The 60,543-nt window shown below is 34.8% G+C and overlaps 3 protein-coding genes across 3 annotated transcripts; 1 reads left to right on the forward strand and 2 right to left on the reverse strand.

Moving 5' to 3' along the window:
* The first annotated feature begins 23,230 nt into the window (after positions 1 to 23,230).
* Positions 23,231 to 24,805, forward strand: LOC136032637 (serine/threonine-protein phosphatase 6 regulatory ankyrin repeat subunit A-like). The gene has a single exon (XM_065712911.1). It carries the CDS (start codon positions 23,231 to 23,233, stop codon positions 24,803 to 24,805), a length of 1,575 nt encoding a protein of 524 aa, XP_065568983.1.
* A 9,515-nt stretch (positions 24,806 to 34,320) lies between these two features.
* Positions 34,321 to 52,560, reverse strand: LOC136033279 (ankyrin repeat, PH and SEC7 domain containing protein secG-like). The gene is made up of 3 exons (XM_065714037.1): positions 48,589 to 52,560; positions 39,881 to 39,980; positions 34,321 to 37,830 (listed from the first exon to the last, which is right to left on the reverse strand). The coding sequence occupies exon 3, from the start codon at positions 36,442 to 36,444 to the stop codon at positions 35,071 to 35,073; it is 1,374 nt and encodes a 457-aa protein (XP_065570109.1). The 5' UTR covers positions 36,445 to 37,830; positions 39,881 to 39,980; positions 48,589 to 52,560; the 3' UTR covers positions 34,321 to 35,070.
* LOC136032638 (uncharacterized) lies at positions 37,745 to 48,721 on the reverse strand. The gene is made up of 3 exons (XM_065712912.1): positions 48,589 to 48,721; positions 46,932 to 47,768; positions 37,745 to 37,830 (listed from the first exon to the last, which is right to left on the reverse strand). Exons 1-3 carry the CDS (start codon positions 48,719 to 48,721, stop codon positions 37,745 to 37,747), a joined length of 1,056 nt encoding a protein of 351 aa, XP_065568984.1.
* Positions 52,561 to 60,543: the final 7,983 nt, after the last annotated feature.

Consider the following 60,543-nt stretch of genomic DNA (forward strand, 5'->3'; position numbering starts at 1 on the left):
TTAATTCACACTTGTTTTGCTTATATATTATCTTTTATCAGCTTTTTCCTTGTGTTGAGTTTTAACTGTGTTTTTTGAGATATTATTATCTTATAATGTTTGTGATGCTTGGCAATCAGAAAATGCGTAGTCTTGGCTCTAAGAAACAAGGCATTTTCATAAAACCTCTCGGAAATATCTGTTATTAGGGCTGAAATTTACCTTTAACAAGGTTGTACCAAATTTTGTGAAAAATATTGTTTAATTGTGTGCTTGCCACTCAGGAAGGACCAGTCTTGGCTCTAAGAAACGAGACATTTTCATTAAAACCCCTATGAAATATACCTTAATATTTCTTAAATTTGCTTCTGATTACAAACCTCTACCTATATTTGGTTGCTAGGGCTCTAACCGTCAATAATTCACGATTTTTTGCTTATATTTTATCCTTTATAAGCTTTTCACGTTTTCCGTTTGTTGAATTTTAACTACTTCTTTCTGTAATTTCATGATTTTATAATGTTTGCGATGCTTGGAAATCAGGAATGCACAATTCAGGCTCAAAAAAGGCTTTTTTAATAAAATATCTTATAAATATCTCCTAATGTGGCTTAAGTTTACTACTAACTCGATTATACCAAATAAGAAGAAAATCATTATTGAAATATAAGCTCGTGAATAAGAAAGGCCTAGTTTTTGCTCAAAGAAACGAGGTATTTCGTTAAAACCCTTCAGAAATATCTCTTATTATGGGTTAAATGTACCTCTAGTAACAACCCTCTCCCTTGAAATTTGTGGCTAGGGCTCCTGTCTTTCTTTAATTTACTTTTTTTGGCTTATATTTTATCCTTATCAGCTTTTTCACACTTTGTTTTTCCGTTTGCTGAATTTTAACCACTATATTCTTTCATTTTATGAATTTATGATATTTGTGATGCTTGACAGCAAAGAATGCATAGTATTGGTAAAAAACGAGGTATTTTCATTAAAAACTCTCTGAGAAAAGTCTTAATATAGCTTAAATTTACCTTTAATAACAGCTCTGTTTCTAATGTAAGCTTCTAAGGATCCTGCCTTTCTTTAATTCACACTTATTTTGCTTATATTTTATCCTTTATCAGAATTTTTACGTCGTTTGAGTTTTAACTGCGTTTTTCTATGATTTCATGATTTTACAATGTTTTTGATGCTTGGAAATTCAGAGTGCGTAGTCTTGGCTCTAAGAAACGAGCCATTTTTACTAAAACATTTCAAAAATATCTCTTACTTTGGCTGAAATTTACCTTTAATGAGATTATGCCAAATATTATGAAAAATATTGTTCATTTTTGTGCTTACCACTCAAGAAGGCCTAGTCTTGGCTCTAAGAAACGAGATATTGTCATTAATACCTCTATGAAATATATCTTACTATCGCTTAAATTGATTTCTAATAGTAACCCGCCACCTGTTGTTGGTTTCTAGGGCTCTCACCTTCTTTAATTCATACCTTTTTGCTTATATTTTATCCTTTATCAGCTTTTCACGTTTTCTGTTTGTTGAGTTTTAACTACATATTTCTGCAATTTCATGATCTTATAACGTCTATGAAACTTGGCACTCAGGAATACCTAGCTTAGGCGTAAAGAAGGGATTTTCTTTAAAATATCTCAGAAATACATCTTAATGTGGCTTAGCTTTACTTCTAATGTGATCATGTCAATTACGAAGAAAATTATTATTCAAATTTGTGCTTGTCAATCACCAAGGCCTAGTCTTTGCTCAAAGAAATGAGGCATTTTGTTAAAGCCCTCCAGAATCATCTATATATATGGCTTAAATTTACCTCTAATAATATTCCTTCCCCCTCCCCCTGGAATTAGTTGCTAAGGATGTCGCCTTATTTAATTAATACTTTTTTCTTATATAATATCTTTTGTCAGCTTTTTTTAGTTTTCCGTTTGTTGAGTTTTAACTGATTTTTCTCTGATTTCAGGACTTTATAATGTTTGTGGTTTTTGGCAATCAGGAATACACAGTCTTGGCTCAAACAAAAAAGGCATTTTCATTAAAACATCTCTGAAATATTTTTTAATATGGCTTGAACTTACTTGTAATAACGTCCATCCTCCCTTGAACTGGCTTCTAGGGCTTCCACCTTTCTCAAATTCATGCTTTTTGCTTATATTTTATAATTTATAAGCTTTTTCACGTTTTATTTTTCCGTTTGTTGAGTTTTAACTGCTTTTTCTATGATTTCATGATTTTATAACGTTTTTAATGCTTGGAAATCAGGAGTTTATATTCTTGACTCAAAGAAACGACACTTTTATTCAAAGCTCTCAGAAATGTCTCTTAGTATGGCTTAAATTTACCTCTAACGAAATAATGCCAAATATGAAGAAAAATATTATTTAAAGGAGTGCTTGTCTATCATTAAGGCCTTGTCTTGGCTCAAAGAAACGAGGTATTTGATTAAAATCTCTGTGAAAAGTCTCTTAATATCGCTTAAATTTACCTCGATTAAAAACCCTCCCCCCACCCCCTGAAATTGTTTGCTACGACCCTCACTTTCTGTAATTCATACTTCCTTGTTGTTATTTTATCTTCTATAAGCCTTATCACGTTTTCTGTTTGTTGAGTTTTAACTGCTTTTTCCAATGATTTCAGGCTTATATAATGTTGGTGATGCTTGGCAATCAAGAATGCAGAGTCTTGGCTCAAAGGATTGACATAAATTCATTAAAACATCTCTGACATATCTCTTAATATAGTTTAAATTTACTTCTGAAATAACCTCCCCTCCCTACTGAAACTGGTTGCTAGGGCTCCTGCCTTTCTTTAATTCACACTTATTTGCTTATTTTACCCTGTATCAGCCTTTTCACGTTTTTTCCCGTTTGTTGAGTTTTAGCTGTTTTTATCTTCGATTTCCTGATTTTATGATGTTTGTGATGCTTGCCAATCAAGTATATTAGTCTTGTCTCAGAGAAACGTGGCATATTCATTAAAACCTCTGAAATATCTCTTTATACTGCTTAAATTTACCTAAAAGAATAAAATTCCAGTCCCCCTGGAATCGGGCACAAAGGATCCCGCCTTTCTTTAATTCACAGTTTTTGTGCATTTTATATCCTTTGCTTTTCAATCAGAAAGGCATACTTCTCAATATAGATTAAATTGACGTCTAATAGCAACCCTTCCCCCTGGGTTTGTTTACTAGTGCTCGTACTTTGTATAATTCATGCATTTTTGCTTTTTATCCTTTCTCAGCTTTTCACAAATTCTGTTTTTTTAACTGCTTTTTTTGTGATTTTACGATCTTATAATGTTTGTGATGCTTTATAATCAAGAATGCAGAGTCTTGGTTCAAAAAAACAGATCATTTTCATTAAATTCTCTCAGAAAAATCTCTCAATATGGATTAAATTTACCTCTAATAGCATACCTCCCCTGGAATTGGTGGCTAGGGCTCGTGCCATTCTTTTATTCACGTTTTTGCTTACATTTTATTCTTTATCAAATTTTTCACGTTTTTATTTTCCGTTTTTTGAGTTCTAACTGCTTTTTCTATGATCTCATGATTTTATAATGTATATGAATTTGTTGATTAATAAAGCTTGTATGTGCAATAAAAATCGGTGTCTTACAAAGCCATTTGGGAATCAAAACAAAGCATTGTCTACCTCAAGTTAGAACATTAGCACAATGTAACTAGCAGGTGTGTTTAATAGATTAATAGTAAATAACTTTGGGATACTTGCGCGCTTTCAAAGGGGAATAGATTGGAAATACGCGATCCATTGCTTGTTGATTCAACCAGCGGGGAAAGAATTTTCCAAGCGGGGGAAACAGCTTATCAGGTAGAATCTATTTCCCGAATCATAATAATATCAATTGCTTATTGCTCCAGATGTCCAAGACAGAGTTCCATTGGGGGAAATATCTGGTCTTACATTCGACTCCTAAAGCGGACAAATTTTTTTAGCGGAATCCTAAAGCGGATATAAATTATAAAGGCTCTCCGAGAAAAATCTTGAAGAAAGTGTCTTGCAGAAAAAATATCTTAAAACAAACAAAATATAGATGAAAAAGAAATTTCGAACAAAAAATGCCTCGAATAAAAAAGCCTTGAAAAAACAGAAAAAGCCTAGAAAGAAAAATTAAATCTTGAAGAAAAAACATCTCTTGAAGTAAAACGTAACATCGCAAGTAATCACCGTCATTACTTTGCACACACGTGTTTGCCACCGTTATGTAGCATCCCACGTGTGTGCCATCATTACGTAACACCCACATGTGTGCCGTCGGCAGTTAAATACGGGGGTACTCTTCGTACACTGATCCCTGATATGTCTTTCGAGATTTTGACATCCTCAACATAGGTGAACATTCCCTATTGCGCAGCAAGCACTTTGCTTCTAGAAGAAAACACACGAGTAAAAACACTCTCTATTATGTCACCTTCAACACCTATTACGTAACAAATACCAGCATCCTGTCTAGCAGACCCTCTTACTTAAAAAACAAATGCATCTTGCAGAAATTTATATCGAAAGTGTCTGGATTAGGATTCAAAGGGGGTACTGGACGTAATCCAAATGACCCCAACTACCAGGGGTGGATCTAAGAATTTCTAATCGTGGAAATTTAATTGGATGGCATGTATCAAACTAAGCACAAAAATCTGTAGCGATATATATATATATATCATTTTACACAGTTTTATGGACAAATTAAATAAAAAAAACTAATTTATTTAGCTGAAAGTAAGGAGCGACATTAAAACTTAAAACGAACAGAAATTACTCCGTATATGAAATGGGTTTTCCCCTCCGCAATCCCTCGCTCTTTACGCTAAAGCTTTTAATTGTTTTAAAAATTAGAATTGTGGCAAAGAGTCAAACTTTAGCGTAAAGAGCGAGGGATTGCGGAGGTTAAAACCCATTTCATATACGGAGTAATTTCTGTTCGTTTTAAGTTTTAATGTCGCTCCTTACTTTCAGTTAAAAAAATTAGTTTTTTTTTATTTAATTTCTGAAAGTTTTTGAATTAATGCATGTTTGGTTTTGGCTCTCCGAACATAAATTATTAAAATGAAATTTGTATATTAATTCTTTTTTGGCTAAATGGGTTTCTCTTAGTTTTGATCAGACGATTTTGAGAAATAGGGGGTGGAGAAGGAGGCCTAGTTGCCCTCCAATTTTTCGGTTACTTAAAAAGGCAACTAGAACTTTTAATTTTTAACGAACGTTTTTATTAGTAAAAAATATACGTAACATAAGAATCAACTTACGTAACAAACTTTCATATTCTTAAATTTTTATTATGTATACGAGGGGGTTTGTACCCTCGTTAATACCTCGTTCTTTACACTAAATCGTAAGTTTTGTCCCAATTCCTTAAGAATGACCCCTGAATAAGAAAGGCCGTAGAATAAATAGTTGAAATTACTAAAAAATACTTTAGCATAAAGAGCGAGGTATTTATCTCCTCCTAAATACCTTGCTCTTTATGCTAAAGTATTATTAGAACCCCTCATATGTGTAATAATCTCTGTTTTTTAAGTTTCAATGCTACTCCTTCCTTTCATTTGAAAAAAGTTTTCATGTTTATTTGTCATTGTTTTCTTATAGTAATGCTAGAAAATTCTGCGCCCTTTTCATTGAATTTTTCTTCCCCCATGACAGATTCCTCCAAGGAAAGATCCTCCAACATAGCCCCCTCTCCTCAGCCCCACCCCCAAACAAAATAAAATCCCCCTGAAAACGTCTGTACACTTCTCAATAACCATTACTATATGTAAACACTGGTCAAAGTTTGTAACTTGCAGCCCCTCCCCCAGGGATTGTGGGGGAGTAAGTTATACCCAAAGACATAGTTATTATGGTTTTCGACTATGCTGAACAAAATGGCTATCTCAAAATTTTGATCCGTTGACTTTGGGAAAAAAATGAGCGTGGGAGGGGGCCTAGATGCCCTCTAATTTTTTGGTCACTTAAAAAGGGCACTAGAACTTTTCATTTCCGTTAGAAGTAGCCCTATTGTGATATTCTGGGACCACTTGGTCGATACGATGTCCCCTGGGGAAAAAAAAAAATAAATAAATAAACACGCACCCGTGATTTGTCTTCTGGAAAAAATTCAAAATTCCACATTTTTGTAGATAGGAGCTTGAAACTTCTACAGCAGGGTTCTCTGATACGCTGAATCTGATGGTGTCATTTTCGTTAAGATCCTATGACTTTTAGGGGGAGTTTCCCCCTATTTTCTTAAATTCTCAGGCTCGTAACTTTTGATGGGTATGACTAAACTTGATGAAACTTATATATTTAAAATCAGCATTAAAATGCGATTCTTTTGATGTTGCTATTGATATCAAAATTAAATTTTTTAGAGTTTTGGTTACTATTGAGCCGGGTCGCTCCTTACTACAGTTCGTTACCACGAACTGTTTGATATGTGCATCCCCTATGCAAAAACATAACTATAATTTGTGACTTGTTGGTATTGAGAAGGTGAGAAATTTTTAAGTAATATTTTCGTTGCATTCCGTTTCCGTGGTTAACTCAAGTTGTTTGAATTTCCACTTTTTATTGACATTTATTAGTAAGTGTTCTAATAAAAATTGATGCCATTCCAATGATTCCAATTGAGAATTCCGAGACCCATCTATACCAGCTAGAAAAAAACCAGCTTTGTCTTCCTTTATAAACAATTTTTCGAAAACTCTATTCTTCTTTAATGTTTACTCCGACCTTTAAAGGAGTAGGACTTATACGACCTTTTTAGGACTCATCTACTTAGTTTTAAGTATATACTTATACGAACCTTTATTAAAGTTCTAAGGAGTTTTGCCTTTACTTTCGTGTTTTAGGATGAACAGAGGAGGTGATATGTCATATATTACAAAGTTTTAATTTGATTAAAATAGCCAGTAAAATAGCCACCATTTACTCATCAAAATTCAAAACTTAAATTAATAGTTTTTGCACTTCTCATACATTTATTTTATACAAATCCCCTAAAAAAACAATTTTGTGAAAACCATCCTGATTTGCAAAAAAGTAAACCCACAAAACCAAAACAAGCAGCCAAAAATTGTAATGATATCAATTTCTTCACCTCAGTGACATAGCAAGACTCGAAAAGTAAAATTTTGACATTAAAAAGAAGTAAATATTTTGTTTTCAAGTCCCGTTGTGACTTATTAAAAACTCAACCATTAAAAACCATTAAAAAAAAAAACTGTCGTCCCAAACCAGAGCAAGCGGTGCCAATCATAAATCCACCACTACGTCAGGGGGGGGGGGGGTACGTGCCCCTTGCCCTCTTGGATCTGGCACTGCCCACTACAGGGGTAAAGTAGCCTAACCTTACCCTAACCCCCTGTTGTGCCAATATATAGCCCAAATTATGAGGGCCCAATATATTTTGTCATCCGTCATTTGTCTTTGTGGCTATGAAACCAGTTTTCTTAGATCTAATATTCAGCAATCTCCTCGAGTGTGTACTGTCTAATATGGAAGTACCATTCATTTTACATCGCATTGTAATTTTGGAAACTTTGAAATTATTTCTAGATATTTTTTTCCGGACAGAAAATCACAGTGTGCTAATATTCACAAAAAAAGTATGGAGCTGTTTTTAGCACAAAAAAAAACAAACGTAAATTAAATCCCTACACAATTATTGCTCTTTTAAGGAGAGTAGATTAATTCATGCAGGAATCTCCGCAATTTTCGATTCTCCAAAACTATTAAAGAGAAACAAATTATAAAAGAGAAAATAGTTAAACGATACTTTCTTTTCATTAAAGAACAAATGACACTCTGGCCTTACGAGGGTTTAGGAAACAGTAGCCCCACTATTATTTACGATAATGTCCGTTCGTTTTAGATTTAACCTAAGTATTCATTTTTATTTTTGTTCATTTTATTCATCCGTAGTAATATATATGTTTTTATGCATGAGATCATTATTAATATTAAATTCGGTTCGTTTTAAGTTTTGCTGATTCGTTTATAGTGAGTTCTGATTAATTAGAGGTAGAATTATTATATGACTGTTTCTGCTCGTTTTAGATTGTTGCTCTAGAAAGAGTTCAATAAGCTCTTTGCCGTTAATTTTCGACTACTATGGGCTAGGGCTCATTCTTCACAACCAAAATTATCTGGATTTTTAGAATTAGAGCATAAAACTGACTGAGATGCATCTAAAATCTAAAACCTTTGAGATAGCCCGGAAATAAATTATTGTCTTACAGGGGCTTATATTTCCACCGCCTCATTTTCTTTACCCTTATCGTTGCCAGCCATCTTTTCCTGCTCACTTTCTGGGCCTTTAGCTCAGTTCCTGGGCCTTTAGCTCAGTTCCTGGGCCTTTAGTTCCAGTACTCGGCGCCCGGTAGGCTTCTGTACATAGATTCTCATTGTCGCTTGTCTTTTAACCATAGACAATTTAAGATAATTTGTTGTCTTTTTATTCTAATATCTTTTCAAAGATATTTGATTATTAAAGAAAGTCCTATTTCTAACAACGATATCTACTAATCTTCAAACTTTTAGTTTTCTTTCTTATGGTTCTTGAATCGTTGTAATCCGTTGTTAAAATATATACAAATATTTTTGCAATTGCCAGCCGCCTCGCCCTGGTCCGAAGTTTGATTTCAAACAACAATATCCACTAAGCTTCAGTACAGTACAGTGTTGCTAGATGTAGCATAATTATGCGGAACGTAGCATAATTAGGAACCAAAAGTATTTTGGTTTATTATTTATTATTAAAGTGATAGCCGTCGGCTCCATCCCAAAAAATGATAGGATATTGTAAGGCATCGTAACATCGATGAGTTTCAGCAATTCTTACCAACTGAGCGTTTCGCTTATGAAGAATAATATCTCGAGGTAAAAACTGATCACCCACCATAACGATTGCCACTTCGTCGATAGTTGGAGCATTGTATCTACGCACATGTTCGCCATTAGGCGTTTTGTCAGCGGAAATAACAATTTTATGCGTATCAGTAGGCATCAAATCGATAGCTGTTTTGAACAGATGCACTAAATCATTATTTTCGTGGAAAAGAAGTTGCAATTCGGAAACGATAGTCCTTTCAACGTCGGGAAACATTTCGCAACGTGCATTCAATTCAGAATTGCTATCACTGATGAAGTACAGTTGTAAAAATTGATGATTCTCACCTGAGAATGGCAGAAGGGACCCTGCTCTATGATAAATTTGCCCTTTTACTTTGAAAGTAGGCATAAATTGATCTTGATTTTCGATTTGGGCACCTAACGACGTCATTTGGAAACATGAGTTATATTTTCTGATGTTTGAAAAAAAAACGCTTAGATTTTGACGTAGTTCCAGTAAGCAAAGTCTTCAATGGCTCTGGGGGTGCAGCCAGTTGAGGAAGTTTAACTTTTCCTGAGGCGCAAATAATTCCCATTGTTTCACCATTAAATTTCAAGGCCGTGCAGTAGGGACAAATTTTAGACATAGTCCCGATTTGAACACATCTACTATAATCATCGACTTGGTTGTACCTGAATCACATGCGATAATTTTCACGTTGCTCTTGGGATTCCTCGGCACGCTTTCTTTTGGCATTATTTCTTGAAGTCGCAAGCCTGTTTTCACGTTGCTCTTGTGATTCCTTGACACGCATTCTTTTTTCACTTTCTCTTTTAGCAGCAAGTCTGGTTTCGCGTTGCTCTAGTAGTTCCTCGACAAGCCTTCGTTGACGTAAATTGCACATTCCTAATCTGGCATTATCTCTTGAAGCCACAAGCCTGTTTTCACGTTGCTCTTGTGATTCCTCGACACGCCTTTTCTCTTTGAACCACAAGCCTGGTTTTGCTTTTTGGTAACATTCTATAACATTGACAGTTGAAAAAATCTTCACGTGCCAAGCTTGCTAAAGCTCAACAATTTATAATAAACCTCAAATTTTAAATGTCTGTTTTAAGGTTTTCGAATTACTTTAATCTATTGTCAAAATATTTTGAAATATTTATGCAATTCCCAGTTTTTACATTTTAGTTTGTTTTCTTTTTCTTCTTTATTTTTCAGACGTCATATGCAAACCCTCAATTCAAAAATACATACAACTTATTTTTATATATATACTAGCTGTTGGGGTGACGCTTCGCGCCACCCCAACACCTAGTTGGTGGGGGCGCTTCGCGCCCCCCCCCCAAGACCCCCCGCGTGCGTAAGTCGTTACGTGCCATATTAGTTACGCGCCATTGTAGTTGTGTCCCTATGTCCCACCTGTGAATATATATATATAATATATATATATATATATATATATATATATATATATATATATATATATATATATATATATATATATATATATATATATGTTTTTAACTACGTAAAACTTGCGAATATACAACATTCTTTGGTGTCCCATTGTCTGTGCATATAAATAGAATGTCAGGTTTAACGACTCTTGAACATGCAACATATAATGGTCCATGGGAAAACAATCCGTATTCAGATCTATACCTCATGATTCTAATGATTGCCCTTGAGCTTTGTTGATGGTGATTGCTAATCGACGATTCCCTATGTCGCCATCGTCATTTATATATCCCCCTGAGCCCCCCGGCGTCCCTGTTGTAGTTGTGTCCCTGTGTCCCGGTCGTCATGTCCCAGTGTCCCGGTCTGTATATGCATTCGTTTTTGAATTGGTCTTTTTTTAGGTTTTAGTTTTTTACCTTTTCTTAGTTTTTTTTCTTTTTTTTAGTTTTGTTTTTTCTCCTTTATTTTTCATTTTTTTTCCTTTTTCATTTTATTTTCTTTTTTAGTTTTTTTTTAGCTTTTTAGCTTTTATAGTTTTTTATTAGTTTTTAGTTTTTTTTTCTTTTTAGTTTTTTTGTAGTTTTTAATTTTTTTTTACTAATGTCCTGGTCGTCATTTATACTCCCTGTGTCCCGGTCGTCATTTGTGTCCCGGTGCTTTGTTGATGGTGATTGCTAATCGAACATTCCTTGTGTCCCGGTCGTCATTTGTGTCCCGATGTCCCGGTCTGTAATTTCGTTAGTCGAACACATGACGTCAGCCGACACAGAAACATGACGTCACCTGATCCACAGACAGACAGACAACTTATTTTTATATATATAGATATATATAGAAGATATAATCCGGCGTAACAGACATAGTGTAACAGACATAACACACATACAACTTATTTTTATATTATGTATATATATATATCTATATATATAAAAATAAGTTGTCTGTCTATGTGTCTGTCAGGTGAAGTCATGTTTCTGTGTCGACTGACGTCATGAAGTTAGTTGTCGTCATTTTTGCTGTGACGGTGACGTCATTAAAGATATTTAAGACATATATGTTCACGTAGAAATCTATCAAACAGTTCGTGGTAACGAACTGTAGTAAGGAGCGACCCGGCTCAATAGTAACCAAAACTCTAAAAAATGGAATTTTGATAACAATAGCTACATCAAAAGAATCGCATTTTAATGCTGGTTTTTAATGCTCCTATCTACAAAAAATGTGGAATTTTGCATTTTTTGCCAGAAGGCAGATCACGGATGCGTGTTTATTTGTTTTTTTGTTTTTTTGCTTTTTTTTCTTTTTCCCAGGGGTGATCGTATCGACCCAGTTGTCCTAGAATGTTGCAAGAGGGCTCATTCTAATGGAAATGAAAAGTTCTAGTGCCCTTTTTAATTGACCAAAAAAATTGGAGGGCACCTAGGCCCCCTCCCACGCTAATTATTTTCCCAAAGTCAACGGATCAAAATTCTGAGATAGCCATTTTATTCAACGTAGTCGAAAAACCTTATAACTATGTGTTTGGGGACGACTTACTCCCCCACAGTCCCCGTGGGAGGGGCAACAAGTTACAAACTTTGACCTGTGCTTACATATAGTAATGGTTATTGGGAAGTGTAAAGGCGTTTTCAGGAGGATTTTTTTGGTTTGGGGGAGGGGTTGAGAAGAGGGGGATATGCTGGGGGAACTTTCCTTCGAGAATTTGTAATGGGAGAAGAAAATTTCCATGAAGGGAGAGCAGGATTTACTATCATTATTTAAAAAAAAAAAACAATAAAAAAATAAAAGTGAAAAAGCTTGTTCAGCTGGAAGTAAGGAACAGCAATAAAACTTAAAACAAACAGAAATTATTACCCATATGAGGGGCTCAACTCCTTCTAATACCTCGCTCTTTACGCTAAAGTATTTTCAGTAATTTCAACTACTTATTCTACGGCTTTTGTGATTCAGGGGGTCATTCTTAATGAATTGGGATAAAATTTAAGCTTTAGTGTAAAGAGCAAGGTACTGACGATGGGGCGAATCCCCTCATATATGTAATAAAAACATGAGAATACAAAAGTTATTTACGTAAGCTAATTTATAAGTTACGTAAATCTTTTACCAATAAAAAGATTCGTAAAAAATTAAAAGCTCTAGTTGGCTTTTTAATTAACCAAAAAATCGGGGGGCAACTAAGCTTCGTCCCCCGCTCTTTTTTTCTCAAAATCATTCGATCAAAATTATGAGAAAGCCATTGAGCCAAAAAAAAAAAAAAAATGCAAATTTCGTTTTGATTATTCCTCTGCGGAGAGCCAAAATCAAAACATGCATTGATTCAAAAACGTTCAGAAATTAAATAAAAAAAACAAGTTTTTTTAACTGAAAGTAAGGAGCGACATTAAAACTTAAAACGCACAGAAATTACTTCGTATATGAAAGAGGTTGCTTCCTCATCAACGCCCCGCTCTTTACGCTAAAGTTTTTTTACTGTTTTAAAAAGAAGAATTGAGAGAAAGAGTCAAACTTTAGCGTAAAGAGTGGGGCGTTGATGAGGAAGCAGCCTCTTTCATATACGAAGTAATTTCTGTGCGTTTTAAGTTTTAATGTCGCTCCTTACTTTCAGTTAAAAAAACTTGTTTTTTTTATTTAATTAATGTTTAAGTTTAAAATGACTGATGAACTTACAATGGTAAAAGCCGATGAAGATGCTCAAAGAGTCTATGCCAAAAAACTTGCTGCTGATAGAGAAAGTCAGAAAAGAAAGCTTGCCGAGGAATCAAAAGAACAGCAAGGAAATAGGCTTGAGGCTAAAGAACGCAAAACCGCGCAGTTAGATGAAGATCCACCTGGACAGCGAGAGTCAAAACATATCAAAACTGAAAATGATAGCGATGATGATTGGGTTTGGGATTTTGACTTGGATAAGGTCATCAATGCCTACCAGATTTTAGTTAAAAAAACAAAGGTTCGGCGATATGTATTTCATAGTGAAGCTGAAAAATAAAGAAGAAAAAGAAAACTGAAAAAAGAAAAAATGTAAAAAACTAAAAAATACTAAAAAGAAAAAACACTCAAAGAGAAATTACAGACCGGGACACAAATGACGACCGGGACAGAGGGAATATAAATAACGACCGGGACACACAAAGAGAAATTACAGACTGGGATACCGGGACAAAAATGACGACCGGGACACAGGGAATATAAATGACGACCAGGACACAGGTATTTAAGAATATCGTTCAAAGACAAATTTTTAATTGTAAGAAGACCGTTGAAAGAGAAATTTCTAATTGTAAAATGACTGAAGAACCTACAATGGCAACACCCGAGGAAGCTGCTCAAAACGAATGTATTCAAGCCGAAATAGCTGAGTTGGTAAAGCGTTATGTTTCAGGTTCTAGGTCCGAGAGGCTCCAGGTTTGAACCTTGGCTTTAGCATTAATACAAAAGAAGAAAAAAACTAAAAAAGGTAAAAACTACAAAAAAACTAACAAGAAAATATATATATATATATATTTATATATATATATATATATATATATATATATATATATATATATATATATATATATATATATATCTTCTATATATATAAAAATAAGTTGTCTGTCTGTGTGTCTGTCAGGTGACGTCATGTTTCTGTGTCGACTGACGTCATGAAGTTACTTGTCGTCATTTTTGCTATAACGGTGACGTCATTAAAGATATTTAAGACATATATGTTGACGTAGAAATCTATTAATGTTTAAGTTTAAAATGACTGATGAACTTACAATGGCAAAAGCCGATGAAGATGCTCAAAGAGTCTATGCCAAAAAACTTGCTGCTGATAGAGAAAGTCAGAAAAGAAAGCGTGCCGAGGAATCAAAAGAACAGCAAGGAAACAGGCTTGAGGCTGATAGAGAAAGAAAGAACAGAAAGCGTGCCGAGGAACTACCAGAGCAACGCAAAAGCAGACTTGCTGCTAGAGGTGCCGAGGAATCACAAAAACAGCAAGAAATCAGGCTTGCTGCTGATAGAGAAAGTAAGAAAAGAAAGCGTGCCGAGGAATCAGAGCAACCTGAAAGTTATCGCCGGGCATTCAGGTACAGCCCAGTCGGTGATTATAGCTTGAGTAGATGTGTTCAAATCGGGACAATGTCTAAAATTTGTCCCTATTGCAAGGCCTTGAAATTCAATGGTGAAACAATGGGAATGTGTTGCGCCTCAGGAAAAGTTAAACTTCCTCTATTGGCTGCACCACCAGAGCCATTGAAGACTTTCCTTACTGGAACTACGTCAGAATCTAAGCGTTTTTTGTCACAAATCAGAAAATACAACTCATGTTTCCAAATGACGTCGTTTGGAGCCCAAATCGAAAATCCAGATCAATTTATGTCTACTTTCAAAGTAAAAGGGCAAATTTATCATAGAGCAGGGTCTCTTCTACCATTTTCAGGCGAGAATCATAAATTTTTACAATTGTACTTCATCAGTGATAGAAATTCTGAATTGAATGCACGTTGCGAAATTTCTCCCAACGTTGAAAGGACAATCGTTTCCCAATTGCAACATCTTTTCCACGAAAAAAATAATTTAGTACGTCTGTTCAAAACAGCCATCGATTTGATGCCTACTGATACGCATAAAATTGTTATTTCCGCTGACAAAACGCCTCCTGGCAAACATGTGCGTAGATACAATGCTCCAACTATCGACGAAGTGGCAATCGTTATGGTAGGTGATCAGTTTTTACCTCGAGATATTATTCTTCATAAGCGAAACGCTCAGTTGTTAAGAATTGCTGAGACTCATCGATGCTACGATGCCCTACAATATCCTATAATTTTTTGGGATGGAGCCGACGGCTATCACTTTAATATTAAATTGATGAATCCAGCCACTAACAAAGAAATGAATAAGATATACAGTGAAATGCATTATTATTCCTATAGACTAATGATTCGGCAGGATGAAGAAAATTATATTTTAATATGCCGTGAATTGTTTCACCAATTTGTCGTTGATATGTATGCTAAAATTGAATCAGAACGTTTGCTATATATCCGCCTGAATCAGACCAAGCTCCGCTCTGAACAATACATTCGTTTGCGAGATGCAGTTATAAATGACGGTAATACCACAAACGTTGGAAGATTAACAATTTTACCTTCGTCATATGCTGGCAGTCCCCGTCATATGCATGAATATGCTCAAGATGCTATTGCGTATGTTCGTCTCTATGGTCGTCCAGATTTATTTATTACATTTACATGTGATCAATCTTGGGACGAGATACTGCAGCTTTTACTTCAAGGACAATCGGCGGTTCAAAGGCATGACATTACGGCCCGTGTCTTCCGGCAAAAGTTGAAATCACTGATAAACTAAATAGTAAAACCTGAAGTGTTTGTGTCAGTGCGATGCTGGATGTACTCAGTGGAATGGCAAAAACGAGGTTTGCCACACGCACATATACTAATCTGGCTACATAAAAAAATTACTTCGAACGAAATTGATGATGTGATTTCCGCTGAAATACCTGATAAAAATGTCGAAAAGGGGTTACATGATATTATTGTAAAAAATATGATACATGGACCTTGCGGTGCAGTGAACGAAAATTCACCATGCATGGCCAAAGGAAGGTGCACAAAGCAATATCCTCGACTTTTAGTATCCAACACAATTACTGGCAATGATGGTTACCCAAAATACAGAAGAAGATCTACTGAAGATGGCGGTAAAACAGCAATAATAAAGAAGCGTAACGGTACCACCATCGAAGTAGATAACCAGTGGTTTGTTCCATATTCCCCATTATTATCAAAAACATTTAATGCACACATAAACGTTGAATACTGTAACTCCGTAAAGGCAATCAAATACATATGTAAATACGTCAACAAAGGCAGTGACATGGCAGTTTTTGGCTTAAAGCCCGAAATAAAAGATTTTGACAACATCGTACAATATCAGGCTGGAAGATACGATACGTAAGCAGTAATGAAGCTGTTTGGCGAATTCTTTCATTTCCCATACATGAACGTAGTCCAGCTGTTATTCACTTAGCGGTACATTTACAGAATGGTCAATGTGTTTATTTCTCGGAAACCAACGTGCAACAAAGAGCCCTGAATCCACCGGATACAAAATTAACAGCTTTTTTTTTCGCTTTGCAAAAATGATTCTTTTGCAAAAAAACTACTGTATACTGAAGTGCCTTCGTATTACACGTGGAATACTAAAAATAAAGTATTTGAACGTCGAAAACAGGGTAAGTCAGTCGACGGCCAACCTACAATCTTCAAAGATGCCACGATAGGAAGACTCTACACCGTTCTCCCCAATCAACATGAATGCTTCTTTCTACGCCTGCTTTTGGTGATTGTACCTGGTCCGACATCCTTTGAGTATTTGAGAACTGTAAACGGTACTATACATGACACTTACCGTAGTGCATGCCAAGCTCTGAATTTATTGGAGAATGACCAACACTGGGATAACTGCATCAATGACGCGTGCGAAACGTCAACCCCAAGTCAAATTCGTGCATTGTTTGGCATCATTTTAACAACTTGCTCTCCATCAGCTCCTACAGAGTTATGGGAAAAATATAAGTCAAAAATGTCCGAAGATATACTCCATCGAAAACAGTTAGAGACGTCAGATATGACTTTTGATTTTACATCAGAAATTTATAACTACACTTTAGTTATTATAGAAGATTTGTGCGTACGTATGGCAAACAAACCTCTTCAGGATTTGGGAATGCCTTCACCTAACCGTATCGCTGCTGTTTCGACATGTGTAGAATTGGATCGTGAACAAAGTTACAGTACGAGTGATCTATTGTCGTATGTACAAAATAACATTTCCAAGTTAACGTCGGAACAAAAAGACATTTATGATACGATAATTAATTGTGTCGATAACAACGTTGGAGAAATTTTCTTTTTGGATCGCCAGGAGGTACTGGTAAAACGTTTGTGATAAAACTGATTCTTGCATCAAATCGATCAAAAAATGATATAGCGTTGGCAATTTTGTCGTCCGGAATAGCCGCAACATTGCTGCCTGGTGGAAGAACTGCTCATTCCACTTTGAAATTGCCTCTGAATTGGCATTCTACAGAAACTCCCACGTGCAATATTTTTAAATCATCTGGGATGGGTAAAGTATTGCAGCAATGCAAACTTATTATTTGGGATGAGTGCACAATGGCACACAAAAAATCGCTCGAGGCTCTGGATCAATGCTTGAAAGATTTGAGAGGGAAGTCAAAACCCTTTGGCAGCACATTAATATTGCTTGCGGGAGATTTCAGGCAAACATTACCTATAATACCTAGATCAACTCCTGCAGACGAAATGAATGCTTGCCTGAAAAATTCTAATTTATGGGCACACGTAAAAATATAAAAATTAACTACAAATATGCGTGTCCGATTGCAAAACGATGACTCTGGTCAAACATTTTCAGATCAATTGCTGGCAATTGGAAACAGAAAGCTCCCAGTAGACTCAATTTCAGGACGTATACAACTACCTGCTGATTTCTGTAATTTAGTGACGTCCAAAAATGAATTGATTGAAAAAGTATTTCCGAAAATTCTAAAAAATTTTAAAAATAATAAATGGCTAAGTGAAAGAGCGATTCTCGCACCCAAAAAGATAGACGTCCACGAAATCAACAATATTGTTTTGACCAAGATTCGAGACCAGGAAGTCCTTTACAAGTCAGTCGACACAGTTTTGGAACCAAATGAAGCGGTTAATTATCCATCTGAATTTTTAAATTCCATAGATCTTTCAGGGTTTCCACCACACGTGCTACAACTAAAAATAGGCGTACCAATAATACTTTTAAGAAATATCAACCCACCAAGCTTTGCAATGGCACGCGACTTGCCGTAAAAAAAACAATGGAAAACCTAATAGGGGCCACAATCTTGACAGGGCCTTTTGAGGGTGAGGCTGTTCTTATTCCTCGCATTCCCATGATTCCAACGGATCTGCCTTTTCAATTTAAAAGATTGCAAATCCCAATTCGATTAGCATTTGCAATCACCATTAACAAAGCTCAAGGTCAATCATTAGAAAAATGTGGTATAGATCTTAATACTGATTGTTTTTCCCATGGACAATTGTACGTTGCATGTTCGAGGGTTGGTAAACCTGACAATCTATTTATATGCAGCGAAAATTGGACAGCGAAGAATGTTGTATATTCGCTAGTTTTACGCAGTTAATTTGTATTGTATCTATCTATCTATCTATCTATATAAAAACGAGTTGTGTGTATGCATGTTTGTTTGTTTGTAAAAAGAGCGTTTGTATATGACGTCATTATTAGTACATACGGCTTTGTATATGCACAGACAATGGGAAAGCCAAGAATGTCGTATATTCGCAATTTTTACGTAGTTTAACTCCTGCAGACGAAATGAATGCTTGCCTGAAAAATTCTAATTTATGGGCACACGTAAAAATATTAAAATTAACTACAAATATGCGTGTCCGATTGTAAAACGATGACTCTGGTCAAACATTTTCAGATCAATTGCTGGCAATTGGAAACAGAAAGCTCCCAGTAGTGGGAAAGCCAAGAATGTTGTATATTCGCAATTTTTACGTAGTTTGAAACACATATATAAATCTATCTATATTCACAGGTGGGACACAGGGACACAACTACAATGGCGCGTAACTAATATGGCGCGTAACGACTTAAGCGCGCCGGGGGGCTTGGGGGGGCGCGAAGTGCCCCACCAACTAGGTGTTGGGGTGGCGCGAAGTGCCACCCCAACAGCTAGTATATATATATATATATATATATATATATATATATATATATATATATATATATATATATATATATATATATATATATATATATATATTTATATATATATATATATATATATATTATTCGCAGAGCTAAAACAGTATATTTTACAAAGCGATTTGTTGATTGCAGTAAAAATATAAGAAAGACGTGAGACGTGATTAAGGAAGTTATTCGGCCATCCATGAAACCAGAAAGCCTCCTTGAGTCTCTCGTTGTAGACGATCAACTTGTAACAGAAAAAGGCCAAATTCGACATCATATGAATAAATTCTTTGCGGAGATAGGGAAAAAACTTCTAATATCGTTTTTTATTCCTCTGTGTTACAGTCTTGGAAGCAGTTCTTAGGTCTCTCGTGCTTGAAATCAATGGTTCTTGAGGAGGTTACGGTGCCGGAAATTAGAAATATTGTTCTGTCTTTAAAGAATTCTTCAGCAGATTTTGACCAAATTTCTGCTAAAGTAATTAAACATATTCTTCGATCAATTATCACCCCAATTTACCATTTGGTTAATAGGTCATTTCAACTGGGAGTATTTACCCAACGTCTTAAGCTTGTATGTGTTATGGCTCTCGTTAAAGGAGGTGACCGAAAAGATTCTGGGAACTTCAGGCCGATCTCTCTTCTATCAGTGTTCTCTAAGATATTTGAAAGGGACGCTCAAACGTCTGATGAGATTTCTTGAAGCTAAATTTTTTTTCCATCATTATCACTTTGGGTTTAGCGCAAAGTATTCTACAGAACATGCTTGTAATAGAGTTCTTCTGTTTGTACGACGATCTTTAGATTCTAATCTTATTCCTGCATCCATTTTTCTTGATGTAAAGAAAGCTTTTGACAGCCTTATACATAAGATTCTCATTGGTAAACTTTGTCATGTTGGTGTCCGTCGGGAAGCATTGTCCTGGTTCTCGTTATACCTAACTGACAGATCTATCGCCACGGAAGTTACAGATGAACAAGTTCTAATAGAACACGGAGTACCCCAAGGTTCAATTTTTGGGCCAACCCTCTTCCACATCTATTTGAACGATCTCTACCGACTTTTTAAGACCCCAATTAACAATGTTTGTTGTGGATTGTGTCACAAATCTTACTCTCAGAGTACGTTGGTGTTCCACACCTGATAGTCGAGAAGAATTAATAGTATTTGCAGATGAAACTACTTTAGGTGCTGCAGCACCGGATGAATCATCCCTTATTCTAAATCTTCAAGCAATGACTGAGAATATACTCTTTTGGTTTGACATAAATCAACTAACTTTAAATGTAAAAAAGTCCTACCTTCTTTTTTTTTTCTCGTAAAGGTGTGAGCTGCCCCACAATTACTGAACTTCATAGACCAAGAGGCTCCATAAGTCGTCCCCCGGATCGATATGGGCGATTCCTGGGAGTTCTTTTGGATGAAAATTTATCATTTAAGTGGCATGTTCAAATATTAAGTGAAAATTTGCCAGGGACTTGGGATCATCCAAAAATTAAAGCGTTTATTTCCTTTCCCTATCCTCCGTCTTTTATACTTATCTCTGATTTACCCTTCTATATGTTACTGTTCGTCTGTGTGGATGTCCACATTTCGCTCAGTACTTGCTCCTATTCATAATCTTTATGAGAAAGCGGCGGGAATTCTCTAGTCGGCTGCACACACTCCTCTTAACCTCCTCAAAATTAAAGATATTTATGTTATATCTCTATCTTCGTTGGCATATCAATACTTCCAGGGAGAACTCCCATGTTGTTTTTCGGGACTGCTTAAACTAGTAGGGGAAGTAAATTTGTATATGGTTTGCAACCGGGAGGATCTGATGATTCCAGTTACTCCCTCGGTTCGTTCAGATTTCGGCCTGGCTGTGACTGTGGGGCGTGCTTGGAACTTGGCTCCCACTGAAATCCGGCAGTCACGAACACTTGGCTCCTTTAAGAGACATATGAAAATTTCTTATTAAAGGCTTCTTATTAAATGTTTCTTATGGTTTATTTATTATTTTTTTCTTTTTTTGGTTGTTGTTTTGTTGGTGCTGTATCCTCGATGACACAAGAATTTTAATTTGTATTTTATTGTCGGGTAATGTGAGGGTCACTGTTTCGTGGGGCTACCGGTGAGTTGATTTCCTTTCTTTATATATTTATATTTAGATGATGGTTAGTATGTTTATGACAAGTTTTATGATTCTTTATTTATTGTATGCCATTGCCCAAATAACAGGCCATTGAGCCCTTTGGGATATTGTTTTTGTTATTGTTATTTTATGAAAATAAATAGAACTTGAACTTGAGCTTGAGCTTGTTACAATCAAATAACTTTTAACACTATTATAGACTTCACATTTAGCCTTTGAAAATCGAAACTTTTCTTACAGTTGAAACAAGTTTGGATGAATACCCAAGATATGCTTGCTCACCAGGATTAGTCATAACTATGGTCAGGTATGGTTCTGAAGAGTGAAGGTACGGAAAACAAAAGGAGTCACAGAGAAATAGTTTACAGGTTCTACAGATAAAGGATGAAGATCGTTTTTGCCGATCAACCGTCTAGGAATGAATGAAAAACAAGTTCATAGTTGAGTCATAATTCATCCTGTCATTAAAATTTTTATAGTAATTTGTTTTTATTTGCCGACGTTATTAAAAAAAAATACACTGTTAAAGATACATATTGTTAACTAGCTGGGACCCGGCGGCTTCGCCGCTGGGCCCCATCATGGCACGCGGCAGGCTTCTATATATGGATACTCATTGTCCCTTGTGTTCCAACCACAGAGAGTGCTGGGTCCCGGCTGCTTTGCCACCGGTCTCCGCGGGCCCCAGCATGGCACGTGGCAGGCTTCTATATATGGATTCTCCTTGTCCCTTGTGTTCTGGGTCCTGGCAGTGCTTGTCATTTTTGGATTGAATTGATGAAGTATATCCGTATAGTTTTCTGTTTTAAGGTCTTAGAATTGCTTTAATCCATTGTCTAAATATATACAAATATTTGTGCAATCACCAGTTTTTTGCATTTTAAGCAATTTAATAATAATTTCTTTTTGACGTTAAATGACACTTTGACAAATTTTATTTGAGCAGAAAACATTTTAAACTTCAACAATTTCTACTAAACTTCAAACTTTTGGTTTTCTGTTTTAAGGTTTTCGAATTGCTTTAATCCATTGTCAAAATATATTGAAATATTTGTGCAATCATCATTCTTTTACATTTTAAGCAATTTAATAAAATTTAAAAAGAGCCTCAATTTTTTAAGCTCCTATAACGGTAATAACGTGTAACGGTGTATCGGTAAAAATAGTGTAACAGACACTACATTTTTATATATATATAGATGAAACGCAAACGACACAATAGGCCTAAAACTTTTATGGATAGGAAAAGGGTAAGAGGAAAGTAGCCAAAATATTGTTTGTGGTGGCTTTTGCTTAATTCAAGTTTGACCTAACTAACAAATTTAACTTTTATTCGTTTTAAGAATCATTTATATATCTATTTTTGTACTAGTTAGCTTTATATTTGCTATGATTGATTATTTCAACATTTCTCCATTTCAGGTTTCAAAATGAACAAAAACTACTTTTTCGGAAAGCTTTTATTTAAATAAAAAAAGGGCTTAACTTCTGTTCCTTTCCGAATCTACCGTGTTTAAACATCAGAACCGTTAGCCCAATATAAGCAATGTGACCTGATTATTTAGAGACTTTGACTACTTCCAAATTAAATTGAACTGAGTTCCAAACTCTAAAGCAAGGTTTTAAGAGTCGCTAAAGTCAGAGTAGTAAATTTTAAATGCAACATCTCAAAATTTTTAATTTAAATATCTTGGAAAAAATATTTCCATGATAAAACCTCACATTTCAGATCATAATTATTAGCACTCATCAAAACTAATAGGAATTTTAATGAGTAGACTGATATGTGACAATAGTGTTCAACACAGCAATAATAGTTTGTTGATCAATTCAAATGGTGTGATGTATTACTCTTGTGTTACCTGTAACTTAGGCTAATGACGTAATTTTAAATAAAATCATTACGGAGGGCAAGTACATCATACGAGTACAGGAGTCATGACGTAATCATACCTATATATAGCAATAATATGAGAACAGTGGTTCATATCCATTTAAACTACAGAAACATAATAAAATAACATGTCCATTCCAATTGAAAGATCACTTTATTTAGCAGCTTCAAAAGGATGCACACAGGTTGTTGAATGTCTTTTAAAGTCTGGCATTGATGTTAATATAAGAAATTTTGATGGTGAAACTCCCCTTTATTTAGCAGCTTTGGAAGGACATACAGAGACTGTTGAATGTCTTATACAGTCTGGCGCTGATCTTAATATAAAATGTACTTACCTAGGTGATAGTCCACTTCATGTTGCAGCTCGGAATGGAAACACACAGACTGTTGAATGTCTATTGAAGTCTGGCTCTGATATTAATATAAGAAATAATGAGTGTGACACTCCCCTTATTTTAGCAGCTTTGTTAAACCACACAGAGACTGTTGAATGTCTTATACAGTCTGGCGCTGATCTTAATATAAAATGTATTTACCTAGGTGATTTTCCACTTCATATTGCAGCTTGGAATGGAAACACACAGACTGTTGAATGTCTATTGAAGTCTGGCCCTGATATTAATATAAGAAATAATTATGGTCGAACTCCCCTTTATTTAGCAGCTTTGAAAGGACACACAGAGACTGTTGAATGTCTTATACAGTCTGGCGCTGATCTTAATATAAAATGTATTTCCCTAGGTGATTTTCCACTTCATGTTGCAGCTTGGAATGGAAACACACAGACTGTTGAATGTCTATTGAAGTCTGGCCCTGATATTAATATAAGAAATAATTATGGTCAAACTCCCCTTTATTTAGCAGCTTTGAAAGGACACACAGAGACTGTTGAATGTCTTATACAGTCTGGCGCTGATCTTAATATAAACTGTAGGGAAGGTAAAAGTCCACTTCATGGTGCAGCTTCGAAAGGTGAAAGTCCATTTCATCAAACAGCTTGGAAAGGACACACACAGACTGTTGAATGTCTTCTCAAATATGGAGCCTATGTTAACTCTAAGGACAAGGATGGCATGACAGCGCTTCATTATGCTAGTCGGAGTGGAGATAAAGAGTGTGTTGCAACTCTTCTGGAGCATGGATCTGACATAGATATTACAGATAGATATGGCCGTACAGCTTTTGATGTAGCTGTTGTTGATGATACTGCCGTTTATTTTGCAAGCCATGTGTTAAAACTGAGAGTTGCAAATTTGTATGTAAGTGAAAGAAACATAAGGCTCTCAGACAAGACTCAGACAAGTTATCCTGCAAATGAGCTCAAGGATCAATTAGTAAGAGAACTAGAACAAATGAGGAGTGAGACAATATTTTGTAATATAACGTTCTATGACATTTTTATCAAAGGAATAAGCTCAATAGAACTATACACGATGAATGAAAATTCTTTGAAAGGTTTATTGAAATCATCAAACTGGGAAACAAAATTTTCAATGTATAACACAATAATAAAAAGCCGTTTCAGAGACAGCATAGAAAGGAAAGTGCTGCTTGAACTAGCCAATAGAAGTTTCAATTCTTTCTTTAACAGATTTGCTGAATTACCACATGAATGTGCTGAACAAATACTGAGCGATCTAAGCAATGAAAACTTGAAAAATTTCATAAATGCTTCTGAACTACTCCACAAGGAGTGGTAGCATTAAGAGTTTCTAGCATAAGATAATTGATTTAGTGATTGAAAAAATATTCAAAAAGCGTAGTGGTGAGTTTTAAAAGAGTGCGTGCGTCAAAGAACAAGGATATATATCCTTTTTCTTTGTTCTATAGAACAAGGATATACATCCTTGTCCTTGTTCTATATATAGATGACGACGGGGACACAGGTAATGTTCGATTAGCAATCACCACCAACAAAGCTCAAGAGTAATCATTAGTATCATTAGGTATAACTAAAAAAAAATCAAAAAAAGGTAAAAAACTTAAAACTAAAAAGAAGACCAATTCAAAAACGAATGTATATACAGACTGGGACACCGGGACACAGGTGACGACCGGGACACCGGGATACATGGAATATAAATGACGATCGGGACACTCAAAGAGAAATTACAGACTGGGACACCGGGACACAAATGACGACCGGGACACAGGGAATATAAATGACGACCAAGTCACAACTACAACGGCGACGCCGGGGGGCACAGGGGGATATATAAATGACGACGGCGACACAGGGAATGTTCGATTAGTAATCACCGTCAACAAAGCTCAAGGGTAATCATTAGAATCATGAGGTATATATCTCAATACGGATTGTTTTTCCCATGGACAATCATATGTTGCATGTTCAAGAGTCGGTGAACCTGACAATCTATTTATATGCACAGACAATGAGACATCGTAGTTATATATATATATATATATATACATATATATATATATATATATATATATATATATATATATATATATATATATATATATATATATATATATATCTTCTATATATATAAAAATAAGTTGTCTGTGGATGTGTGGGTCTGTCTGTCGGGTGACGTCATGTTTGTTTGTTGACTGACGTCATGTTTTCGACTGACGAAATTACAGACCTGGACATCGGGACACAAATGATGACCGGGACACAGGCACATAGGGAATATAAATGACGACACTCAAAGAGAAAGCGACCGGGACACAAGGAATGTTCGATTAGCAATCACCATCAACAAAGCACCGGGACACAAATGACGACCGGGACACAGGGAGTATAAATGACGACCAGGACATAAGTAAAAAAAACTAAAAAAACTAAAAAAAGGTAAAAACTACAAAAAAAACTATAAAAAAACAACTAAAAACTAATAAAAAAACTAAAAAAGCTAAAAAACTAAAAAAACTAAAAAGGCCAAAAAACTAAAAAAGAAAAAAGGAAAAAAAAATGAAAAATAAAGGAGAAAAACAAAACTAAAAAAACGTATGTATATACAGACCGGGACACCGGGATACAAATGACGACCGGGACACAGGGAATATAAATGACGACCGAGTCACAACTACAACGGCGACGCCGGGGGGCACAGGGGGATATATAAATGACGACGGCGACACAGGGAATGTTCGATTAGTAATCACCATCAACAAAGCTCAAGGGTAATCATTAGAATCATGAGGTATATATCTCAATACGGATTGTTTTTCCCATGGACAATCATATGTTGCATGTTCAAGAGTCGGTGAACCTGACAATCTATTTATATGCACAGACAATGAGACATCGTAGTTATATATATATATATATATATACATATATATATATATATATATATATATATATATATATATATATATATATATATATATCTTCTATATATATAAAAATAAGTTGTCTGTGGATGTGTGGGTCTGTCTGTCGGGTGACGTCATGTTTGTGTGTTGACTGACGTCATGTTTTCGACTGACGAAATTACAGACCTGGACATCGGGACACAAATGATGACCGGGACACAGGCACATAGGGAATATAAATGACGACACTCAAAGAGAAAGCGACCGGGACACAAGGAATGTTCGATTAGCAATCACCATCAACAAAGCACCGGGACACAAATGACGACCGGGACACAGGGAGTATAAATGACGACCAGGACATAAGTAAAAAAAACTAAAAAAACTAAAAAAAGGTAAAAACTACAAAAAAAACTATAAAAAAACAACTAAAAACTAATAAAAAAACTAAAAAAGCTAAAAAACTAAAAAAACTAAAAAAGCCAAAAAACTAAAAAAGAAAAAAAGAAAAAAGGAAAAAAAATGAAAAATAAAGGAGAAAAACAAAACTAAAAAAACGTATGTATATACAGACCGGGACACCGGGATACAAATGACGACCGGGACACAGGGAATATAAATGACGACCGGGAAACAGGGACACAACTACAACGGGGACGCAGGGGGGCACAGGGGGATATAAAAGTGACGACTGGGACACAGGGAATGTTCGATTAGCAATCACCATCAACAAGGCTCAGAGGCAATCATTAGAATCATGAGGTATAACAAAAAAACTAAAAAAAAGGTAAAAAACTAAAAAAAAAGACCAATTCAAAAACGAATATATACACAGACCAGGACACCGGGACACAAATGACGACCGGGGCACAAGGAATATAAATGGGACAGCGAAGAATGTTGTATATTCGCAAGTTTTACGTAGTTAAAAACATATATATATATATATATATATGATATATATATGTCATATATATATATATATATATATATATATATATGACACTACATAATAATATATAATATATATAATATATATATATATATATATATATATATATATATATATATATATATATATATATATATATATATATATATATATATATATATATATATATATATATATATATATATATATATATATATATATATATATATATATATATATATATATATATATATATATATATATATATATATATATATATATATATATATATATTCACAGGTGGGACATAGGGACACAACTACAATGGGGCGTAACTAATATGGCGCGTAACGACTTACGCGTGCGAGGGGGCTTGGGGGGGGGGCGCAAAGCTCCCCTACCAACTAAGTGTTGGGGTGGCGCGAAGCGCCACCCCAACAGCTAGTATATATATATATATATATATATATATATATATATATATATATATATATATATATATATATATATATATATATATATATATATATATTATATCCATCTATATTCACAGGTGGGACACATGGACACAACTACAATGGTGCGTAACTAATATGGCCTACGTAACGACTTACGTGCGCAGGGGGCTTGGGGGGTGCGAAGCACCCCCACCAACTAGGTGTTGGTTACCAACTAGGTCTGTCTGTCCCCATATGACGTCTGAATTATTTCATCATATACCAATTCAAAAACGAAAGTATTCAAGCCGATGTAGCTGAGTTGGTAACGCGTTATACTCCAGGTTCTAGGTTCAAGAGGTTCCAGGTTCGAACCTTGACTTTGGTATTAATACAAAAGAAGAAAAAAACAAAAAAAAAGGTAAAAACTACAAAAAAAACTAACATAGCTAAAAAAAGGTAAGAAACTAAAAACTAAAAAAGAAAAAAAAGAAAAAATATTTAAAACTACAAAAAAAACTAAAAAAAAAACCCTAAAAACTAATAAAAAAAACTAAAAAAGGCTAAAAAACTAAAAAAAAACTAAAAAAAAAAAGTTTTGTCTGTCTGTCCGCATATGACGTCTGAATTATTTCATCAGATACCACTTCAAAAACGAATTTTATACAAGCCAAAGTAGCTGAGTTGGTAGAGCGTTATGTTTCAGATTTTAGGTCGGAGTGGTTCCAGGTGGTTCGAACCTTGAATACAAAAGAAGAAAAAAAAATTGAAAAAGGTAAAAACTACAAAAAAACTAAAAAGAAACTACTAAAAAAACTAAAAAAGCTAAAAAACTAAAAAAAAACTAAAAAAAAAGGTAAAAAACCAAAAAGGAAAAAAAACTAAAAAAGGTTAAAAACTGAAAACTAATAAAAAAAACTAAATACTGAAAAAGAAAAAAAAGCTAAAAGAAGGAAATAAAATGAAAAATAAAGAAGAAAAAAAATTTATATATATAAAAATAAGTTGTTTGTCTGTGGGTCTGTCGACTGACGTCATGTTTGTGTGTCGACTGACGTCATGTGTGTCGACTGACGTCATTATAAGGATTGAGCTGTATGTCGTCATGAAGTTGTTTGTCGTCTGACGTCATGTTTGTCGACTGACGAAATTACAGATCGGGACACCGGGACACAAATGACGACCGGAACACATCAAATACCAATTCAAATACGAATGTATTCAAGCCGAAGTAGCTGAGTTGGCAAAGCGTTATGTTCCAGGTCCGAGAAATTCCAGGTTCGAACCTTGGCTTTAGCATTAATACAAAAGAAGAAAAAAAACTAAAAAAGGTAAAAACTACAAAAAAAACTAAAAAGAAAAAACTAAAAAACTTAAAAAACTAAATAAAAGGTAAAAAACAAAATATTAAAAAAGAAAATAACACTAAAAAAGGTAAAAACTACAAAAAAAATAAAAAGAAAAAAAACAAAAAAGTAATAAAAAGAAACAAAAAAAACTAAAAACTGAAAAAGAAAAATAACTAAAAAAAGGAACAAAACTGAAAAATAAAGGAGAAAAAGAAAACTAAAACCGGGACACAGGGAATATAAATGACGACCGGGACAATCAAAGAGAAATTACAGACTGGGACGCTCAAAGATAAATTACAGACCGGGACACCGGGACACAAAGGACGACCGGGACACAGGGAATATAAATGACGACTTGGACGCTCAAAGAGAAATTATAGACTGGGACACAAATGACGACCAGATCTGAATACGGATTGTTTTTCCCATGGACAATTTTATGTTGCATGTTCAAGAGCCGGTAAACCTGACAATCTATTTATATGCACAGACAATGGGAAATCGAAGAATGTTGTATATTCGCAAGTTTTACGTAGTTAAAAACATATATATATATATATATATATATATATATATATATATATATATATATATATATATATATATATATATATATATAAAAATAAGTTGTCTGTGTGTGTGTGTCGAGTGACACACACACAGAGAAACAACACACAAACACACACAGTCAGACACACAAACATATTAAGATAGACACAGAGACAGGTAAACAGATGCTCTCACACACAGGCACGGTGAGAGAGACAAAACACAGACAAAAACAAACAGAGTCAGACACACAAAGACAGGCACAGAGATATGCAAACAGACGCTCAAACACACAGGCATAGAGAGAGGAGAGAGACAAAAATACATACAAACGCAGAGTCAACTATATAAACACAGAAAGACAGAGAGACAGACAAACAGACGCTAAAGCATAAATACACTAACAAAGAGAGACAAGAAACACACAAACACAAACCGACACATAAACACACAAAGACAGAAACTTGAACACAAAAATGCCACCTCCCATAGTATGGGTACCTATAATCTATCTATATTCTATAACTAACCAAGGTATCTACAACCATCGTTTTGTAGCCCGGTTACCTACAGCCAACTTTTTTTTAATCAGACGTCATATGCGGACAAACAGACAAACAACTTATTTTTATATATTAACTAGCTGTTGGGGTGGCACTTCGCGCCACCCCAACACCTAGTTGGTGGGGGCACTTCGCCCCCCCCCCAGGCCCCCCCGCGTGCGTAAGTCGTTACGCGCCATTTTAGTTGTGTCCCACTGTCCCACCTGTGAATATATATATATATATATTTATATATATATATATATATATATATATATATATATATATATATATATATATATATATATATATATATATATATATATATATATATATATATATATATATATATATATATATATATATGTATATATGTTTCACGTAAATAGATTGTCAGGTTTAGTGACTCTTGAACATGCAACATATAATTGTCCATGGTAAAAACAATCCGTATTCAGATCTATGCCTTATTATTCTAATGATATGTCCCTGTGTCCCGGTCGTCATTTGTGTCCCGGTTTGTAATTTCTCTTTGAGTGTTCTGGTCATCATTTATATTCCCTGCGTCTCGGTCGTCATTTTTGTCCCGGTCTTTAATTTCTATTCGAACAATCCCTGTGTCCCGGTCGTCATTTATATATCCTTCCTGTACCCCCGGCGTCCCCGTTGTAGTTGTGTCCCTGTCGTCATTTATATTTTCTGTGTCCCGGTCGTGATTTGTGTCTGGGTGTCCCAGTCTATAATTTCTCTTTGAGGTTCCCGGTCGTTATTTATATTCCCTGTGTCCCGGTCGTCATTTGTGTCCCGGTATGTAATTTCATCAGTTGACAAACATGACGTCCGTCGACAAACAACTTCATGACGCATACAGCTCAAACCTTATAATGACGTCAGTCGACAAACATGACGTCACTCGACACACACACACACAGACAACTTATTTTTATATATATAGATATATATATATATATATATATATATATATATATATATATATATATATATATATATATATATATATATATATATATATATATATATATATATATATATATATATATATATATATGTTTTTAACTACGTAAAACTTGCGAATATACAACATTCTTCGATTTCCCATTGTCTGTGCATATAAATAGATTGTCAGGTTTACCGACTCTTGAACATGCAACATAAAATTGTCCATGGGAAAAACAATCCGTATTCAGATCTGGTCGTCATTTGTGTCCCAGTCTATAATTTCTCTTTGAGCGTCCCAGTCGTCATTTATATTCCCTGTGTCCCGGTCGTCCTTTGTGTCCCGGTGTCCCGGTCTGTAATTTATCTTTGAGCGTCCCAGTCTGTAATTTCTCTTTGATTGTCCCGGTCGTCATTTATATTCCCTGTGTCCCGGTTTTAGTTTTCTTTTTCTCCTTTATTTTTCAGTTTTGTTCCTTTTTTTAGTTATTTTTCTTTTTCAGCTTTTAGTTTTTTTTGTTTCTTTTTATTACTTTTTTGTTTTTTTTCTTTTTATTTTTTTTTGTAGTTTTTACCTTTTTTAGTTTTTTTTTCTTTTTTAATATTTTGTTTTTTACCTTTTATTTAGTTTTTTAAGTTTTTTAGTTTTTTCTTTTTAGTTTTTTTTTGTAGTTTTTACCTTTTTTAGTTTTTTTTCTTCTTTTGTATTAATGCTAAAGCCAAGGTTCGAACCTGGAATTTCTCGGACCTGGAACATAACGCTTTGCCAACTCAGCTACTTCGGCTTGAATACATTCGTATTTGAATTGGTATTTGATGTGTTCCGGTCGTCATTTGTGTCCCGGTGTCCCGATCTGTAATTTCGTCAGTCGACAAACATGACGTCAGACGACAAACAACTTCATGACGACATACAGCTCAATCCTTATAATGTTGTCAGTCGACACTCATGACGTCAGTCGACACACAAACATGACGTCAGTCGACAGACCCACAGACAAACAACTTATTTTTATATATATAAATTTTTTTTTCTCCTTTATTTTTCATTTTATTTCCTTCTTTTAGTTTTTTTTTCTTTTTCAGTATTTAGTTTTTTTTATTAGTTTTCAGTTTTTAACCTTTTTTAGTTTTTTTTCCTTTTTGGTTTTTTACCTTTTTTTAGTTTTTTTTTAGTTTTTTAGCTTTTTTAGTTTTTTTAGTAGTTTCTTTTTAGTTTTTTTGTAGTTTTTACCTTTTTCAATTTTTTTTTCTTCTTTTGCATTCAAGGTTCGAACCACCTGGAACCACTCCGACCTAAAATCTGAAACATAACGCTCTACCAACTCAGCTACTTTGGCTTGTATAAAATTCGTTTTTGAAGTGGTATCTGATGAAATAATTCAGACGTCATATGCGGACAGACAGACAAAACTTTTTTTTTTTAGTTTTTTTTTAGTTTTTTAGCCTTTTTTAGTTTTTTTTATTAGTTCTTAGGTTTTTTTTTTTTGTTTTTTTTGTAGTTTTAAATATTTTTTCTTTTTTTTTCTTTTTTAGTTTTTAGTTTCTTACCTTTTTTTAGCTATGTTAGTTTTTTTTGTAGTTTTTACCTTTTTTTGTTTTTTTCTTCTTTTGTATTAATACCAAAGTCAAGGTTCGAACCTGGAACCTCTTGAACCTAGAACCTGGAGTATAACGCGTTACCAACTCAGCTACATCGGCTTGAATACTTTCGTTTTTGAATTGGTATATGATGAAATAATTCAGACGTCATATGGGGACAGACAGACCTAGTTGGTAACCAACACCTAGTTGGTGGGGGTGCTTCGCACCCCCCAAGCCCCCTGCGCACGTAAGTCGTTACGTAGGCCATATTAGTTACGCACCATTGTAGTTGTGTCCCTGTGTCCCACCTGTGAATATAGATAGATATAATATATATATATATATATATATATATATACTAGCTGTTGGGGTGGCGCTTCGCGCCACCCCAACACTTAGTTGGTAGGGGAGCTTTGCGCCCCCCCCAAGCCCCCCCGCACGCGTAAGTCGTTACGCGCCATATTAGTTACGCACCATTGTAGTTGTGTCCCTATGTCCCACCTGTGAATATATATATATATATATATATTATATATATTATATATTATTATGTAGCGTCATATATATATATATATATATATGACATATATATATCATATATATATATATATATATATATATATATATATATATATATATATATATATATATATATGTTTTTAACAACGTAAAACTTGCGAATATACAACATTCTTCGCTGTCCCATTTATATTCCTTGTGCCCCGGTCGTCATTTGTGTCCCGGTGTCCTGGTCTGTATATATATTCGTTTTTGAATTGGTCTTTTTTTTTAGTTTTTTACCTTTTTTTTAGTTTTTTTGTTATACCTCATGATTCTAATGATTGCCTCTGAGCTTTGTTGATGGTGATTGCTAATCGAACATTCCCTGTGTCCCAGTCGTCACTTTTATATCCCCCTGTGCCCCCCTGCGTCCCCGTTGTAGTTGTGTCCCTGTTTCCCGGTCGTCATTTATATTCCCTGTGTCCCGGTCGTCATTTGTATCCCGGTGTCCCGGTCTGTATATACATACGTTTTTTTAGTTTTGTTTTTCTCCTTTATTTTTCATTTTTTTTCCTTTTTTCTTTTTTTCTTTTTTAGTTTTTTGGCTTTTTTAGTTTTTTTAGTTTTTTAGCTTTTTTAGTTTTTTTATTAGTTTTTAGTTGTTTTTTTATAGTTTTTTTTGTAGTTTTTACCTTTTTTTAGTTTTTTAGTTTTTTTTACTTATGTCCTGGTCGTCATTTATACTCCCTGTGTCCCGGTCGTCATTTGTGTCCCGGTGCTTTGTTGATGGTGATTGCTAATCGAACATTCCTTGTGTCCCGGTCGCTTTCTCTTTGAGTGTCGTCATTTATATTCCCTATGTGCCTGTGTCCCGGTCATCATTTGTGTCCCGATGTCCAGGTCTGTAATTTCGTCAGTCGAAAACATGACGTCAGTCAACACACAAACATGACGTCACCTGACAGACAGACCCACACATCCACAGACAACTTATTTTTATATATATAGAAGATATATATATATATATATATATATATATATATATATATATATATATATATATATATATATATATATATATATATATATATATATGTATATATATATATATATATAACTACGATGTCTCATTGTCTGTGCATATAAATAGATTGTCAGGTTCACCGACTCTTGAACATGCAACATATGATTGTCCATGGGAAAAACAATCCGTATTGAGATCTATATCTCATGATTCTAATGATTACCCTTGAGCTTTGTTGACGGTGATTACTAATCGAACATTCCCTGTGTCGCCGTCGTCATTTATATATCCCCCTGTGCCCCCCGGCGTCGCCGTTGTAGTTGTGACTCGGTCGTCATTTATATTCCCTGTGTCCCGGTCGTCATTTGTGTCCCGGTGTCCCAGTCTGTAATTTCTCTTTGAGTGTCCCGATCGTCATTTATATTCCATGTATCCCGGTGTCCCGGTCGTCACCTGTGTCCCGGTGTCCCAGTCTGTATATACATTCGTTTTTGAATTGGTCTTCTTTTTAGTTTTAAGTTTTTTACCTTTTTTTTATTTTTTTTTAGTTATACCTAATGATACTAATGATTACTCTTGAGCTTTGTTGATGGTGATTGCTAATCGAACATTACCTGTGTCCCCGTCGTCATCTATATATAGAACAAGGACAAGGATATATATCCTTGTTCTATAGAACAAAGAAAAAGGATATATATCCTTGTTCTTTGACGCACGCATTCTTTTAAAACTCACCACTACGCTTTTTGAATATTTTTTCAATCACTAAATCAATTATCTTATGCTAGAAACTCTTAATGCTACCACTCCTTGTGGAGTAGTTCAGAAGCATTTATGAAATTTTTCAAGTTTTCATTGCTTAGATCGCTCAGTATTTGTTCAGCACATTCATGTGGTAATTCAGCAAATCTGTTAAAGAAAGAATTGAAACTTCTATTGGCTAGTTCAAGCAGCACTTTCTTTTCTATGCTGTCTCTGAAACGGCTTTTTATTATTGTGTTATACATTGAAAATTTTGTTTCCCAGTTTGATGATTTCAATAAACCTTTCAAAGAATTTTCATTCATCGTGTATAGTTCTATTGAGCTTATTCCTTTGATAAAAATGTCATAGAACGTTATATCACAAAATATTGTCTCACTCCTCATTTGTTCTAGTTCTCTTACTAATTGATCCTTGAGCTCATTTGCAGGATAACTTGTCTGAGTCTTGTCTGAGAGCCTTATGTTTCTTTCACTTACATACAAATTTGCAACTCTCAGTTTTAACACATGGCTTGCAAAATAAACGGCAGTATCATCAACAACAGCTACATCAAAAGCTGTACGGCCATATCTATCTGTAATATCTATGTCAGATCCATGCTCCAGAAGAGTTGCAACACACTCTTTATCTCCGCTCCGACTAGCATAATGAAGCGCTGTCATGCCATCCTTGTCCTTAGAGTTAACATGGGCTCCATATTTGAGAAGACATTCAACAGTCTGTGTGTGTCCTTTCCAAGCTGTTTTATGAAGTGGACTTCCACCTTTCCAAGCTGCACCATGAAGTGGACTTTTACCTTCCCTACAGTTTATATTAAGATCAGCGCCAGACTGTATAAGACATTCAACAGTCTCTGTGTGTCCTTTCAAAGCTGCTAAATAAAGTGGAGTTCGACCATAATTATTTCTTATATTAATATCAGGGCCAGACTTCAATAGACATTCAACAGTCTGTGTGTTTCCATTCCTAGCTGCAATATGAAGTGGAAAATCACCTAGGTAAATATATTTTATATTAAGATCAGCGCCAGACTGTATAAGACATTCAACAGTCTCTGTGTGGTTTAACAAAGCTGCTAAATTAAGGGGAGTGTCACACTCATTATTTCTTATATTAATATCAGAGCCAGACTTCAATAGACATTCAACAGTCTGTGTGTTTCCATTCCGAGCTGCAACATGAAGTGGACTATCACCTAGGTAAGTACATTTTATATTAAGATCAGCGCCAGACTGTATAAGACATTCAACAGTCTCTGTATGTCCTTCCAAAGCTGCTAAATAAAGGGGAGTTTCACCATCAAAATTTCTTATATTAACATCAATGCCAGACTTTAAAAGACATTCAACAACCTGTGTGCATCCTTTTGAAGCTGCTAAATAAAGTGATCTTTCAATTGGAATGGACATGTTATTTTATTATGTTTCTGTAGTTTAAATGGATATGAACCACTGTTCTCATATTATTGCTATATATAGGTATGATTACGTCATGACTCCTGTACTCGTATGATGTACTTGCCCTCCGTAATGATTTTATTTAAAATTACGTCATTAGCCTAAGTTACAGGTAACACAAGAGTAATACATCACACCATTTGAATTGATCAACAAACTATTATTGCTGTGTTGAACACTATTGTCACATATCAGTCTACTCATTAAAATTCCTATTAGTTTTGATGAGTGCTAATAATTATGATCTGAAATGTGAGGTTTTATCATGGAAATATTTTTTGTATATATTTGTATATATTTGTATTTAGGAACGTCATCAAGCGTTTCGAAGCACTTGGCATGTTTTCAAGCTCTGTATTCATTTTTCGGTCAGAAAATAAGATCATACACTTAATACTACCTAATTTTACCAATTACACTGCTTATAATAGTTGTTCTTGTATTACACTGAAAAATGCCAACTGTTACCAGACGCTAGATGGGAGTGATAATCATTTTCAATACTAGCGCCAATTCCCTTTTATAAGTTACTTATACTCTGTTCTAAGCTTCATAATTACTGTCATTTATTATCTTGGATAATTAGGTGCCTTTATAGTAGAAATGCCAACTACCTACTAAAAATACTACTGTAAATTTGAGAATTATTAATCCTCTTTTAGCTTAATTAAAATTACGCATGGATGAATGGAATTACAATTATTAGTTTTCTAATTAGTTCACAAATATTTGTATATATTTTGACAATGGATTAAAGCAATTCTAAGACCTTAAAACAGAAAACTATACGAATATACTTCATCAATTCAATCCAAAAATGACAAGCACTGCCAGGACCCAGAACACAAGGGACAAGGAGAATCCATATATAGAAGCCTGCCACGTGCCATGCTGGGGCCCACGGAGACCGGTGGCAAAGCAGCCGGGACCCAGCACTCTCTGTGGTTGGAACACAAGGGACAATGAGTATCCATATATAGAAGCCTGCCGCGTGCCATGATGGGGCCCAGCGGCGAAGCCGCCGGGTCCCAGCTAGTTAACTATATGTATCTTTAACAGTGTATTTTTTTTAATAACGTCGGCAAATAAAAACAAATTACTATAAAAATTTTAATGACAGGATGAATTATGACTCAACTATGAACTTGTTTTTCATTCATTCCTAGACGGTTGATCGGCAAAAACGATCTTCATCCTTTATCTGTAGAACCTGTAAACTATTTCTCTGTGACTCCTTTTGTTTTCCGTACCTTCACTCTTCAGAACCATACCTGACCATGGTTATTACTAATCCTGGTGAGCAAGCATATCTTGGGTATTCATCCAAACTTGTTTCAACTGTAAGAAAAGTTTCGATTTTCAAAGGCTAAATGTGAAGTCTATAATAGTGTTAAAAGTTATTTGATTGTAACAAGCTCAAGCTCAAGTTCAAGTTCTATTTATTTTCATAAAATAACAATAACAAAAACAATATCCCAAAGGGCTCAATGGCCTGTTATTTGGGCAATGGCATACAATAAATAAAGAATCATAAAACTTGTCATAAACATACTAACCATCATCTAAATATAAATATATAAAGAAAGGAAATCAACTCACTGGTAGCCCCACGAAACAGCGACCCTCACATCACCCGACAATAAAAGACAAATTAAAATTCTCGTGTCATCGAGGATACAGCACCAACAAAACAACAACCAAAAAAAGAAAAAAAATAATAAATAAACCATAAGAAACATTTAATAAGAAGCCTTTAATAAGAAATTTTCATATGTCTCTTAAAGGAGCCAAGTGTTCGTGACTGCCGGATTTCAGTGGGAGCCAAGTTCCAAGCACGCCCCACAGTCACAGCCAGGCCGAAATCTGAACGAACCGAGGGAGTAGCTGGAATCATCAGATCCTCCCGGTTGCGAACCATATACAAATTTACTTCCCCTACTAGTTTAAGCAGTCCCGAAAAACAACATGGGAGTTCTCCCTGGAAGTATTGATATGCCAACGAAGATAGAGATATAACATAAATATCTTTAATTTTGAGGAGGTTAAGAGGAGTGTGCTGCTTCCAAGACTGTAACACAGAGGAATAAAAAACGATATTAGAAGTTTTTTCCCTATCTCTGCAAAGAATTTATTCATATGATGTCGAATTTGGCCTTTTTCTGTTACAAGTTGATCGTCTACAACGAGAGACTCGGGGAGGCCTTCTGGTTTCATGGATGGCCGAATAACTTCCTTAATCACGTCTCACGTCTTTCTTATATTTTTACTGCAATCAACAAATCTCTTTGTAAAATATACTGTTTTAGCTCTGCGAATAATTGATTTCAGAAAATTACGGTACAGCCTAAATGCTTCTACCTTGGCTTTATTTGGGCTTTTTTGTACTCCTTCCAAAGGTTCTGCTTCCTTTTTATTGACTTTAGGACTCCAGATGTTAACCAGGGAGCTACGGGTGTTCATCATTTTGATCGAGGATTTTTTAAAGGAGCTTTTAGAGAATAAGACGTGAATTTTTCCTCAACAGTGTCATAAAACCGGCCAAATATGTCGTTTTAATTGCCTAAACTATTATTTTCTGGTAAAGAAAAGTCCCATTTATATGTGCCAAGATCTTCTTTCAATCTATCCAGCTCCACTGGTGAGCAGCAAAATCTTCGTTTATCCTGGGGGACTAATCTTTGTGGATTTTGGAGGATTTAAAACAGGGCTGAAATTGGCAAATGGTCGGAAATGTCAGAAAGCAGTACTTCATTCTTAATGGAGTGTAGCGATTAAAAAAATATTGCCAATTAATGTTGCTGACTGGTTTGAAATCCTTGTTGGTATGTTTATACAAGGAGCCAATCCGTACGAAATTAGTAAAGACAAGAGATTAGTAGCCTGCTCAAAAATGACTCAAATATTTTTTCATTATTTATGCATAAATCATGTCTTAGTACAGCCTGAAAACTATTTTGGATGTAAAATCCGAGTCCACCTTTTTTGCCCATCTTGCGGTTAAGAAAAATCGATATATAACCGGGAATATTCAAAAGTGCCTGATTATTCTCATTCAAAAATGTTTCAAAGAGCCCGATAATTACTGGGCACGAATCCCTACATGATAATTGAATATCGTCGAATGAAGAATTTAGGCCCTGAACGTTAAGATACACAACCGGAAAAACATCACCCCACCGAGCTTCGGAGCCCCAAATCACAGTTCCTCCACAATCACACTATCAATAATATTCTAGAAATTTTCATCAGAATTCGTATTGGGGGCTTTACCAACCGGATTATTTATAATTTCATTAAAATTAACTCTCTTAAAATCACTATCATTTAATCTCCCTAATGATATGTTGGCGTGAATCCCCAACGGAGAATCAAAATTAACCATAATTACTTATCGAAACAGGTGATAGAGAGTCACGTGAACACCAGTGACGTCAACTGCTTAACAATCCCAAGTAAAAAGGCCAAGTAACGAACTTGATTATTTTGATCTGAAACAAAAAAATGACAAATAAAATAGCACAGGAAGGTGTAAATACTGGGGGAAAAGAAAGAAAAATAAAAGGGAAAAATACAATAAGACAAACAACAATAAAGAACAGCATATTTTTTTATATAAAGCTTATAAAAAGTTTTATGTAAAAGTTTTTATGCATTTTTTTCATGTAATATATAGAGTGGAAGCGTGCACTCGCTAATGATCATGTGTCAGAATCAAAATTCGTATTGGCCGAGAGGAAAACTAGGGTAAACGGGTCGTAGCATGCGTCATCAACCTTGATCCAGTTGGAACTAGGAGTCTTTTTTTATTCTAGCCATAATCTAGTCCCCTTTTGAACCACCTTGGTGTGAAACACTTTATCGGAGGGAACTTTACAATTTCTTAAATTATAAGCCGTACTCAGAAAATCTTTCCGACGTTTAGCCAATTCGAATGGAAGGTCAATACTGACGCTTTTCCCCGTATTTCCTAGATTACCCACACTAGCCATAATATTATCCTTATGTCGAAGATTTAAAACAGATACGAGAATTTCCAATGATGGGCGCAAGTTTTGTCTGATGGGACGTTTAGTCTTACTTCTAAGTCTATAGATGGCCTTAAACTTAATATCCCTGTAGTTCCGTATCGACATTTCTGATAAAAAATCATTAACAATTTCTTCAATGTTCTCATCTTCCTTGTTGGGCATCCCATGGATAAGAAGATTCTTGCGTTTCGCGTACAATTCGGTTCTTCAACACTGGTCTTTAACTGCAACAAGTGCAGATTTCAAGTCAGTGTTTTCTTTTTTTAACGTTGCATTCTCCCTACGAATATTTTCAATCAGTTGCTTCAAGTCGTCAATACGCTCATCGAAATACTTTTTCGAGACAGACTTCGATAATTATATTATATTGGTAATTAATATATTGCTAAATATACGGTACGCTCGCTTCTTTCCTCAACTCATCAAACTGACATAATCAAAGAAATTACACACATGGGCCCCTTTCTTCATAAAATCCAAATATTAGGGGCCCCGGAATTAACAATCCAGTAATTGATGTAAAACAGGATTTCACAGTTAAGAGAAATATCACGAAGAAAAATAGATGTCTTGCCTCGACAAGAGTTAGTTCAGCTAGGAAGCTAAGCCATTTGACTTAAACTAAATGTTGGGAATTTGCAAAATCATATCTTTAAAGAAGAAAAGTCACAGAAAGAACTTTTTTAAGAACTTTTCTATTTTTAAATAAATTAACATCTGTCTTTTCGCTTTGGAAAGAAAATTCCACATTGGCTACAAAAAACACCCCCTAGGATGTCAAACGAAATTTTTAGGAGAACAAAGCAATTTTATATGAAAGAAAATACTGTCCACCTTGCGTACATTTGATAGTATTAAATTAAAAGTTTTAAAAAAAATTACATTAGAGAGCAAACTATATTCAATAGTAAGTAAAATATTTAAATAAACATTATAATAAAGAACAGACACTAGCCTATATTAATAGAAATTTAATTAATATTGAGGGACTTCAGAGTTTCATGAATTCTGGTTACAGCGGTTGTTTTGCAGAAGAGTGCAAAAAAGAAGGACTTTGAATGAGAATTAGCAAAAAGATTACGATTCATATCCGTTCTGGAATGAGTGCAATGAGGTAAAAAGAGTGTGAAAAGTGCGAAAATTCCTAACGCCTACTAAACCCTTCACTTTTTACGCTAAAGTTTCACTCTTTCTCATAACTCAACTTTTTAAAACAATAAGAAACTTTGGGCGTAAAGAGCATGGCGTTGAGAAGGGGAAAACCCCTTTCATATACGGAAAAATTTCTATTCATTTTAAGATTAAATGTCGCTACTTACTTGCAGTTAAAAAAAATCATTTTTATTTTTTGAATGAATGCATGTTTTGATTTTGGCTCACCGCACATGAAAAATTAAAACGAAATGTGAATATTCATCTTTTTTTGCTAAATAGTTTTTTCTTAATTTTGATCGGATGATTTTGATAAAAGGGGGTGGGGGAGGAGGCCTAGTGCCATCCAATTTTCGGTTGCTTAAAAAGACAACTACAACTTTTTATTTTTTACGAACATTTTTAATAGTAATAAATATACGTCACTTAGGAATTAACTTACGTAAAGAAATTCTATATTTGTTTATTTTTATTACGTATATGAGGGGGTTTACCCACTTGTCAATACCTTGTTCTTTGCAATAAAGCTTGCGTTTTGTCCCAATTCCTTAAGAATTACTGCTAAATCACAAAGGCCGTAGAATAAATAGTTGAAATTACTAAAATAATTTAGCGTAAAGAGGGTGGTACTGTTAAGGACACGAACCTCCTTATATACATAATAATTTCTGTTTGATTTTGGTTTTGATGCTGCTCCTTACTTCCAGCTGAAAACAACTTTTTTATTGATTTTCTCATTGTAAAATTTTTTTAAATAATGCTTAGAAAATCCTACGCCCCCTTCAGGGAAATTTTCTTCCCTAATGATAAATTTCTCCGTGAAAAGATCCTCCCACATACCCCCTTCCCCCAACCCCTCCCCAACGCGAAAAAAATCCTTCTGAAAACGTCTCTACACTTATCAATAACCATTTCTATATTAGACAATGGACAAAGTTTTTAACTTGCAGCCCCTCTCCCGGGGACTGTGGGGAATTAAGTCATCCCGAAAGACATATATATTAGGCTTTTCGACTATACAAAACAAAATGGCTATATCAAAATTTTGATCCGGTGATTTTGGTTAAAATGAGCATGGGAGGATGCCTAAGTGCCATCCAATTTTTTGGGTCACTTAAAAAAGGCGCTATAACTTCTAATTTCCACTGGGTCGATACAACCACCCCTGGAAAAAAATAATAAAAATAGAAATAAATTAAACAAGCATCCGTGATATTTCTTCTGGCAAAAAATACCAAATTCCACATTTTTATAGATAAGAACTTGAAACTTCTACAGTACGGTTCTCTAATATGGTGAATCTGATGGTGTCACTTTCGTTGAGATTCTAAGACTTTTAAGGGGTGTTTCTGTCTGTTTTCTAAATCAAGACAAATTTTCTCAGGCTTGTAACTTTTGATGGGTAAGACTAAACTTGATGCAACTGATATTTTTAAAATCAGTACAAAAATTCGATTCTTTTGATTTAACTATTAGTATCAAAATTTTATGTTTTAAAGCTTCAGTTTCTATTGAGCCAGGTCGCAGCTTACTACAGTTCGTTACCACGAACTGTCTGAAAAGTCAACAAAAAAAGACTCCATAATTTCGAATCTGAAATCGCAGTCGTCTTCCCGATTCTTTTAACGGTTTTTTTCTTTACATTTTCTGTTAGTTTTTCTACAGCAACAAAGCAGCTATAACGGTTGATATCCTACAGAAGCAGTGATTAAACACGAAAGAAAGAATTAATTTAAAATAAGAATATTCTGAGACGGTTTTCTTGATTGCTATCAATTATCACTCAAAAGCAGGATGGAAAAATTTGGGAAATATTCCACCAAAGATAAAAGTACTATAATCAAAGGTTCAAAAGTCTCAGAACTCTTTCATTTTAAAAAATTTAAGAATATCGCCTGCTGCAGCAAAAAGAAATTCTATTATTTATTCCAACTTTTTTTATATGAACGAATATGATTTCGATGTGTAAATTGTGATTTCGATGAGTTTATTGGCTCATTCGAAATTAAATTGATGTATTTAAAAACCTTTCTTAAATAAACAAAAATATTTTTAAAATATAATAAATTTTATATGAAAAATTGCATTGTTTTTTACAACACTGCAGTAATAGTAGGTAGCTAGCAACTTAGCAAGAGTTGTATTAAACAACAAACTATCCGAACACCAAAAACAAGAAGAACAATAAGGGATTTTTTAAGGCAGTGGGAAACAAATTAGAATTAATGTTTCGGCCCTATGTCCAAGAGCCATCCTCAGCAACACAAATAAGAAAAAACAACTTACAAGAGGATAAAATCAATAAAACTAAAATGAACAGTTTTTAACTGTTGAATGATCTGTGAGCTGATCAATGATCTGTGAACTGATCAAGCTTTTAATTGTTTTAAAAAGTAGAATTGTGGCAAAGAGTAAAACTTTAGCGTAAAGAGCGAGGGATTGCGGAGGGGACAACCCATTTCATATACGGAGTAATTTCTGTTCGTTTTAAGTTTTAATGTCGCTCCTTACTTTCAGCTAAAACAATTATTTTTTTTATTTAATTTCTGAACGTTTTTGAATTAATGCATGTATGGTTAAATTATTAAAATGAAATTTGTATACTAATTCTTTTTTTGGCTAAATGGCTTTCTCTTAGTTTTGATCAGAAGATTTTGAGAAATAAGGGGTGGAGAAAGAGGCCTAGTTGCCCTCCAATTTTTCGGTTACTTAAAAAGGCAACTAAAACTTTTAATTTCTAACGAACGTTTTTATTAGTAAAAGATATACGTAACTTAAGAATTAACTTACATAACAAACTTTCATAATCTTATATTTTTATTATGTATACGAGGGGGTTTGTACCCTCGTTAATACCTCGCTATTTACACTAAATCGTAAGTTTTGTCCCAATTCTTTAAGAATGACCCCTGAATCAGAAAGGCCGTAGAATAAATAGTTAAAATTACTAAAAATACTTTAGCATAAAGAGCGAGGTATTTATATCCTTCTAAATACCTCGCTCTTTATGCTACAGTATTTTTAGAACCCCTCATATGCGTAATAATCTCTGTTCGTTTTAAGTTTCAATGCTACTCCTTCCTTTCATTTAAAAAACGTTTTCATGTTTATTTTTCTTTGTTTTCTTATAGTAATGCTAGAAAATCCTGCGCCCTTTCATTGAATTTTTCTTCCCCCATGACAGATTCCTCCAATGAAAGATCCTCTAACATAGCCCCCTCCCCTCAGCCCCACCCCCAAACAAAATAAAATCCCCCTGAAAATGTCTGTACACTTCCCAATAACCATTACTATATGTAAACACTGGTCAAAGACATAGTTATTATGGTTTTCGACTAAGTTGAATAAAATGGCTATCTCTAAATTTTGATCCGTTGACTCTGGGAAAAAAATGAGCGTGGGAGGGGGCCTAGATGCCCTCCATTTTTTTGGTCACTTAAAAAGCGCACTAGAACTTTTCATTTCCGTTAGAATGAGCCCTCTTGCGACATTCTAGGACCACTTGGTCGATACGATGACCCCTGGAAAAAAAAAAAACAAAAAAAAAAAAAAAATAAACACGCACCTGTGATTTGTCTTCTGGTAAAAAATACAAAATTCCACCTTTTGGTAGATAGGATCTTGAAACTTCTACGGTAGGGTTCTCTGATACGGTGAATCTGATGGTGTCATTTTCGTTAAGATTCTACGACTTTTAGGGGGTGTTTCCCCCTATTTTCTTAAATAATACAAATTTTCTCAGGCTCTTAACTTTTGATTGGTAAGACTAAACTTGATGAAACTTATATATTTAAAATCAGCATTAAAATGCAATTCTTTTGATGTAGCTCTTGATATCAAAATTCAATTTTTTTGAGTTTTGGTTACTATTGAGCCGGGTTGCTCCTTACTACAGTTCGTTACCACGAACTGTTTGATTGCTAGCTGCCGCTACAACCCGGATCAATAAGGTACCTTACCTTAGAAAAGTTTAACGATTATAAGGCTGCAATTAACCCTAAGGCTACTACTTAATTGATATTTCAGTTACTATGAGCTAGTGTTTTTTTTATTACAAGAATGTGATAAATTCTGAAAAATAAATAGTTTTTCTTAAAAAAAATTATTAGATTTAAATTTTTTGAAATTTGGTTTCAGCTATATACGATAAAAGTTACATAGTCCCCATTTATAATAAACTAAATCGATCCTCTATATAAATTGCTCTTTAAAGTAAACATATACATTTCATTTAAATTTTTTGCGTATTTTGGGCTAAAGTTCATTCCTTACAATTAATTTCATCTTTATCCGATAAAACTTGCATTGTTCCCATTTAAAATAGTAGAGAGAGAGAGAGAGAGAGAGAGAGAGAGAGAGAGAGATTGGTATATTTAAAAACTATCATAGCATAGCTCAATTTAGTTTTTTCACAAAAATCATATATTTAAACAAAAATCACACACTACAACTCAGCATTAAAAACTGATGTGAAGAAAGGCACAAATGAGTTGGCGAATCGATTGGTTCGTAATTTAGGGGGTACAAGTTTATTTTGTAACCGAGTTCGGCTATTGGGAGGGGCTGGTTCGGGTAGTAGTGATCGGTGGCTCTTATTGGCTAGGACGAATTTTACAAATTGGTGAATAAGGTGTTCAAGCCGGATTTTAAGTGGAGATAAATTTAATTTAGCGAGGGCTTGATTATAGGGTATGCCACGGTCTCGGAGTATAATCCTTGTTGCTCTTTTCTGGACGCACTCTATGTCGCGTAATAGGTACGCTGTGCGGATAGCAGATGGACCCCACACCGGGCACGCGTACTCGAGCAACGGGCGAACATAACACATGTAGGCATGGAGAAAACTTTCAGTATCACACTCAAAACGCATCATTTTGGTAAGTGTCTGAAGGCTTGCATTAGCCTTGTGGACGGTTAAATTAATATGGGCACTGAAACTACAATCACTAGTGAAAGTTACTCCTAAGATTTTTATTTCGTTCACAATCGGGAAAGGGACAAGAGGCATATTTATATTCTGCTTCAGAGGGTTGAAACGAATTATCTTCGACTTGGCTACGTTAATGGTAAGATCATGACTTGAGCATTCGGTCTTTAGCTGATCAAATAACTGGTCTGAAAACTGCTTCATTATGATAGTGTTTTCGACCAGGTAAGCGAGCACTATGGACAGATCATCTACAAACTTGTAAAGGTCATCGTGATGGTTAAGCAGGGAATTAATTACAGCCAGAAAAATTATTCCAGCTAATATTTTGCCTTGTGGGGCCCCGCAAGAAGTATCTGACCATGATGAATCCGAATCGTTTTCGTGGAGTGCAAAGACTTTTTGTTTTCGGCCAGTTAAGAAGTCAAGTACAAGGCCAAGGGTGCGTCGTTTGGCCCCCATTTCCTGGAGATTCATGCCTGCAGTCCGGTGGCGGATTAGGTGAAAGGCCTTTCGGAAATCCACTACGCAAATGTCGACGAAACAGCTACCTTTTTCAAGCCATTGGAGGACGCAGTCAAACATCCGTACTAGGTAGATTGTAGTACTACACTCGGGGAGTCCACCGTACTGGAATTTATCAATACGCCCATGAATTTGTTTCAGAAGAAACTTGAGTATAAAGGCCTCAGTTACTTTCGCCGAACAAGGTGTAAGTGAGATCGGGCGGAGATCATCGCATTCACTAGGGGCGCACTTTTTTGGAATAATTCTAATATAGGCCCTTTTCCACTGTGACGGGAAAAAGCCAGAGGCAAAACACTCGTTAATGATGCTGGACAGTGGTAATGCTATGAAGCCTGCATATTCACGTAGCAGTTTGGCAGGTAATTCACCAGGGTATGAAGATGTATTCGGTTTGATATTCCGTAATTCCGTGTAAACATCAAACTCACTGACTATTATGTTGTTCTCAGGCTCAAATTTTTCAAGAATGGTGGACTTTTCATGAGCTGTAATAGTTGGATAGGTAGTACTAGTTGGATTGGTGAAGAATTCACTCACTTCTTCTGTATTGATTAAGGACCCACCATCATTGCTGATCTTTACACTGCTGTCAAAAGCTTGGCCGGCCACTTTTTTCACAGCGTTGTGCCACTTTGTGGGGTCTGAAATAATTAATTGGGAGGGCATGGTTTCACGACCATACCGTGCTTTGGCTTTCTTTACCAAAGAGACTATTTGATTTCGCAATTTCTTGCCGTTGATTATGTCACCACGGGAGTAGAGGCGAGACCTCTCTTTTATTAGTGATTTAATAGCTGGAGATATCCATGGTTTGTCGTATTAACTAACAACTAATGATTTTGTTGTAAAGATCTTTAGGTATTGACTGTATAACGTGGCATTGAAATCGGATACCTTAGTTTCCAAGAGCCCGGTATTTTGCACTTCGGGGAAGTCATATGTACCAATCCATCGACCGTATTCACAGATGGCCGACTCCGTACATGGACGAACAGTGAAACGGGATAGTTTGGGCTTTGGTAAAGACTCTCTTGCTTTCCAAAGAATTGTGTTGTGGTCTGACATGCCAACTGAACCAAGAGAAAAGGGAGGGGAGTAAAAATCATAACAATTTGTGAGTATAAGGTCCAATATGCCCCCCAAAGAGTGGGTGGGTATGTGTACTACTTGTTTTAAAGACAAACAAGATGATAACCAGCTCTTTTTGGTTTGGTTAAAGTCTCCTCCTATAATAAAAGCAGGGCTACTGTATATACTTCTCAGGTGATCAATAGTCGTTTCTTTCACTTTCTGGGTAATATACTGAAGCGACTATAATACAAGAAAAACGCCGGGGAAGAGATTTAGGTTTGCAAATGGCCCACATTACTTCATGAGCTGGAACAAATAATTCCAGTAATAATTTGCAAGGGATGTCTTTCCGTATGTACAAGACAACACCTCCACCTAGTCTACGCTCACCTCGATCAGCACGTGTGCTCAGGAAAATTTCGTAGCCTGCCATATGACCTGACAACCTATCAAGATTCCAAGTTTCTGTAGCTGCGATAACTGGGATACTATTTTGACGGACGATAACTTCAAATTCTTCCATTTTGTTACACAATGACTGGCAGTTTATAACGAGAAAATTCGGCATTCTATTTTACGAATTAAAAGTCCCTGACCTTAATAGAGGCGGAGGCAGATCACTACTAGTCGAGCATACCAGAGCTTGATTGAAGGGAATAAGAGATGGCATATTGTCATTTGTAGAACAGTCTATCTTAAGAAGGATACGTTGATGGGGTGAGGTTTTCGGAGCAAGACTAGTTGATCTTAATGAAACGATAACTGGGATCATCACCTGACCTCGTTTTTCGCCACGCTTGCGGCATTCTTCTTAGTTGGAATAATAAGAGACAGTCGTCTGTATGGCACCATACCCTTGAAAAGTAATTTTTCAAAAGATTATTGCATTATCTTAACATAAGCTAACAGAGGCTATTAACTATAACATGAGTTATTACAATAAGCTATAACAATTATAATTATAATTATAAGTTATTAAAGTGTTATAGTCAAATACAGTTTTTCATAAGAAAATTGATTATATTTAAAAATCTAAAAATTAGATTTGAGCTATATTTGATGAAACTTAAATAATCCCCATTTGAATTGGACTACATCAACCCTCCATGTAAATCCCTCATTATAAAAAACAAATCACCTTCCTAATAACCCTATATAGGACACTCAAAATTCCTTTGCATCAACTGCCTCGACGGCATTATTATTTTCCGTTTTTCCTTTTCTGCATATACCAGGGTACTCAAAATCATAAGGATCTTTTATATTCCAGTTATTATGGGCTACATCTCGTTCCTTGCAATTAATTCCAGCTCTATTCAATGCATTTTACATACTTCCAATTTATAATGAACTTTTCAAAAGATGATTGTATTATCTTAACTTCTATTTATTATACGCCGTGCTTTTTTCTTTTCTAGGCCTCAGTTTTACCCGAAGAATATTACACTGTTCCCATTTATAATGAACAATATCGATTCTTTATGTAAATTGCTCTTGAAAAATATATTTCATTTTAAAATTTCAGTTATTCTTGGCTAGGTTTTGTTCCTTACTATTAATTTAGCTGTATCCAATAAAACTTGCATAGTCTCTGTTCATAATAAGCTATATCAATCGTTTATGTAATTACAAAAAAAACTATTGCTTTTCTTGGTTGGAATAGTAAGAAACAATCCTCAGTATGGCACTACACCTCAAAAAAGTAACTTTTCAAAATATGATTATTTTATCTAACCTTTTACTTAATATGTGTTGCAACTTGTTGTTTTATGAGATTCAGTTATATTCATTGAACCTTACGTAATCCCATTTACAATTAATTATATCAGTCCTTTATGTAAATAACTTTTTATAGTTAACGAATATATTTAATTTAATATTTCAGTTATTATGAGCTTGAGTTTTTTTCTTACTATTAATTTCAGCAATATTTGATGAAACTTACATAGTCCCCATTAGTAATGAGCTATGTCGATCCTTCATGTACTTTTTAATTATAAAAGGTTCTAAACCCCATCAAGTTCCTTTGAAAGAAAACATTTAACAGCTCTTCATGATTTTCAAGTGCCCCAATATCACTTACCTTACGATAAACAGATAACAGATGTCGCAGAACGAAAAACAGATAAGAAAAAAGATACCATATATGCAGAATATCGTAGTTCAAGCAAATTATCTTATTTTTCAAGCCAAGGGACGATAAGTTACCTATATATGGGTTTTGGATAAGGCGGTTCTAACATTGTATTTCTTGTTTTTAACCGATGCTAATTTCAGGATTTATGGGCAAATACATTTCTTTATATTGAACATGATCGTCTCTTACTAGGTTGCTAGTTACCACCGCAACCAGGATCTAATATATAAATTATGTTGTCCAAAAATAAGATTTTGTTGTATCGTCATTTATATTATTATTTATTGACATAATTTAATACCTAATGTTCCTGATTCAGTTGACTTAAGCCTAATGTTATCTAAAAATGTTTATATTTTTACTTGAATAAGGGAAAATATAACTAAAAAAAGTAGTTTGAAAAATCTTGAGGCGAACGTTGTTCTTTTTTTTCTATATATTTCTTCTCTCTCTCTCCCTCGGTGAGACTTCTCTTGTTATTGTCTATTTTTTTACTTTGTTGAACCTACACTAATGCTGAACGCTCTAAATCATCAGTCATATATTCTTCAACAAATGTTATATTTTTAATTATTCTTATATTAGGGAAGTACCTAGTGAATTTAGAAAAATAAGTCCCGGTATAATAAAAGGGATAAGAATGACTGTGGTAATGACATAGGCAATTGCTTGATTTCTGTAAGAAGCAAATTACTTAGCATGATGATACTTATTAAACAATGCAGTTACTAAAGTTGTAAAGAATAATAGTGCGAATTTACTAAGGGAAGAGGATGTGTCGGCCAAACTGTCACACTTAGGTTAATCATCAGGTCCAAGTCAGTGGCGGATCCTGGATTTTCTTTAGGGGGTGGTGCATAATAGGTTGCTTCGATACATTTGCGAACAAAGAAATATCCTTAATTTAAAGGGAACGTCGACGATTATATGTCGAAGGTAGGAATTAGAATTGGTCGTAAATTTAATCTAAAAACTGGTGAGGGTTAAAGTTCTAATAAATCTGTTGAAATTAAAATGGAATATACAAAGTATAAAATGGTATGATACAAAAATGATGTTTAATATTTTCTGCATAATTTTTCACATTTGAGCTTCTGACAACTATAGCGAGTGAGTTAAGCTTTTTATTGTAAAAAAGAAAAAAAATGGTCTTGAACCATCTTCTGAGGTCATGCACTCTTTATGACAATTCGTTATTCGAATAAAGACCAAAATCGTCAGAAAAATATGAACTCTAATAAAGATGGATGTAGGTATTTGCTTCAAACTAAGTATATGAGTCAAAATACTCCTGAAAAAGCAAATGATTATGTGTTTGTTATCTTTGTATTTGATAGGTGTAGATTGGTGATTTAAAATTTCAGGGTTTCAAGCTGTGGAGATTTCTAATTATTTTTTTTTAATCTTGAGACTTCAGATATTCAATTCAAACGTTAAATCTCGATATCTCTGTTGCGCACAAAAATAGAATTTTGAAATTTGACTCAGATTTTTAGCATTAAGTAAGAGAATTGTCCTGTAAAAATTTTTATTTATAAACAACTAATCGTGGAAATACAATTGGATGACATGTATCAAAATAAGTGTAAAAATCCTCAGTGGCATATATAGCAGTTTAGACAATTTTATGGACAAATATATACAATCCCTATATAAAAACATAACTATATTTTGTGACTGATTTGTATTGAGAAGGTGAGAAATTCTTAAGTAATATCGTAGTTGCATTCCGTTTCCGTGGTTATCTCAAGTTATGTGATTTTTCACTTCTTATTAACATTTTATTAGAAAATGTTCGAAAAAAAATCGATGCCATTCCACTGATTCAAACTGAGAATTCCGAGACCCATCTATACCAGCTAGAAAAAAAAAACACATAATTATTTGCCTTCCTTTATAAACAATTTTCCAGAAATCCATTCTTCTTAAATGATTACTCCGACCTTTGAAGGAGTATTTGGACTTATATACTTGGTTATAAGCGTATTCTTATACGAACCTTTATTTAATATCTAAAGAGTTTGGCCATTATTTTAATGTTTTAGGATGAACAGAGAAGGTGATATGTCACATAATGGAGAGCTTTATTTTGATTAAAATTGGCAGTAATGTGGCCACCATTTGCTCACCAAAATCCAAAACTTAAATTAATAATTTTAGCACTTCTCATACATTTAGTTTCTTTTATACAAATTCCCCAAAAAACAACACTGTTTTAAAAAACAAAAATAAAAAACAAACCTGCTTCGCAAAAAAAAAAAAAAAAAAAAAAACAGACAGCCAAAAAAGTAATGATATCAATTTCTTCACCTCAGCGATATAGCAAGGCTCGAAAACAAAATTTTGACAGAAAAAAGAAGTAAATATTTTGCTTTCCAGCCGCGTTGTGATAGCACAATCCTGAAATATCGTTTCGGAAGCCTAAAGAAGTGGGATTCTAAATTTCCCCTTCTTGTTATTACGAAATGAAGATTTTCGCCTCCAAGTTTGCTATTGTGGTAATGGGGACAGATTCTCTTGATAAACCTAAATTTAACTAAATACTTTTTGGCGGTATGTGTCATTAGTATAATCTAACAGAGACTGCATTAAGTAACTAAAACCTTGTTTCAAACTTGTTTGAAAAAAAACAGTAAAAAAAAAAAAAAATTGTTATTTATTGTGATTCCTGTTGGCTTTGTTCATTATTCATTGATAGTGAGATGTGTTAGTTTTACACTTGGAAGACTATTTGACTTCATTTCTGCTCATTTTTGGTAATGGAGCTCTTAACTTTTGTTTGAAAAACTCACTTTTTGGAAAAGTTTTTGTATATATTAATTTCTGTAAATTTTTCATTGTCTACCTTTTCTATGAGAAAACAAGAGGTAAGAGCTCATATGGCACTTATTATGAGGCCAGAAGAGCCAAAAGCCTAGAGCTCCTATGGAATGAGCTCTAACAAAATTCTAAGAATGGAAAATCAGAGGCTTAATGCCGGTCGGGATTTATTTTATTATTTATTTATAAATAAATTATTTATAAATTATAATTATTTTAATAAATTATTTATAAATTCTTATTATTTATAAATAAGAGCTCTGAGACACAAGGTCCTTATAAATATCAAAATTCATTAAGATCCGATCACCTACTCGTAAGTTAAAAATATCTCATTCTTTCTAATTTTTCCTCTCCCTTCGGTCCCCTAGATGGTCAAATTGGGGAAAACGACTTTATCAAGTCAATTTGTGCAGGTCCCTGACACACCTACCAATTTAAATCATCCTAGCACGTCCAGAAGTACCAAACTCGCCAAAGCGTTGGAGCCCCCCTAACTCCCCCAAGGAGAGTGGATCCAGTCAGGCTACGTCAATCACGTATCTACGACATTTGCTTATTCTACCCACCAAGTTTCATCCCGATCCCTCCACTCTAAGCCTTTTCCAAGATTTCCAGGCCCCCCGCCCCAACTTTTCCCAATGACACTGGATCCGGTCAGGATTTAAAATAAGAGATCTGAGTTACGAAGTCCTTCTAAAAATGAAATGTCATTAAGATCCAATCACTTCTTCGTAAGTTAAAAATACTTCATTTTTTCTACTTTTTCAGAATTAACCCTCTCACCCAACTCCCCCAAAGAGAGCAGATCCGTTCCAGTTATGTCAATCACATATCTAAGACTTGTGCTTATTATTCCCACCAAGTTAAATCCCGACCCCTCCACTCTAAGCGTTTGCCAAGATTTGGGTTCCCCATCCAAATCCCCCCAATGTCACCAGATCTGGTCAGAATTTAAAATATAAGCTCTGAGACACGATATCCTTCTTAATACCAAATTTCGTTAAGATCCGATCACCTGTTCGTAAGTTCAAAATACCTCATTTTTTTAATTTCCGAATTAACCATACCCTCACTCCTCCCCAGATGGTCAGATCGAAGAAAAGACTATTTTAAACTTAATTCAGTCTGGTCCCTGATACGCCTGCCAAATTTCATCGTCCTAGCTTATCTGGAAGTGCCTAAACTGGCAAAATCAGGACAGACAGACAGACCGACAAAATTTGCTATCGCTACATGACACTTGGTTAATACAAAGTGCCATAAATATTATTCTGTACCTTTTTGGTTTTCGCAAGCAGTGCATTAGCACTACTTTAGTAAAGAACGATGTTGGCACAATGTATTGTTTATTTATTTATTTTTTTAGACTAGGTTCCTTTGTATAGAAGTAGTTGTTATAGAAACTTCAAAAGGGTCTCATTCGGTTGAAAATTAAAATTTCTACTGCCCTTTTCAATAGTTGAAAATGATTGGAGGGCAGCCAGCACTTCCCCAAATCATTTCCCCAAACACTTCCAATCAAAAATTTGATATAGCCCTTTTTCAGTATATTTGAAAGGTCTAGTAATTACTTTTTGTTGGAATGACACAGCCCCAAAGGGTTAAAACTTGTCTCTGAAAAACTGACTTTTTGGAGACATTTTTATTTTACATTATTCTCTGTTCGTTTTTTATTGGCATACCTTTTTTATGAAAAAAATAATAATTCTTTACCTTTTCGATTTTCATAGGCAGCGCAATAGCACTACATTAGTAAAGAGTGATGGTGGCACAATGTATTGTTTATTTTTTAGAACAGGTTCCTTTATATAGGAGTTGTTATAGAAACTTGAAAAGGGTCTCACTCGATTGAAAAGTGAGAGTTCTAGTGGCCTTTTTAACAGTCGAAAGTGATTGGAGGGTAGCCAGCACCCCAACACATCTTTTCCCCAAACATACCAATCCAAATTTTGATACATTCCTTTTTTAGCATATTTGAAAGGTCCAGTAATTATCTTTTTTTGGAATGACACCACTCTTATGGTCCTCAGGACAAGGGCTAAAAGTTATGATAGTTGCCCGTTATTAACGCATAAGGTTTTTATGGAAGGGGTGGTAGTAAGAAATTTGGATGGAGCTAATTCAATTGGAAATCAGACGTCTTACTAACTCTTTTATCAGTCAGAAATGATCGAAGGATAACTAGCCCCCACCACGTTCTTTTTTTTCTCAAATGCATCCGATAGAAATTTTGAGATACCTATTTTGTTTCAAATAGTCTAAAGATCATACAACAAGGTCTTTGGGGTTGAAACAGACCCCTAGAGCCTAGGAACAAGGGTTTTAAGTTACATCCCCGGGAGAGGAGCCTCATTTGAATGGAAATTGAAAGCTGTAGCTCCCCTTTGAGAGTCAAAAGTAATAGAGGGCACTTAGCATCCCTCTTAAAGCCCTCTTTTACCCAAACGCATCGGACTGAAATTGTAAGATAGGCATTTTGTTCAGAGCAATCCAAAGAACACATGAAAATACCTCAAGGGTTGACTCAACCCCCCAGGACCCTGAGGCGGGGGTTGTGAGTTACGCTCTGGGGTTATATAAGGCTTTATGGAATGGTTGGTCGTATAAACTTCAGTTGGCAATGATCTGATTGGAAACTGGAAACCCTCTCCCTAAGACCTTCATCTCCCAAAACAAACATCCAAGCAAAATTTTGAGACATCAATTTTCTTCATCAGTAGGAATCCCAATAGCAGGTTATAACACACTTTCCTACCCAGTAATTATAATTTCTTTTTGTAGCTATTTCAGCAGTCATAAGCAGGGGCTTATGTCAGAATAAATTAAGACACACGGGTAGCTTCAACGACATTGCATTGAAAGATTGAGGTAGTTCCAACAACAGTGCACTAAGAGATAGAGTAGTTCCGACGACACTGCATTAAGACATTAGGGTAGGTCCGACGACATTTATTTATTTGTTTATTTTATTTTTCACCCACACGATACATAAAGTAAATATGGTGGAGTAAGAATAGATATAAAAAAACACAAAGAGAAAAACAAATACACACACAAATTCAACAAAAAAAACGGATAAGACGGCGGTGAAGGGATAGGCGCGCAGAAGCTGTACTGGAGATTTTTCTGTGAAGAATCTCCAACTTTAAAGTTATATCAGGAATTGAAAATGTTCTAACAAGAGTCCGGTATTGCCATTTTTAAGAGGTGGGAAAAGACTTGAAGCATAAAGTACAGAATGATCACAAAAAGTAGAATAAAGTTTGGCCAGCGCACGTCTATTATACTTTCCTCTGTTTGCAACAATTTTTGCATAACCAATCTGAATCTTTTTGCTGATATCACAAACAGTACGCTGACGTAAGCTCAAAAGATTGTTAGTAATAGAGATACCAAGCCAACGAATACAATCAACAAGAGGGACAGTGAAGTTATTACATGGAAGGTGAAGCTCTGAGACACGATATCCTTCTAAATATCAAATTCATTGAGATCCGATCACCCGTTTGCAAGTTAAAAATACCTCATTTTTTTCTAATTTTTCAGAATTGACCCCCCCGCCCCAACTACCCCAAAGAGAGTGGATCCGTTCCGGTTATATCAATCATGTATCTAGGACTCGTCTTTATTTTTCCCACCAAGTTTCGTCCCGATCCCTCCACTCTAAGTGTTTTCCAAGATTTTAGACTTCCCCATCCCAAATCCCCCCCAATGTCACCAGATCTGGTCGGGATTTAAAATAACATTTCTGAGCCACGATATCCTTCCAAATATCAAATTTCATTAAGATCTGATCAACCGATCGTAAGTTAAAAATACTTCAATTTTTCTATTTTTCTCGAATTAACGCCCCCCCCCCAGATGGTCAAATCGGGAAAAAGACTATTTCTAATTTAATCTGGTCCGGTCCCTGATGCGCCTGCTAAATTTCATCGTCCTAGCTTACCTGGAAGTGCCTAAAGCAGCAAAACCGGGACAGATAGACAGACCGACAGAATTTGCGATTGCTAATTGTCACTTGGTGTCAAAAAAGGCAACCAAGTGCCATAAAAGCAAAAAAAAAAAGCAACAAACAAACAAATAAAGACGCATCCGTGACCTGCCTTCTGGCAAAAAATACAAAATTCCACATTTTTGTAGATAGGAGCTTGAAACTTCTATAACAGGGTTCTCTGATACGCTGAATCTGATGGTGTGATTTCCGTTAAGATTCTATGACTTTTAAGGGATGTTTCCCCTTATTTTCTAAAATGAGGCAAATTTTATCAGGCTCGTAACTTTTCATGGGTAATACTAAACTTGATGAAACTTATATATTTAAAATCAACATTAAAAATGCAATTCTTTTGATGTACCTATTGGTATAAAAATTCCATTTTTTAGAGATTTGGTTACTATTGTGCCGGGTCGCTCCTTACTACAGTTCGTTACCACGAACTGTTTGAAAAAAGAATGAATGTGGGTTTTTTTTCTGGCTGGAAAAACTTTTAATTTCTCGATTTATCCATTTAACTGTAAAGAAAGGCAGGTGTCATCTTGTTTAATTTCTATAAGAGATTTATCTTGATAGAATTTCAGTTTGGCAATAGCAACACCTGTAACTTCAAAATAAGAAATAAGTAAGTGGGACAACAAATTTAACTTCAGTAAGAAATAAGTAAGTGGGACAACAAATTTAACTTCAGTAAGAAATAAGCAAGTGTATCAACAATTGTAACTATAGCAAGATAAGTGTATTTTAACATAAGAGTAATATTAAAAACTATGGAAACGTAATATTATTTACAATTTTCTCCTGCATGAGGGATAGGGCTTCTTATCACCTGCTGTTTGAAAAATAGAGTATTTTATATGAGTAAGTAATTAAATATTGCTAGTAAGTCATTACTGTTTATGTTTATATTAATAAATCAATCAGTTTCATAACTATTTTAAAAATAGTATGGATAGATTTGAAATTACATAAGTTAATTAAATCCTGCAAATCGTCAAAAAACATAAAATATAGTCAATTGCATTATTATTAAACAATACCAATCAATAATAATAACCGAATTTAAAAATAACTTTTGTACTAAACTTGGACATCCTAGTTTTTTTTATTAACTGATTTTAATTAATTAGTTTTTTAATAAGTTTCTACCATCCAGTTTTTTGTGGGATAACTTTTTTTCGTTTTTTTTTCAAGTTGGGTGTTTTGGATTTATTAACAAAATAAGTTCTTCAATTATTAGAAAATGTCCCTAGAGCTACAGCCCACCCTAGTTCCCAAAAGGCTTTTCCCAAACAGTTTTTCTTAGCACCAACAATGTTTGAAGAATTTAATTTTTATTTTTTTCTTGATTTCTATTTTATTTATTTTTTGGAAGAAAAAAAAAAAAAAAAAAAAAAAAAGCTTGACATTGCGAATACTGGACGGGCAGACGAACACGAGATTTAATTTGTCAAAATACTCTTCTTAAAACCTTTTTCCTTTATTCCGTTTAAAAGAAATCGAAAATATCTTAAATAATAATAATAAAAAAAAACTTTGAATACTTATATCGCAAAAACTGTTTACGATAGAAAAACTTTTGCTTTGTTTTCAACGTCATCAAAGAGGGAACCCCTTAAAGAAGTTCCAATTTCCCTTAAATCCTTCTTACGACCTCTTCCCACCCAATTCGGGCTCCACCTGCTTTTGCTTTGGTCTTAAAGGCCGATGTTTGGCCGAAAAGGCTGATAATATTTAATATGTCATTGTTCATAGCAGAAGTTTTCATAGGAATCTCAGCCTTTCTCTTATTTTAATCCTAGAAACTGGAACAGAACTACAGGTTTGCACAGTTTACTGTTTGAAATACAGTCAGCCAGCCAAAATAATCCGTAGACAATCCTCTGAAAAAACATCTGATAAATTTCATTCCATCTTATGGAGTGCCAACGTATCAGAACCATAATTGACCATTATCATCATAGTAGCACTAATCACTTTAATATATTTTACCTGGTATACCGTAGAAGGATAGAACCTTCATTAAAGCTCTTCTATCGACTGAATCTATAAAACTTAGGACTATAAGGGCCTTATAACTCAGACACTAGTCGGAGTAGATGACAGCACCAACTTAGCGAGCGAGACTCAATCTGCTCAGACAGGGATGGTACACTAAAAGACTGGAGGATTTCCAAGTTCCGTACCCTGTTGAAATATAAAACGTATTAGATGTTGCGGAGATGTTTCACCTGGACTGCAACTACCTTGATCATCTGCGTCTGGGTCATGAACCAAGTCTCTAACGTGAGCAGCATAACGCCAGCTACCGAGGCAGAGTAGATTCGTGAAAAAAAATCATCATAGTACGTAATCTGCTTTCTATAGAAACCAAGCACTTGCTTTTATGTTATCACACTCTTATATCCTTCTTTATATAAGAATCTATATAAATTCTGCTAAAATCGCTGGGTTTTTTCGTATTCAAAATCTTCAATAATTGTTCTTTAACCTCACTACCACTATATTTAAAAAAAATCGGATTACGAGTCGCGAAAAATCCCACTACGAATCGTTAAAATTGCACTAAAAAAATGTGGGATTCCCTCCCAAAAGGTTACTCCAGTAGAAAATTTCCTCCCGCAGAAAATATACCCCGAAAAATCCCCCTCTAACAGGAAATCTCCCCATAGGAAATTTATCCTGATGATTCCTTCCATGAGAAATGCACTCACACACACAATTGAGCAGCAACAGAGAAACAACAGAAATATTCCTGGAAATCAAGAGCAACTATATTTCAATTTCTATCCCCCCTGCACCTTCATTAGAAATATTCTGCATTTATCTGAAGGCTCAATGAGAGCTAGGATGTTTAGGTATTAAATGCATCCTTTGAGACATCAGCGCCCATCTCTAACAACAAGACAATCAGACAACCCTACGATAGAAGTGTTAAGTTCTCATCTACAAATATTTGGAATTGGGTATTTTTTGCTAAAGAATGATCAGAATGAAAACAACAACAACTAAAACCAAATGGAATATATCCAAGGTGATAACGCTTGATAACTTATGCACGGAACCCGTCCTCAGCGCGCTATATATATAAATTAAAGAAACCTTGCCGCAATATGGAAAAATTTAACTGCCCCAATTTTGTTGTTTTTCAAACAGTTCGTGGTAACGAACTGTAGTAAGGAGCGACCAGGCTCAATAGTAAACGAAACTCTAAATAACGGAGTTTTGATGCTAAAATATACATCAAAAGAATCGGATTTTCATGCTGATTTTAAATATATAAGTTTCATCAAATTTGGTCTTTGTCATCAAAAGTTACGATCCTGAGAAAATTTGTCTTATTTTAGAAAATAGGGGAAAACACCCCCTAAAAGTCACAGAATCTTAAAAA

Source organism: Artemia franciscana, chromosome 11 (genome assembly GCF_032884065.1).
Source record: "Artemia franciscana chromosome 11, ASM3288406v1, whole genome shotgun sequence".
Taxonomy (NCBI): domain Eukaryota; kingdom Metazoa; phylum Arthropoda; class Branchiopoda; order Anostraca; family Artemiidae; genus Artemia; species Artemia franciscana.

Coding starts and splice junctions, on each gene's coding strand:
- LOC136032637 (XM_065712911.1), top strand. CDS start 23,231: ATGTCCATTCCAATTGAAAGATCACTTTATTTAGCAGCTTCAAAAGGA.
- LOC136033279 (XM_065714037.1), bottom strand. CDS start 36,444: ATGTCCATTCCAATTGAAAGATCACTTTATTTAGCAGCTTCAAAAGGA.
- LOC136032638 (XM_065712912.1), bottom strand. CDS start 48,721: ATGGAAGAATTTGAAGTTATCGTCCGTCAAAATAGTATCCCAGTTATC. Junction 47,769..48,588: donor GAGCACACGTGCTGATCGAG/GTGAGCGTAGAC, acceptor TAATTATTTCAG/ACCCCACAAAGTGGCACAAC. Junction 37,831..46,931: donor TTCTTGCGGGGCCCCACAAG/GCAAAATATTAG, acceptor CTTTTCTTACAG/TTGAAACAAGTTTGGATGAA.